The 72,089-nt window shown below is 45.2% G+C and overlaps 2 protein-coding genes across 2 annotated transcripts; one reads left to right on the top strand and one right to left on the bottom strand.

Moving 5' to 3' along the window:
* Positions 1–17,095: 17,095 nt before the first annotated feature.
* Positions 17,096–36,194, bottom strand: RSAD2 (radical S-adenosyl methionine domain containing 2). The gene is given in 8 exon segments (XM_032212973.1): positions 17,096–17,341; positions 21,312–21,344; positions 22,593–22,742; positions 25,885–26,114; positions 27,448–27,609; positions 33,527–33,584; positions 33,586–33,841; positions 36,190–36,194. Coding segments are annotated over 8 exon segments (1,059 nt in total). The 3' UTR covers positions 17,096–17,176.
* Positions 36,195–36,223: 29 nt separating this feature from the next.
* Positions 36,224–55,686, top strand: CMPK2 (cytidine/uridine monophosphate kinase 2). Its single transcript, XM_032212972.1, is given in 9 exon segments — positions 36,224–36,255; positions 36,365–36,438; positions 39,426–39,580; positions 45,923–46,037; positions 49,315–49,516; positions 53,225–53,271; positions 53,274–53,402; positions 53,405–53,456; positions 55,519–55,686. Coding segments are annotated over 9 exon segments (957 nt in total). The 3' UTR covers positions 55,670–55,686.
* The last annotated feature ends 16,403 nt before the right edge of the window (positions 55,687–72,089 follow it).

The following is a 72,089-nucleotide window of genomic DNA, read 5'->3' as shown; positions in this document are numbered from 1 at the left end:
ACACACAACAACCATACCATTCGAGGGGGGACAAAAACTCATTAGCCCCAGGCCTGTCGGAACAGTCAGGTTTTAAGAGCTTTGCGGAAGGCCTGGAGGATGGTGAGGGTTCGAATCTCCACGGGGAGCTCGTTCCAAAGGGGACACCAAAATAAATGAAAATTAGATGAAACTAATCAAACAGCTTTTTAGTCACAGATCTGTGTGTATTAGTTTTTTTTTCCTCCAACTAAGATTGCTAACTTTTTTTTCCTGGCAGACTCCTGTGCCCTCACCGCCTACCTGGCGTGCAGAAATGAAGCAGATGGTGCTTCATCCATAGGTTTCCTCCCATGCCTAAAACTGAAAAAAAGCTGCCTTTCAGGCAGCTGTTAAAAGCAAAAGAATCTGCCAAAAAAGGACTGGACGTTCTTCTATCAGATTACAGGATGTCTTGCATCTAAGAATTGTTTCATCTCCCACACTGCAATATATAAATATCTCAATATTTCTCAGAGAGTCGCTGTAGTAATAATCTCTGTATCTCAAAGTAGCCCAGGCAATTCTCTACATTCCTTTTTGCAGAGATTTAGCTCTATTGTGCTGCAAATATTTCCAGCAGTGCACCTTCACATTTGTAACAAAGGAAAAGGAAGAAATCTAACTACTTTTAGCAGCGAAAAAGGGAAAATGGTTCCTACATAATAAGCCTATGACTTAGCGCTATTAAGAGAAGAGCGGAGAACTGGAGGAAGAATTGTTAAAGAACATTAGGGCTCCAAACTCCAAATGGGAGAATCGTAAAGATAAAAAGCTTGCTGGAATAAAAGAGAGTTATAATAAAACTAGGTTTTTAAAAACAGTTTGGGGTAACCCAAAATGTTGGTCAAATGCAAGTTACATATAAACCAAGGTGAAAAACCCCAAAGGGAAGGTGGTGAATTAGATGGCAAGCATAGAAGAGCCGAGGTGGTGCAGTGGTTAGGGTGCAGTACTGCAGGCCACTTCAGCTGACTGTTAGCTGCAGTTCAGCAGTTCTAATCTCACTGGCTCAAGGTTGACTCAGCCTTCCATCCTTCCGAGGTGGGTGAAATGAGGACCCAGATTGTTGGGGGCGATATGCTGACTCTGTAAACCGCTTAGAGAGGGCTGAAAGTCCTATGAAGTGGTATATAAGTCTAACTGCTATTGCTATTGCTATTCATGCCACTTTAACTGCTAAGCAGACATATTTCTGAATTTCACTTTCATTCATCTAGGACAATGGACCCCCAACCCTTTGGGCACCAACTTTCCCATGGAGAAAAGGTTTTTCGCAGACCGGAGGGCAACGTGGTTTTCCATCCTGCATCCCACAGATGGGGCTTCGCTTGTTCCCATGGACCGGTTTGCTGGCATGCTGTGGACCAGTCGTATCAGTCCACAGACTGGGGGATTGGGGAGCCCAATCTAAGATACAGAATCTACATTCGCACAAGGAACAGACTGCTGTTCTGGCGAATGCATTCGCATTCGCTGGCTGGGGAATTCTGGGAGTTGAAGTCCAGACATCTTCAAGTTGACAAGGTTGAGAAACACTGATTTAAGTAATGATTTATATTTAGTTCATTTTAACCGTGGTTTTTATGCATGTATATGTCTGCGCACGTGTGTATTATTGTAGTATCACTGTTGCATTATTTTTATTCTTAGTCTGGCTGTTGTGTGTTTGTTTTCAGACGTTTATGTTGCTATATTTCATCAAATGAAGAAAGCATTTAAAAGCAAAGGGTGTGTTGTTCTTCAGGATAAGCCATTCAGAGAACAGTACAACATTGTGCAGGTTTACTTAGTAACATGTCTCTTTCATTTCTATGAATCCGATCCCCAAGGAAGTTTGTTTAAGGTTGAAGCCTAGTTTACCAAGCATAGCTACTTAGACATTAAGCCTCCAAGTCTCAGGTAGTTCAAACATGAAGTAATATGTGGACTTTACTCCAGCATACAGCTAGCATACTTAACCTCATTTAAATCACAGCCTGTCAGTTCCAGGTGCCATTTAAAACATACTTTTGTCTCTCAAATTCTTACCGCTGAACATTTCACACGAAGAAACCTGCATAACCAAATCTGCAGGCTCAGCACTGATGCCACCAAAGCATAACTGAGGATGGATATATTTTTTTCAGATGCTCCCTTCTTAACTATCTTCCTTCCAGTTTCTCTTCAGCCAACCATGAATATCTCTCCTTGCTTGATTTGAGTGGGCTTATGCAAGCTGTTTCAGCCTTTAAAATATGTACGTGTCTATTCATGCTGAAGAATTAGAGGAACTAGAGATTAGTTCATCTTTGCATTGGAGGAACCAAGGTTTTCAAGAATTTTTTTAAGGCACTTCCACATATTTAATAGCCGGAAAGGAGCAGGATGTAATAATATACAGTCCCTCCCAAGATCCTTTCTAGGCTAAGTTTAAATTCTTATCATCTTCAACCATCATTGCAGGAACAAACTTCGGGAGCACATTAGAAGTTGGGCAATCACCACCCAGTTAATTCAAATAACTGATAGAGAAAGGGGGGGGAGGAGGAGATTCTAACGTAACCATCTCCCCCCAGAGCGGGGTTCCTACCAGTTCGCACCAGTTCGGTAGAACCAGTTCATCAAATCTACCGAACCGGTTAGAAGAGGTTCCACCAGTGGACCCGGAAAGCAGGCCACACCTACAGAAGAGGTTCCAAAAATTTCTGAAACCCACCTCTCTCTCTCTCACACACACACACACACACACTCACACAGAGAGAGAAAGAAAGGAAGAAAGAAATAAGAAAAAAAGAAAGAAAAAGAGAGAAAGAAAAAAGGGAAAAGGGGACAGAGAGACAAAAGGAAGTAAAGAGAGAGAGAGAGAGAGAGAGAGAGAGAGAGAGAGAGAGAGAGAGAGAACACATGGCCAGCAAGCCACTCCCACCAGGTCACATGGCCAGCAAGCCACTCCCACAAAGGAGGCCACACCCACAGAGTAGGTTCGAAAAAAATTTTGGAACCCACCACTGATCTCCCCGATTATTACATAATTTTGTCTAAGCATTTCTAAGAAGGAAAGAAAAAAAAAGATGGAAAATATCCTCCTAAAGCAGTGTTTCTCAACCTTAGCAACTTGAAGATGTCCAGACTTCAACTCCCAGAATTCCCCAGCCAGCGAAAGGTTGAGAAATGCGAATGCTGGCTGGGGAATTCTGGGAGTTGAAGTCCGGACATCTTCAAGTTGCCAAGGTTGAGAAACACTGTCCTAAAGCTTATATGATTTCACAGAACCAGAGTCACACCTCTTTAAAGAGACATGGCATAAATCAAACTCTGATAGTGGAATCTATTTATGAATCCAGGCAACTTTTACTAAATGACCCCCTCCTTATACAGCCTTGTAGGTTGATCATTTTTCTTTCTCCACCCCTTCAACTTGTCTTGCCAGAAACTGACAGCTGCTTCAGCCAGTACAGCTGAAGCTTTCTAATGGGAGGGAGGCACTGTTCACCTTTATTTCATCCATCCTTCCACCTGTTCACACCCATTCCAAGCTCTCCTTTAACCAGACGTCAGGGAGTCGGAACTGGTGGCTTCTAGTTATTCCTAAATAACAACTCTTAATAACACACCACTATGATCAATGTGAAGGATACTGACGGAGGATGGGGACCAGCGCTTCTCAAAAGCCAAAACTTCCATTTCCTCCATGAGTATGAACTGGAACGGCTTGTTTTTTCCCCCCCCCTTATTTCTGCACATTAAGACATTGCTTATATAAGTAAGGTTGGAGATTATACTCCTACAACTTGGCGCCTTCTAGATCTATTAAACAACCCCAGCCAACATGAATGACAAAATATTATCAACCTTAGCAAGTCAGAAAATCTAGGTTTCCTGCCGTTATAACTCTTACTCCAATCTCAATGTCTTGAAAGCTAATTAAGTATTTCTATATTCTATATGTCTTTCTATTCCGTTAGCTCTCCCCAAACAATCAAGTATAGCCAAGATTTATCAAACCTAGTGTCGTTTTTTTTTCTCCTCCTTACAGAAATTCTGTTGGTAGAGAGGATTAAGTTAGGAGCTTGCTCTTGCGGATTCTCCCCAACAAAGAAGTCCAGGAATTAAAGTAAATGAGAGTATAGATCAGTGTTTCTCAACCTTGGCAACTTGAAGATGTCCGGACTTCAACTCCCAGAATTCCCCAGCCAGCGAATGCTGGCTGGGGAATTCTGGGAGTTGAAGTCCGGACATCTTCAAGTTGCCAAGGTTGAGAAACACTGGTATAGATGCTAGCAGTAGTATGTGCTATCATCACCTCCATTGCTCACTCTAGAAATGGGTTGAAAAAATGTTTAATTAAAAAAAAAACACATTAGGATGGCAGCCAAATAGAATTTTGCAAGCCAAATGGAATTATGCATTAATTGCAAGAAAAAAGGGTCCAAAACGGCATTAACGTCTATGTGTACATATGCACTAATACAAATAGTCCTCACTTAACAACTCTCCTGTTTAGCAACCGTTTATGCTGCAACAGTGCTGAAAAAGTAACTTTAAAACAGGTCCTCACGTTTATGACTATCACAGGGGCCCCAAAGTTACGTTGAGATTCAGGCCCTTCACAACTGGCGCAAATTTATGACCGTCACAGATCCCACAGTCACATTAACTGCCTTTTGCACGCTTCACTGCTGACTTGTGGCAAGCAGAGACAATGGAGAAGCCAGAAATAAAAAATCCACAAGTCGCAGTCAACTGATGTCTCTCTCTCTCTGAGACCACATCGCTTAGCGATGGATGTGCCAGTCCCAATTTTAAGCATGTACATGCAACACACCTGTACACAGAGTGAGAATGGACACACCACACCATTCTATAATAAAGTTATTTCCTAAGTTATTGAGTTCTGATTAATAGCACGGCTCAAGCTGTGAAAGGAATCCCGGATGCCAATTTCTGGGCATCTGTGATCTTGGCACTAATTTGGGAGCAAGTCTCTCTGAATTCCAGGGAAGTTGCTTTCCTCGGGGAATTCAGCAAATGTTAGCATAGCACTCCATCCATGATAGATAGATAGTAGATAGATGGATGGATGGATGGATGGATGGATGGATGGATGGATAGATAGATGGATCAATAGATAGATAGAGATAGATAATAGAGTAGATAGATAGATAGATAATAATGAAGATAGATAGATAGATAGATAGATAGATAGATAGATAGATAGAGTAGATAGATAGATAATAATGAAGATAGATAGATAGATAGATAGATAGATAGATAGATAGATAGATAGATAGATAGATAGATAGACAGACAGATAGATAGATAGATAGAGATAGATAATAGAGTAGATAGATAGATAATAATGAAGATAGATAGATGGTAGATAGATAGATAGATAGATAGATATAATAGAGTAGATAGATAGATAATAATGAAGATAGATAGATAGATAGATAGATAGATAGATAGATAGATAGATAGATAGGGTAGATAGATAATAATGAAGATAGATAGATAGATAGATAGATAGATAGATAGATAGAGATAATAGAGTAGATAGATAGATAATAATGAAGATAGATAAATAGATAGATAGATGATAGATAGATAGATAGATAGATAGATAAGATAGATAGATAATAGTGAAGATAGATAGATAGATAAGATAGATAGATAATAGAGTAGATAGATAATAATGAAGATAGATAGATAGATGATAGATAGATAGAGATAGATAATAGAGTAGATAGATAGATAATAATGAAGATAGATAGATAGATGGAGATAGATAGATAGATAGATAGATAGAGATAGATAATAGAGTAGATAGATAGATATAGATAATAATGAAGATAGATAGATAGATAGATAGATAGATAGAGATAGATAATAGAGTAGATAGATAGATAGATAGATAGATAGATAGATAGATAATAATGAAGATAGATAGATAGATAGATAGATAGATATAGATAATAGAGTAGATAGATAGATAGATAGATAGATAGATAGATAATAATGAAGATAGATAGATAGATAGATAGATAGATAAGATAGATAATAGATAGAATAGATAGATAGATAATAATGAAGATAGATAGATAATAGAGTAGATAGATAGATAGATAATAATGAAGATAGATGATAGATAGATAGATAGATAGATAGATAGATAGATAGATAGCTAGATAGATAGCTAGATAGCTAGATAGATAGAATTGGAGAGAGAGAGAGAGAGAGAGAGAGAGATAAACCAGCGCCAATAAGGCCCTTCAGTGGGAGTTTGGGGAGGGGGATGACATTCTCCACCATCCTAACAAAATAAAGTACGGGACAAACTCCCCGCCGCCTCCAACAAGGCCACCCCGGTGGTCCAGGCTGGCTCCCCTTACTCCGCCGCTAAGGCTCCATCACGTTTTAGCGACGGCCTCGCTCCACGGATGGCAGCGGAGCAAAGCTCGCCTCTAAGCGCGGCCGCCTTTGGCAAAGCCGATGCCGCGCCCGGGGGGGGCGAGAGCTCTGCTCCATCTCTTCTGCCGGAGAGGAGGGCGGCCTACCCAAAGGGATGCCGCCCGCAAGGAGCTCCCAACCAGCCCGGCGACGCCTCACCCTCCTCCTCCTCCTGCTGCTGCTGCTGCTGCTGCTGTCGCCGCCGCCGTCCTCGGAAAGAGAAAAGCCCGCCGCCTCGGCCGCTTCTGCCCAGCGGGCGCCTCCGGGGCTCTGCTGCAGCTCCGGCCGGGGCTTGCATGGACCAGGCGCCGTTCGCTGCCCGCTGCTCAGGGGCGCCCGCAGCCTGGCGCAATTCTGCCGCTGCTGGGCAAGGCTGGCGGTGGGCTCTGCGCGCTGCCCTCGCCGCCGCGGCTGCCGGCTGCTTTCTGCTCGCCTTGGCCCCGGCCCTCCGCCTCCTCCTCCTCCTCCTCCTGCTGTCCCTGGAGGGAGGAAGGAGGCCGGGCAAGGGAACGGCTAATCCGAGCACAAGGGCGCCATTCAGCCTCTTCGGTGGCTTCGCAGCCGGAGCGGGGCTGCTTTGAAGCCGCCGCGAAACTGGGTGCGCCTCCGCCGATGCCCGCCGCGCGCCCCCTGCCGGCTCGCGGCGCGCAAGACACAAGGGCGGAGGGCTTTCCCCTTCAGGATCGCTATCGCCCGACTTTCAGGCGGTGGGCGCGTTTTTAGTGATTTTTAGTGATTTTAGTGATTTTATTAATATTTGTAGGCCGCCCTTTTCCCTGAGGGGACTCAGGGCGGCTCACATAAAATCGGGAAGGGGGATACAGACATTAAGATAAGACATATAATAAAATAATAGACAACATACATTCATCATTCGGGAGGGGCAACTATCCTTGTCCCCAGGCCTGACGGGCGAGCCAGTTCTTGAGGGCTGTGCGGAAGGTCTGGACGGTGGAGAGGGTGCGAATCTCTACGGGGAGCTCGTTCCAAAGGGTCGGGGCTACTACTGAGAAGGCCCTCCTCCTTGTAGTTGCCAGCCGACACTGGCTGGCCGATGGTATACGGAGGAGGCCTAATCTATGTGATCTTATTGGTCGCAGGGATGTAATTGGCGTTGATGATGGGCTTGGCTTTTGCGGGCTCCTTTCGGTGATCAATGGATCGATCGGAATAGAGCTGGAAGGGACCCTTGGAGGTCTTCTAATCCAGCCCCCTGCTCAAGCAGGAGGCTCTGTGCCGGAGGGGGTCAAACTCGATTTCATTGAGGGCAGCCTGGAGAGGGTTGCGTGGCCAGGGTGGGGGCAAAATCAAGGGGAAGGCAGACAAGAACTAGAACGATTCATTTAACAACCATGGCAAAATAGGTAGTTGTAAGTTGAGGACTACTTGTATATGCTTTTTGACTGGTAGCGTTAAGAACTTTCTGTCTCTACGGAAGTGTCGGTGTTACATTAGAAGGGGGACTCTTGTCAACTCTTATGGCTCCAGCTCCCAGAATTCCTCTGCCTCATAATTCTATAAGACCAAAATACATTCATTTGCCAATTTCCAAAATTACAGGGGAATCGCCTGTAGCATTGTTAACATTGGCGCATCACTGTCCAGTCTTTTCTTAAAAACCTCCAGTGATGAAGCACCAACAACTTTTGAAGTTCCACTGGTTAATTGTTCTCACTGTTAGGAAGTTTCTCCTTAATTCCAGGTGTGGCTTCTCTCCTTGATTAGTTTCCATCCATTGTTTCTGGTGCTTTGCAAAATAAACTGACTCCCTTATCTCTGTGGCGGCCCCTCAAATAGAGGAATTCTGCTATCATGTCACCGTTAGTCCTCCTTTTCTGCAGACTACCCAATCCCAATTCCTGCAACCCTTCTCCAGGCCTTTAATCACCTTAGTTACATCTTCTTTGCAACTTTTTCAAAGTCTCAACATCTTTTTTTTCGTAATGTGGTGACCAAAACTGGATGCAGTATCCCAAGTATGATCTTACTAAGGCTCTATAAAGCGGTACTAATACTTCATGTGATTTTGATTCTATCCCTCTGTTTATACGACCAAGGATTGTATTAGCTTTGTAGGAAGTTATCACCCAGCCCTCTCCCAGAAAGAATGAAATATCCTAGGAAATATTGACAAGGCAGAATATTTCTCTGGATGTGAAAAGAAAGAAACGTGTTTTAAAAGACAGAATAGCTCCCCGCAGCTTCCTGCCCGTCCCCACTTTGTCAATGGGCTATTAAGAAGGCCAAGCTAGTCCACTTTACATAATAAAGACTTCTCCACTTCAGCTACAGGAAAGCATGATAATATTGGCCCCAACTGACCACATGGCATCTGAGAACTCAACCAAACCTGGATTCAAAACGCAGCCCAGAGAGTTGCCCCTGCATGGCCCCATGGGAGTCTGACAACCAATCAGAATACATTTCTTACACAGGAACAGGAAACAGAGAGGTGGGACTGAACAGGTTATAAAAAGCCTAGCAAGGCCCTCCCTCAGCCCTTCTCTTCTTCTCCACCAACATTGAAGCATGTGATCACCTTTTCTGTTCAGGGCTCAAGCCGTGTGGCCCTGTCCACCATTAAAACCATCTTTCCAAGCAGCCTCCATGTCTCCAGTGTCTTTTTCCCCACTTGGAGCCGAACCCAGAAGGACATTTATTTCATCAGCTTTTTGGGTTGCTGCCACATATTGCTGGCTCATATTTAAGTGATAATCCACTAGGACCCCAAGGTCCCTTTTACAGTTACTGTTTTAGAACCAGGTTTCACCTAATCTGCCCTTGTACCTTTTCCTGCCTAGATGTAAAACATGCATTACATTTGTTTGGCCACAACTGTGCACGCCTAAGTCATGCTGCCATGTTCTATTTATGGAGAAGAGGTTTTCTCCTGGCAACCCTTCCAAAGAAACCATACCTGTCCAGTCTAATTTTTCTAATTGTACTGCCGTGAACTTTTAACATATAACATGCTAACTGTGGCCTTTAGAATCTGAGATGTAACACTTGGATTGTTTTGCAATGTCTCTGAGCATTGCACAGTCTGACCTTGGAGTGAGTTTGCTGAGATTTCCACTCCTAGGAAGGTTGGCTAGTGTGTTGAATGCTTTCCACTTGTGAATAATCTTCCTCACTTTAGAATGATGGTGGGCTTTGGAAGTGGCCTTATAATCCTTCCCAGGCACTAACAATAGCTTCTCTAAGATTATTGTTGATGTCTTTATCCTTTGGCATTGTGTTAACACACGCTTCAGGGCTGGAGGCCAGCAAATGCCTAGAACTTCTACTTTTAAAGAGGTAGTCACACTTGCTGAGGATCAATTGATAAAGGGTGCTTGATCGGCAGCACCTGGTGGTACTAAGCCTCTTCATACTTATGGAACCAGTAAAGATGCACTAAGATTTTCGCACACGGCTTCTCCATTTTGGCCTTTGTTGTTGTTGTTGTTGAACGAATGATGATTTTTTTTGTTGTTGAACGAATGATGACGAGGTTGAATTTCCCTACTTTTAAGAACTGTTAAGGGACGCGGTGGCTCAGTGGCTAAGACGCTGAGCTTGTCGATAAGAAAGTTCGGCAGCTTGGCGGTTCGAATCCCTAGCACCGCATAACGGAGTGAGCTCCTGTTACAAGAGCCAAGGTGGCGCAGTGGTTAAATGCAGCACTGCAGGCTACTGCTAGATCAGCAGGTCAGCGGTTCAAATCTCACCGGCTCAGGGTTGACTCAGCCTTCCATCCTTCCGAGGTGGGTAAAATGAGGACCCAGATTGTTGGGGGCAATATGCTGACTCTCTGTAAACCGCTTAGAGAGGCCTGAAAGGCCTATGAAGCGGTATATAAGTCTACTGCTATTGCTATTGCTATATTGCTACTTGTTCCAGCTTCCATTATAGAGCCCAGGTGGCGCAGTGGTTAAATTCAGCACTGCAGGCTTTTCAAATCTCACCGGCTCAAGGTTGACTCAGCCTTCCATCCTTCCAAGGTGGGTGAAATGAGGACCCAGACTGTGGGGGCGATATGCTGACTCTGTAAACCGCTTAGAGAGGGCTGAAAGCCCTATGAAGCGGTATATAAGTCTAACTGCTATTGCTATTGCTATTCTTCTGCCAACCTAGCAGTTTGAAAGCAGGTAAAAAATGCAAGTAGAAAAATAGGGACCATTTTGGTGGGAAGGTAAGGATGCTCCATGCGCCTTCGGCGTTTAGACATGCCGGCCACATGACCACCGAGACGTCTTTGGGCAGCGCTGGCTCTTTGGCTTAGAAACGGAGATGAGCACCGCCCCCTAGAGTCAGGAACGACTAGCACATATGTGCGAGGGGAACCTTTACCTTTGCCTTAAGAACTGCTAAGGGCCAGATAATTTTTACTACGTCTTGATCCGTAAAACCACAGAACTCAGAGGACGCACTTACTTTTTCACATGACTGTAGTTTTTTGATGTTTAAAATGATTTCGTCATTATGGAAATGCCTCGGAATGTAGTCAAATGTAAAGCAAAACAGATGTTGATGCTGTATTGTCTTTGCAATCTGTTGGCTGTTGTATCATTTTTGTAATCTATTGCAGTGAAGAAAGTCAAAGTCATTATTTTTCTTTCTCCCTTTGCTGTCTCTTTTTCTCTTTTTCTAACTTTTGTTTCTCCTTTTTTTTTTTTTTTATCTTGTAAAGGAACTTACCAAAAAGTATTAATTGGAATGCTTGCATTCATGCGTAGTGATTGCTCCAAGGTTTTAAGTCATGAAGGTTAATGACGTTTGGATGTGGACTTTCAGGCTTTATTTAAACAACATTGTATCTGAAGAAGGGCAATTTTTACTAAACTGTTGTGGAATGAAGTCCCATAATTGCCTCTGTGGTATTTTACATATTTGGGGGGGGGGGGAGGTGCACTTATGCAAGAAATATACATGCATGAAATGCTGGACGCATTTTAGTCCCACTAGAGTTGAATATGATTATGGTTAGTGCAGTAAAAATAAAGATGAAGAGAATTGCAACTTACGAAACCTTTTCAGTTATTTTTTACTCCGTGGTGTACAGTACTAAATCTATATATAGGAACTGTGGCTTTGGTCTAAATCTGTGCCTGGCAGCTGTACATGGTTATAAAAAAAACAGTTTAAAATGCCACATTTCAAACATTACCATGCTACTTAAGAGTAAATAAAATTACTAGCGATTATAAGGCTCATAGTCAAGTTAGGTTTGACCGTTTCAATTAATATTCAATCAATTAATGCTGAACATTGTTGAACAACCCTCCCCCCCCCCCATAAAAGCTTAAAGCGTTAATTAAAGAGAGAATTCATACATTTGTGTTTATTACGTTTACATTAAGCTGCAGATCTGGACAGACTGTGACAGTTTGTTGCTGACTTATAATTCCCATCAGCTGCTGCCAGCATCCCTTGGATAGCAGCAAATAGTCTTTTTACTGTTAGGAAAGCGTGAGAAATATTTTTGCTTTATATATTAATGCAAGTAGTTCTAACTGCCCAAATCAGAATGTGAAATGGGTTTTATAATTTTAATCATGAAAAAAAAAAAACATAAATCACAGCAGTGGTTTTCAACCTCAGCAACTTTAAGCCACGCAGACTTCAACTCCCAGAATTCCCCAGCCAGCCATGCTAGCTGGGAAATTGCAGGACGCGAAGTCCACATGGCTTAAAGTTGAGCAACGCTGCACTATGGGAATCTGCCCTACCCCTTCCAAGATAGATATTAAAGGCGGGGGGGGGGGAGTGTATGTGTGTGTGTCAGAGGTGGGTTCCTACCAGTTCGCACCAGTTCGGTAGAACCGGTTCGTCAAATCTACCGAACCGGTTAGAAGAGGTTCCACCAGAAAGCAGGCCACACCTACAGAAGAGGTTCCAAACATTTTTGAAACCCACCACTGACACACACACACAGACCCACACAGAGAGAGAAAGAGAAAGAGAAAAAAGGAAGAAAGAAATAAAGAAAAAAAGAAAAAAGAAAGAAAAAGTGAGAGAGAGAGATGAAAGAAAAAAAGGAAAAAGGCACAGAGTGACAAAAGGAAGGAAAGAGAGAGAGAGAGAGAACACATGGCTGGCAAGCCACTCCCACCAGGTCACATGGCCATCAAGCCACTCCCACAAAGGAGGCCACACCCACAGAGTAGGTTCAAACATTTTTGAAACCCACCACTGGTGTGTGTGCATTGGGGTATTTGGGAATCCAAACAAGTTCTGAACAGCAGTAAGAATTACACAGAGCGTGGTTACCTTTTAACCATTTTCCGTTGTTGGAAGACATATCCATCTGTTCCAAGTGGGGAGAAAGACACTGGAAACATGGAGGGGTGATTGGAAAGATGGTTTAATGGAGTAGAACCATCAAGCACATGATCCTAGTGCAGCTAAACACATGGAGTGGAGAGTGAAGGTTATTTATACCCTCTCTTGGTCCTTGCCCTAGAGCTTCCTGTTCCTGTGTCAAGGTCATGTATTTTATTGGTGGCTATCAGGCTCCCAATGGGGCTATGCAAGGGTCATAGCTGATTTTGTAGGTTATCTGAGTCAAGCTTGATTGAAGCTTGAGCAGATGCAATGAAGGGGCTTCGTTGTGCAGTTTCTGTTGTGGCTGAATGGCTTTGGCCTGAAAGATCATCCCATCATCCTGGAGCTGAAGTTCTTTTGTTTTGTAGATAGGCTATCCCAGTCCTTCTCAATGGGCACCAAATTTCTGCTGGGAACAGGGGAGCTGAAGCTCTGAGCTTCTGCCTTTAGAAACATGTTTCTCCTTTAGGGAAAATATAATATTCTGCTTTTTTAATATTCCCTAAAATATTTCATCCTTCCAAGAGGGACAGGTGCTAACTTTCTACACTATATATTTATCTATCAGAAGAACGACATGTTCTCCTCATCTGATCCTCCAAAACATGGGTGTCAAATTCGAATCGTGTGATGTATCACAACGTTGTTTGCCTTTATGGAGCCAGGGTGGGCGTGGCCTGCGCGTGATGTATCTGGCCCGCGGGCCGCCAGTTTGACACACCTGCTCCAGAACAATTTAGCAGCGGTAGAGGAGGGTTAAGATTAATAGATGATAAGGTAAAGTAAGGTAAAATTACCTTTATTATCATTTTTTACTGGCCCACATTAAAAATGAAATTCTTTTGCCTGCTCTCAAAAGAAAGAATAGATCTACCTGTTCTGACCCCCTCCTCCATCCAGTAACAAAAGCCGAGACAAGCTTAATTAGAATGTACTTTAATAACAAGACCAGAATCTCGGTGGCTGAAAACCAAGCAAACAAACAGATAAGGACCTTGGCAGCAACTCAAACCAACCTTGGCAGCAATCCAGCCTGCCAAGTTAGTTACAACACTTCTCTTTAGTCAATGCGTTGACTTCTGCAAGAGGCCCGTGTGCACCAGCAGTCTTTTTTATAGTCTGGAGAGGAGCCTAATGACCACCAGCTGAGCGCAATTACCTCCTGTAATTGCATAATTGTTCCTGACACCTATTAGCTCTTCGGTGCAGGGCATCCAGGAACAACTCACTGCTGGCTTCTGGCTCACACTTCCTTGTCTCCTCCCCACTGGTCCAAGGCTTAGGTGCCTCCTGGTGGCCAACCAGCCTCTCTGCGCCCTGCTCGGAGTCAGAACCCTGTCCAGGGTCCTCCACATCCTCCAAAGCCGACTCATAGGGCCCCTCGCTGTCGGAGTCTGGTGGCAGCTCTAATGGCTCCTGCTGGGCCACAACAAATATGAATGTTCCCTTCAGTCAAGTTCGATTATTGGTGACATGCATATAACTTTTTTCTCCCCTGCAAAAAATGGAACTCATTTACCTTTGCCAGAACGACGTTTTACTAGGAATTTTGTTGATTTTTCTGTCTAGACTGAAATCCTGGCTTTTCCTACTCATTTCCCGTCCAAGTTCTAATCAGTTCAGCCCTGTGTAATTTTTCTAAGATCAGCCAAGTAAATGATAGGAAATTACTTTTTTTAATTACTTTTTTTGGTGGTGGAGGATGTATCCTATGCTAATGCACAGCAACTGGAACTAGAAAGGATTCCTTCTTCCACTGAAGGTGCCCAAATCAACTCCGGAAGACTGGGGACCCTCGGAAAGATCTGAAGGAGCCATTAGATTCAGGTATAAGACACACCATCCCCTTATAGACATAGCCAAAGCAGCATTCTGCATAGCAACAGAAATGTCTCCACAAAAGCAGCAATATGGGAATAAACAAACAAGAGGCAGTTTTTAAAACCTGTGTTAGAAATGAACTTCTTTATTACTATCGGAAGTTAGCACCCAACCCTCTCCTACAAAAATGAAATATTTTAGAAAATATTAAAAAGAGCAGATTTCCCCTAAAAGGGAGGCAGAAACTCAGCGTCCCATCTTTGTCAATGGACCATTAAGGTCTGAGCCAGTGTATTTTACCTAACAAAGTTCTACCTCATTCAGGCAGAGCCATAATAGGAATTGCCCAAAGCCCCTTCATTACATCATCACCCAGCAAAGGCTCAACCAAGCCTGGTACTCAGGACAGCCTACAGAGTTGCCCTTGCATGGCCCCATGGGAGCCTGACAACCAATCAGATTACAAGCTCATATTCAAAAGCCCAGAGAGGGCATAAGGGTTGTCTTCCGGGTCCGATTCAAGGTACTAATTATGACCTTTAAAGCGCTCCATGGCTTAGGCCCAGGGTATCTGCAAGACCACCTACTGCCACCGGTAGCCTCCCATCGTCCAGTGCGATCCCACAGAGTTGGCCTCCTCAGGGTGCCGTCGGCCAGACAGTGCCGGCTAGCGACCCCCAGGGGGAGAGCCTTCTCTGTGGGAGCGCCTTCCCTCTGGAATGAGCTGCCCCCGGAGCTTCGTATAATCCCCGACCTCCGGTCCTTCCGACGCGCCCTAAAAAGTTGGCTTTTCCAGCAAGCCAGCCTGGCCTGAACAAAACAAATCAAAGTATTGATTATTGTTAATTTTAATTTGAGCCGAGGTGGTGCAGTTGTTAGGGTGCAGTACTGCAGGCCACTACGGCTGACTGTTATCTGCAGTTCAGCAGTTCTAATCTCACCGGCTCAAGGTTGACTCAGCCTTCCATCCTTCCGAGGTGGGTGAAATGAGGACCCAGACTGTGGGGGCAATATGCTGACTCTGTAAACCGCTTAGAGAGGGCTGAAAGCCCTATGAAGCAGTATATAAGTCTAACTGCTATTGCTAAGTCTAACTGCTATTGCTAATTCTTTTAAAAAATGTGTCATTGCTAATTTTAATTGGGTTTGGGGATATCCTATTTAATTTCTTTTTAATTTTTGTATTATGTGTTTCTTTTAATGTTGTACGCCGCCCTGAGTCCTTGGGAGAAGGGCGGCATACAAATTCAATAAACCAACCTAAACCAAAATCCAGGTGTGCTCAGCATCTCTTCCCTTTTTTTGCCCAGGACCTCAAACCACATGGTCCTGTCCACCATTAAACCATCTTTCCAAGCAGTCTCCATGTTTCCAGTGTCTTTTTCCCCACTTGGAACTGAACCCAGATGGACATTTCTTTGAACATTCCCAATGAACTGATCAGCTGAATTCTAGCATCCTGCAAAAGGAAATCTATGAATATAGACTGCATGGATAAGCCGGAATGAGTGAGTGAGTGAGTGAATGAATGAATGCGTTTGTGGGAAAAATTACTCAAATGACATACTTTTAAAATCATGTTTATTGAATTTATATAGCTACCAGCCTCCATATATGATTCCCGAGAGCTCACAAAGAGTTAAAAACAATATTAAAACAGAAACGAAAAATATATATAAAATAATGAAAACAATATGAACCATAAAACTATATCACAAAATAAAACAAATCTTCTTGTATTTTTCGTAGATTATTCCAAAAATATATTGACCATCATCAATCATAAGTAAATTCTGTTAAAAGACGATGAGTGGAAATACTCTCATTTCACTTCCACAATTTGCAAACGAAGTTGCAGGAGCCAGTGTTACACTTTCACATAGTATTTTGAGGTAAGAAACACAGAAAAAGTCTCATATTGGTTTTCTGCAGTAGTGCAAACAAAACTCACACCCCCACACACCCCCAAACAAAAGTACCTTAGAAAAATGCAAATAATATTGACCCCGGATAGCCCTACTCCCATGGGGCCACGCAACGTTGGCCTTTATTTTGCCTTCCTATTCTCATGCTTCTCCTAGAAACATTAAAGTCACTTGAAAATTGCCAACTCAATTTGCAAATTGTACTGATTTCATTTCCAGTAATGCACCTGCGATAACCATGGCAAGTTAAGAGTTCTGCTGTACCTTCTTTTTTGGCTGATAATTTGTCCCAAGATCTTAGTTTAAAATTATCCTGACCTTACATAGGTAAATTGGTATCGATGCATTCGTGTGTTGAAAAAAGACAATCGCGAATCTTTTTATTATTATTATTTTATATAGAAGCAGCAACTATTGGCATTAAATATTTCAAAATTCATCTCTGCAATCCTAAAACATGGCAGCAGCAAACCTCTTGTTTCCCAGTATTCCATGTTTGACTATTGGACAAGTGTCTTTCTAAAGCCAACACGTTCTGTGCTTGGTGCAATTCACTGTTTGTGAACAAAACATTACTTTTTTCTTTTTTCGCATAAAGCAACATTGACATATCATCATCTAGAGTAAAATAAGTACACTTTGTGCTTGCCGACGTTTCCAGCAAATAACAGGTTGGATCACCACTGCAGGGCCATATCTCTTTTGCTCCAGACGTATTTGCCTCCTCGCTTGAAAAACATCTTTTCATCAAAGCCACTGCACTGTATAGCATTCTTTACCCCTACATCCAGGATTGACGGAGAAGGCTCTTTCCGGCCATTTACACAGTTGAGAAAACGCATCTGGGAAAAACACCAAGAAAGGAATTTATAGCGGAAGAGAATTAACATCTGTGTACAGCTGTTCTACCAAACCACCAAATCGCCTGAGGTTAGTGCCTAATTCCAATCCTGCAAATGACTTCACGTAATTATATTACCGTATATACTCGAGTATAGGCCGACCCGAATATAAGCCGAGGCACCTAATTTAACCACAAAAAACTGGAAAAGTTATTGACTCGAGTATAAGCCTAGGGTGGGAAATGCAGCAGCTACCGGTAAATTTCAAAAATAAAAATAGATACCAATAATGTTTTTGAATATTTATTTCAAAGAAAAACAGTAAACTAGCGGTGTATTCAATGAAATACTTCACTCACCTCATGATGCTGATGTCCCGCTGTGATGATGATGTCCCGTGCAGCCGCGGGAGCGATGTCCCGCCTCCTATGACACACGGCACAGTGATTCCTATCATTGGATCACTGTACCAGAGGAGGTGGGACATCGCTATGTGGCTGCTTGCCATAACAAGGAGGAGGTGGGACATCGTTGCAGAGCGGCAGGAGGGGGAGGAAGGGGAATCGTAAGACAGCCCTGCATTACATTAGAACGTGAGGAGGGGGGATGGTGCGGTGCGCGCTGCGCGGCAAACTGACACAGAGGGAGGGGAAACTCACAGGGGCGCTGGGCCATTCACGAGCGTCACCCAGTGGCATGGCCCCGCCCCTTTTTCTCCTCCATTTCGGGCAAATTTTTCACTGACTCGAGTATAAGCCGAGGCGGCTTTTTTCAGCCCAAAAAGTGGGCTGAAAAACTAGGCTTATACTCGAGTATATACAGTAATGGGAATGTTATTAATATTTAAGACTCTGAATGATGCCCAAACCCAGAATGTATTTGTTTTTTAGCTCACGTGTAAAGATTTCACAACGGATCATAATTCCCTTCCTTCAGTGACATCATAATTTTGTAGTCACTGAGTGAACAGTTGTTTGTTGAGGAATAGAAACGAAACAACAAAAACAGCAGCATAGACCAAATTGTCTGAAAAGTCTTCTCAGAAACCTTTCATACTGAAATTTATTTGTTTATTATTTATTTATTTGAACAATTTATAGGCCGCCCAATCCCGGAGGACTCCGGGCGGCTTACAACAGAGGGAAAAAAGAATAATAAAGAAATGAAAATAAAACAGGCTAAAATCAACACACCTACATACGTTACGATCGGGGCTGGACCTCAACAATGAGGTCAACAGCCCCAGGCCTGCTGGAATAGCCAGGTTTTAACAGCTTTCCTGAAGGCCATGAGAGTGGGTAAGGTCCGGATCTCTGGGGGTAGCTGGTTCCAGAGAGTCAGAGCAGCCACAGAGAAGGCTCTCCTCCGAGGGCCCGCCAGCCGACATTGTTTGGCTGACGGCATCTGAAGGAGGCCCACCCTGTGGGATCTCACCGGCCGTTGGGAGGTATGTGGCAGTAGGCGGTCTCGCAGGTACTTTGGCCCTAAGCCATGTAGGGCTCTAAAGGTAATAACCAACACCTTGAATTGTGTCCGGAGACCAATAGGTAGCCAGTGCAGCTTGTGGAGGATCCGTGTGACGTGGGTGTACTTGGGTACACCCAATGCCACTCGCGCGGCTGCATTCTGGACTAGAAATTTAGAGGAGTCTACAGCCATGAGGGCGAACCTATGGCACACGTGCCACAGGTGGCATGAAGACCCATATTTGCCGGCATGGCAGCCCTTCGCTCTAGTGTGCATGTGTGCGCCAGCCAGTTGATTTTCAACCTTCCAGAGGGTTGGGGGAGGCTGTTTTCACCCTCCCCAGGCTTCAGGAATGCTTCAGGAAAGCTTTCCCAAACTTCCGGTGGGGCCATTTTTCGTCCTCCTCAGGCTTCAGGAAAGGCTCCGGGGCCTAGAGAAAGCGAAAAACACGCCCAACAGGTCAAACGGAAGTTCATTTCCGAACTTCCAGTTGTCCTGTTGGGCCCGTTTTTCACCCTCCCCAGAGTCCGGAGGCTTTCCTAAAGCCTAGGGAGGGCCAAAACAGCCTCTCCTTGCTCCCTGGAGAGCTGGAGTAGGCCGTTTTCGCCCTCCCCGGGCTTCAAAAAAGCTTCTGGAGCCTGGGGAGGGCAAAAATCCCCCCCATGCAGGGGTCGCTCGCATATGCACGGTGTGTGTGTGTGGTGTCACTCATGCATGCCCAGCTGGGGGTCACTCGCGCATGCCCAGCTGGGTGGGCACGCGTGCGCAATAGGGTGCACACGCTCAATTTTGGCACACTTTTAGAAAAAGGCCACTGGTCTATAGTTTCCCAGGCCAATACATGTTTGCAGATATCAATCAATTTGGTCTTGGCAAAAAAACCTAATTATCTCAGTCAAGGTATGGAGCGGACAAATCTTGATCTCAAGGCAAACTGCAGAAATGATTAAAATAAGAGTTTCATCCGGAGATATAGTCTCCCACCAAAGCAGGGGAGTTAGGCCAAATCAATGTATACTCCAGAGTTGTAGAAAGAAATGAATTGATTTGAACTTCGAAATTTGCCTCAACCTATCTGTTGTCCGTAACCAGGAATTAAAGATGGCCATCAAAGGACTCAAAGAAATGCTTATCTATGCTGTATCTCGATATTGTACTGACTGTCAAAAATGTTTCCCTCTTTCCCTTTTCTTTTAGCTTATTTATCTCAACATCTCAATTAAAAGTGCCTGAGTTTTAAGCATGTGCATAAAATATACAGTGTACAGCACATATGTGCACTGCTGTAACTTTTGTAAACACTACAGAATGCACTTTTATTCCAATGCACTGCAATGGACTCACTTTCGAATAAACACATAGAGGATTTTTTATTTAATGGACTTGGAATGAGGGGGGGGGGGTTGTTAGGAAGAGAATCCATTAGTTTATGAATCTATTTTAAATTAAGGAACACATTGTGGGGTGCTTGGTGCTCTCTGAGATTGGTTTTTTCCTTGCAGATATTTCTTTACCAAACCAGGTAACATTATGTTACCTAGTGATCAGTGGTGGGTTTCAAATTTTTTTCGAACCTACTCTGTGGGTGTGGCCTCCTTTGTGGGAGTGGCTTGCTGGCCATGTGACCTGGTGGGAGTGGCTTGCCGGCCATGTGTTTTCTTTCTCCCTCCCTCCCTCCCTCCCTCCCTCCCTCTCTCTCTCTCCTTCCTTTTGTCTCTCTGTCCCTTTTTCTTTTTTTCCTTTCATCTCTCTCTCACTTTTTCTTTCTTTCTTTCTTTCTTTCTTTCTTTCTTTCTTTCTTTCTTTCTTTCTTTCTTTCTCTTTCTCTTTCGGTTTCTCTTTCTCTCTGTGTGTGAGTCTGTGTGTGTGTGTGTGTGTGTGTGTGTGTGGTGGGTTGCAAAAATTTGACGAACCGGTTCTACCGAACTGGTGCAAACTGGTAGGAACCCACCTCTGCTAGTGATATTATAGTTTGGGTAACGAAATGTCTGCAGGGAAAACAGCAAAACTCAGAGAGCAACAAGGACTCCTCATTTCAACTCTGAATTGTGCATTTTCTCCTTTATTGAAAGAATACATTATTCACAGCAGCACTTGATCACATAAGTGATGCAAATGGCATTATTGCACCACATTGACGGACTTTGTTATGTAGAGTAGTCTGTTATGTACATAACTCTGTTATGTAGAGTAGTACACCAAAACGATGTAAACACAATGGAAATTTCCATCTCTTGTATCCAAAATCAACGGCTCTACGGTCCACCAAATCAGGTTTTCCCCGTACAAGGGAGATTTGTACCCGAGGACTAATATTTGATCAGCTCTGTTTAATACTAAACTGCAATATGCTTTGCTGATTTCAGGGGATTATACTTCCAAGAAGTATAAGTTGCGATCCTCCTGTGACAAGGACTGAAATAAAGCTCTTGATTTCAGAAACAGGGGGGGGGGGGGAGTTTCAAAATACAGAGCAAATAAAATGACAAGCAAAATGACTTACATATTCATCCAGAATTAAGTAGGAATCCCTCATCTGTGAAAAGATGGAAAAGCAACAACTTTAATTTACCATAATGTATAACTATATATTTAGAGCAGTTGTTCCCAAAGTGAGGCCCACGCCCCACGGGGGGGGAATTTAGCAATAGCAATAGCAGTTAGACTTATATACCGCTTCATAGGGCTTTCAGCCCTCTCTAAGTGGTTTACAGAGTCAGCATATTGCCCCCACAGTCCGGCTCCTCATTTCACCCACCTCAGAAGGATGGAAGGCTGAGTCAACCTTGAGCCGCTGAGATTTGAACCGCCGAACTGCAGCTTAGCAGTCAGCTGAAGTGGCGCAGTGGTTAGGGTGCAGTGTGGGGGGGAGGGAAATCAAAGGATGGGGAAAGAGTTGTTTTTGTTCCTTTAATAAGTCTAAATTGAAAGAAACTGAGATCCTACAAAAGTTAAAATTCTGTTGAACCCAACATGAATTTGTGGTTTTGCAAAATCTAAATTTTTCCTCCTGGATGTCCCTATTGAGACTATTCACAACCAACAGTTATGTGATGCATTAAAATATTACCCTGTTTCCTTGAAAATAAGACCTCCCTGGATAATAAGCCCAATCGGGCTTTTGAGTGCATGTGCTAAAATAAACCCTCCCTGAAAATATTGCAACACAGGAGCAGCCATGAGGTGACCACATTCGCTGCCTTCTGCACCTCAAAAATAATAAGACCTCCCTGAAAATAGGGCCAAGTGCTTATTTCTGGGGTCAAAAGAAAATAAGACCCTGTCTTATTTTTTGGGAAACACGGCATTACTGTATTTATGGTACAGTAATAGTGGAGTTTTATACGTCTAATTATTATAGTGGACCAGTGCTTAAGAAACGATTAAGTCATAACTGTTAATCTCTGATGCAATTGCTTGCAATAGTGTTAATAAGAAATGTGCAGCAATTCTCCTTGGTATAGTCCTGGGCATCGAGACTCCTAACAATACAAATTCCAAAACTACAAGCATTTTAACAAATCCCCATTAAAAAAAGCTTTCCTGTAGCAAAAGAAAAAAAGAACCTGGGTACTTCCACTTTGCTGTAAGCCAGTGGTTCCCAAACTTGGCAACTTTAAGACTTGTGGACTTCAACTCCCAGAATTCTCCAGCCAGCTCTGCTCTGAAGTCCACAAGTCTTAAAGTTGCCAAGTTTGGGAACCACTGCTGTAAACCATCAGCATTAGGACCTCTAATGCCAAACAATAAATATATTGCTTTCAAAGTGTATCAGCATGATTACCTTTTGATTAGATTCGGGGACTAAGCATGGGAGATCTTTATGACGATGCACAAATCGTTCAAAATCTTCAGTGCTGATGATGAATCTTTCAGCCTCCCTAAGAGATTCTTCCCCTGTATTTTCTCCTTCGATGAGCAAGCACTGAAATATCTAGAAAGCATCAAGTACATGACAATTAAGAGAGAACTCTTGCTGGTCACGATTGCTGTGCAATAGAACAATACCACTAAGACAATCTAATGAAAGCTTTTAATTGTGTAAATCGGTTGTCGGGCAGCATATACGTGTATTGTTATTATACAGTATGGGTAATTTGCAATTATATCCATAGTCAAAGACTGGTGAAAACTTCGGCTTCTGGATTTTGTGCTTGAGATGGAAGTGTAGGAAGTTAACACCCACCCCTCTCCTAGAAGAATGAAATATTTTAGGAAATATTAAAAGGGCAAAATATTTGATTTTGATTTGATTTGATTGCATTTCCCCTAAAAGGGTTATTATTATTATTATTTCCCCTAAAAGGGAGGCAGAAACTCAGCCCCTCCTCCCTCCCTTTGTCAATGGGCCATTAAGGCCTGGCCAGACTATTCTACATAACGAAGATCTGCCTCCTTCAGGCATAGCCATAATAGGAATCCCAAAGCTCTTTCATTACATCATCACCCAGCAAGACTCAATCAAGCTTGGGATTCAGGACAGCTTAGAGATGCCCCTGCATAGCCCCATGGGAGTCTGACAATCAAACAGACTACAACCTCAGATTCAAAGCCCAACAGAGGGTATAAATCTCTCTCACCCATGTGCCTTTTTGCCCAGGATGTCAAACCATGTGATCCTGTCCACCATTAAACCATCTTTCCAAGCAGTCTCCATGTTCCAAGTGTTTTTCTCCCCACTTGGAACTGAACCCAGAAGGACATTTCTTCCAACAGAAGAAAATAAAACTTTGATTCTGAGTTTTGCTGATTGGATAAGTTTGCTGTTATAGAAATGGCTAATGCAGATTAAGTATGCAAAAATAAAAAAGTTGAGGCTGAAATGTTAGTATTTTAATCTGCTGTGCTAAAAAGAATCGGAAGTCAAAGCTTTCGTTTCATTTTCTACCTTTAACCTACATGTTTTTTTCTTCTCTTTCCTCTCTCTCATTTTTCTATTTTCATTTTCTTTTGTATTTTATAACTCGATAAGCTTAATAAAATTATTAAAGAAGACTGATGAAAAGTATTAAGTCTAACCATGAATTATTGGTTAGAGCAGTGTTTCTCAACCTTGGCAACTTTAAAATGTATGGACTTTAACTTCCACAATGCTAGCTGGGGAATTCTGGGTGTTGAAGTCCACACACCTTAAAGTTGCCAAGGTTGAGAAACACACTGGGTGTGCAAAATGCTTCAGACTTGAATTGTTCTGGACTGAACTCAAAACATATTGTTCCAAATCCAGAGTTTCTTGTGTCTGTACAAGAACACTTTTCTAAGTATGGATCAGTTCTTTTGAGTTCTTTGGAAGCATGAAGCAGCTTGGAACAACTTTGGTATAGTGGGAACCAGTGCCCAAATTACACAAAACATCCAATTTTTAATGTTTAAAAATTTTCTGTACAACCCTGATATCGGGCTCATCGTTCTGCTTAATCAAATATTCAGATTAAAGTTATGGAATACTGTAGCAATAATTATATTAGTCTCAAGCAAAGCTAATTTGGCTGGCTATCTTGTTAATAGGGTGGTCAGCTGTTACAGTCTCCTCTGAGATGATTGTATTGAGGTCAGAGATTTATATTAGGAAGTGCAGATGGTTAAAAAAGAACATTTAAAATTTTGAGTTTCAGATAGAACTCCATTTTGGCGACAATATAGATCAGAAAAGAAAAAGGTAGACGAATAAGTTATGTTATATTTGGAAGAAGTAAATACGTCTATGTATGTTCAGCAAAGGATGAAGGAATGGTTTTCAAAAGAGGCAGATCCTTATAGTCAACTAACTTACTGCCATCTAATGGATGCTGAAGACATTGTGATATATACGACATGAATGGGGATTTCTAAAAACCCTTTGCCAAAATGTCAAGGGCAAATAACCCTTAAATGCAAAATAGTTAAAAATTTCCTACTTTTAGGACTCTGCAAATTGCAGCGGTCAAGGTATGATAGATCAACACCATCACTATAGTTTTGATGGTGGTTTATATTAGCCTAAGTTGTAGCAATTTAATAAAGATGATTAGCAGTAAATTGATATCTAGTGGTAAATTCCCAAGTGATCTACAGCAGATTCTGACTCTTTAATATTTTAGCAACAGTAACCTTAAAATTATTTCCTTCCTCAGGCCAAATTAGAAAACTGAAAGCAAAATAATGAATGCTGGGAGTGATTAAAAAGAAATGCATGGATGGATGTTTCTACCTGTATATCCATACATGTGTCCTTAGTTTTCTTTTGAAGAAACTGGTAGATTGCAAATCTTAATTTAAATTATATTACTTTGCATCAAGTCCAGATTCCTTTAAGGGACTGAAGTTAACTTTTCCAAGAGGTCAGAAAAACAATGGACAGGATAATGGCAAAAAATGAACCAGGTCCATGACACACACACACACACCAGAGGTGGGTTCCTACCAGTTTGCACCTATTCGGTAGAACCGGTTCGTCAAATCTACCGAACCGGTTAGAAGAGGTTCCACCAGTGGACCCGGAAAGCAGGCCACACCTACAGAAGAGCTTCCAAAATTTTTTGAAACCCACCACTGGTCCTTGGATGTGATTATTCTACACTATCAGGCTCCTATTTATAAAACGCAGTGCCTCTGTGAAAGGTAAGGATGACTACTGCGTTTGTGGTGCAATCAGAACATTGTATGTGTTGAAGTTGTTTTAACGCAAACCAAAGATGCCTTTTAAAAAACAAGTTTACATCCTATTCTTATGCATGCCAGTGCTGTGTGGGAGGTAATTTAAGGTGGTTCTGACAAGTGTCGTCGGCATCTTCATATTCGGTCACATGGGTGGCAAGCCACTCCCATCCGGTCACATGGGCGGCAAGCCACTCCCACAAAGAAGGCCACACCCACAGAGTAGGTTCGAGCAATTTTTGAAACCCACCACTGACACACACACACACACACACACACACACACACACACACACACAACACACACACACGGACAGCTTTTTTAGAATATGAAAGTGTTGTTTTCTTTATTTTAAAAATATTTTAGGGGTCCTACCCATTATAGCTAATATTTCCCTCTTCACAATACTAAAACATATGCTGCCTCTTTTCTGCTCTTACCTTCCAGCGGACAGGATTCAGAGCTTTGATCTTCTCATTCATGTCTTCTTCCACATTGAAACGGTTGATCACGGAATTTATCTTGAAAGCCACGTTGTATTTTTGGCACCACGTCTTCAGTTTTTCAAGGTTTTCAACATGATTTTTCTTTCCTTGCCCTCGGCCAATTAAAACATTGACTTCTTCATTGAAGCTATCGCAAGATACAGCCAGAATATCTAGATATTCCCCTAAAACAGATAAGAGTGGACTAGTATTTAATACCACCAGCCAATTGTCATCTAAATTTATCAAGTTCTAGTTGTGCGATGGCGAAGCTATGGCATGTGAGCCACAGGTAGCACATGGAGCCATATCTGCCAGCATACGGGGTGACAGTTCAATTCAATTTAGATTATTAGATTATCAGCTAATAATCAGCTCCAGCGTGCATTGAACAGCTGATTTTGGGCCTTCCAGAGGGCTGGGGGAGGCCGTTTTAAACCTCCACAGGCTTCAGGAAAGCCTCAGGAACCTGGGGAAGGTGAAAAACAGACCCAACAGGCCAACTGGAAGTTTGGAAACTATCTGCTTTCGGCTTCCGGAGGGCCTCCGTGGGAAGGCAGTTTTGCCTCCCCAGGCTTCAGGAAAGCCTCCAGAGCCTGGGGAGAGTGAAAACTGCCCCCCCACATGGGGTGGTGGTGGTTGCGTGCACCAGTGGCAAGTGCACATTGCATTGTGGTGTGGGCACGTGTACATGCGCTATCACACACGGGTGGACAATTCTGGCACAGATTTACACCACTGTTCTAGGTGAATAACCATTACCCTGACTATTCTCTTTTTGATGGTTACATTCCTTTTATTATTTCATCCAGTTAATCAGCGTAACAAATATATTATGAGCCACGGTGCACACAGTGGTTTGAATGCAGTACTGCAGGCTGTTTCTGCTGACCGCCGGCTGCCAGCAATTTGACAGTTTTGAATCTCACCAGGCTCAAGGTTGACTCAGCCTTCCATCCTTCCAAGGTCAATAAAATAAGGACCTAGATTGTTGGGGACAATAGGCTGACTGTGTAAACCGCTTAGAGAGGGCTGTAAATGAATTGGTATATATGTATTTTTCTGACTATAAGACACACTGGAGTATAAGACGCACCAAGATTTTGAAGAGGTAATTTTTTTAAAAAAAGTTTTTGCACTCTTCAGGCCTCCCAAATCCTTTGCATGCATCATTTTTTTGTGAAAAACAGGGCATGCAGAGTTTGAGAAGTCTGCAAAGTGCTTCTGGGGGCTGGGGGGGGCAAAAACGAGCAAAAAATGGCCCGTTTTTTGCTCGTTTTTGCCCCCCAGCTCCCAGGAGCACTTTGCAGGCCTCCCAAACCCTCTGCACGTTCATTTTTGAGAAGGGGGCAGGGTTTTTGGAGGTCAACAATGCTGTATTCAGTGTATAAGACGCAACCAGATTTTCACGCTCTTTTTTGGGGGGGAAAGGTGCATCTTATACTCCGAAAAATACGGTAAGTCTGAGCACCATTGCTATTATATAATGCTAGAAGAGTTACTTATAATTTCTCTTACCATAACATTTGAACCATCTCTCTTTAATCATACTGCCATTGGTCACAATGCTAACACTCGGCAACTTTAGCTCCTCCTTGCAAAATTGGACCAGCTTTCCGACAAACTCGCCTCGCTCGTGCAGAAACGGTTCCCCACCTGAGAAGTTTATTTTCTCCATACCTGGGATGCGCCAGAGAGAAAACAAGAAAGTGATAGGAACATTCAAGCAGTACACCCACTGCAAGCACACATAACAACAACAACAACAACAACAATAACAACAATAATAACAATAGTAACAATACTACAATAGTAACAATAATAACAATAAAAACCACTAGGTTTTCTATAGCAATAGCAGTAGCAATAGCAGTTAGACTTATATACCGCTTCATTGGGCTTTCAGCCCTTTCTAAGAGGTTTACAGAGTCAGCATATCACCCCCACAGTCTGGGTCCTCATTTCACCCACCTCGGAAGGATGGAAGGCTGAGTCAACCTTGAGCCGGTGAGATTAGAACCGCTGAACTGCAGATAACAGTCAGCTGAAGTGGCCTGCAGTACTGCACCCTAACCACTGCGCTACCTCGGCTTCTAAACTATTTTTCTCCCACACATGTACACAGAATGTCAAGTTGGATGGTTTACATAGCTCAATATCATTAATATGCTGTTTTCTTCACTATGCCCCCCCCTTTAAATATCTTTTGTGGCCACGGACCTCCCCCAAGACTTCACTCAAAATATAAATAATAACATTTTTTCAAGCCTTCGTGGACCCCCTGTGACAAGATCGTGGCCCCCCCAGGGCTCCACGGAGCAGAGGCTGAGGACCAGCGATGCAGAGTTTAAATGAGGCATTTTCTCAACCCAGCCAAACGATCCCAGACATGAGAGGTGATGAAGTCCCTGGCATGTCAAGTGTGTGTCCCATCACTGATCTTATTTCGTGTCTCTCTTGCTGTCTTAAGGACTCTACCCATTTCCCCTGAATTATATCGATGTCTCCTGGCTCCCAAAGATATCACCATACACAATGGGAAGAAAATAAAAACCAATCCAATAGAATCTGAAACATAAAAAACAAATCCAATAGATCGCAGTTGTTGAAAATTCCAGAGGATCCAAAGTGCAAAATATATGCAAAACTAGCCATTAAATTATCTGGAGCTTGATTTTCAGCACAGTTACGGAGAACAAATAAAAGCAAAGACTTCCTTGAGTCAATTCCTCATGACTAACGGAACAAACAAAATGTTAAAAAGTTGTGGTATTTACTTATAGCAATAGCAGTTAGACTTATATACCGCTTCATGGGGCTTTCAGCCCTCTCTAAGCGGTTTACAGAGTCAGCATATCGCCCAACAATCCGGGTCCTCATTTCACCCACCTCGGAAGGCTGAGTCAACCCTGAGCCGGTGAGATTTGAACCGCTGAACTGCAGATAACAGTCAGCTGTAGTGGCCTTCAGTACTGCACCCTAACCCCTGCGCCACCTCGGCTCTCTTACTTACACAAGCCCATCTAAATTATTTCAAAGTAAGCAAAATATCTTTGCCATCCTTAAGGCATGTCACAACTTTTGAGCACCCTTAAGGTTTGGAAAGATTAAAAAATTGACACGCCCTAAAATATGCATGCAAGCCAACATGGTATCTGTTGTATGTGTGTGTGTTTGGGCGCGTGCATGCGCACTTGTGACTTCAAGTCATTATTGACTTCTAGCACCGCTTGGACTAGTTCCTGCTGTTTTTCTGATATTGTTTCCCAGAAGTGGTTTGACATTTCTTCCTTTCTAGGGCTGAGTGGGAGTGACTGGCCCTGGTCACCCAGGTAGTTTGTGCCCATATGAAGATTATAATTCATGCTCTCCTAGTTTCTTCCCCGGTGCCTGAGCCACTACATCAAATTGGCTGTCATAGGAGCATTCTCACATACTTTTCTTGATTACAATTTGGAGGGCATTATTATGGTTTGTCGCACTCAGCTCAATGTTTACACTGGATTGGCATTTCTGTCCATCCATTAAGTCCTTCCACGGGACACTGGATAGGCAGATGTTTCAATGGCATTCTATCACTGCAGGATGCAAGCTATTCAAAGTGAAGCTGCCTTTTGCAATTGACTGACGGTGATGTTGTCAATTCTGATAGCCGGAGCCCGGGATGGCGAACCTATGGCACGTGGAGCCTTTTGTCAGGGCATGTGAGGGGTTGCCCTGTCAGCTGGCCAGCACGCATGTGTGCGATGGCAAGCTGAGTTCAGCCTTTTTTAAAGCCATTTTTTGCCCTCCCCAGGCTCCAGAGGCTTTATAGGAGCCTGGGGAGGGTGAAAATAGCCTCCCCTGCACTGTTCCCTCTAAGGTGTGCGGCCGCGCACGTGGCAAGAAAACCACGCGCAGCAGTTTCTAACTGCCGCGCAGTGATTTCTGCCCAAGCAAACGTGGGGAAGTCCTTTGCAGGCGGCTAGAACTGGCCGTCCGCAAAGGACCTCCGCAGACTTGTTTTGATGAGCACGGAGCGACTGACGGTAGTTTGTGCCGGCCGCGGCCACTCAAACTAGCATCAGTCGCCCCTGTGTTCAGCAAAGCAAGCCCGGGGAGGTCCTTTGTGGGCGGCTGCAGCGCTGGGCAGCAAATGTGGTGGTCCTCTTGGAGGAGGAGGGGGAGGCGGCAGCAGTTATTTTGGTGGTGGTGGGGCTCGTCGGCATCTTCAGCGGCAGCCCTGCCCCCTGTGAAAAAACCCAAAGATGGAGCAGATCCACGCAGATGATGTTGTCGCAACATGACTGGAGGAGGAATTCTGGGAGTTGAAGTCCACAAGTCTTAAGCTGTCAGGTTTGAAGATCCCTGTGTTTTTTTTCCCTAAAGGGTTATGGGTGCAAGGGTCTTGTAACTTAACAGCTTTAAGACTTGTGTGCTTCAATGCCAGAGTTCCTGAGCCAATGTGACTGGAGGAGGAATTCTGGGAGTTGAAGTCCACAAGTCTTAAAGCTGTCAGGTTTGAAGACCCCAGAGGTTTTTTTTCTAAAGGGTTAGGAGTGCGAGGGTGTTGTAACAATAGCTTTAAGATTTGCGTGCTTCAAAAGCTAGACTTTCTGAGCCAACATTTTGGTTGCTAAGCAGGAGCGTTGTTAAGTGATACTGATATTATATGACACTTTTAATTAAGCGGGTCCATTGAATAAACATAACTTTGAGTTTCAAATAATACTGATTTCGTTGTTGTCTTAGGTGACATCTGTTAAAAAAATTCAGGTGATCAGGCATGAAAATATGCCGCTCAAACACTATACTTTTCTGCTCACACGGGAAAAAAAATTAGAGGGAACATTGCTCCCCTGACACCCCACCCCACCCCCGGAGGCTGTCTGGAGGCTTCAGGAACTTCCCTGAAGCCTCCGGAGGGCAAAAAATGACTCTACTAAGTCACTTCTGGGTTGCTTTTAGGGCTGATTTTAGCCCTCTGGAGCGTTCAGGAGCCCTCAGAAGGCTTCCCCGAAAGCTTGCTCGTAGGGTCGTTTTTTTGCCCTCCGGAGGCTTCAGGGAAGCTCCTGAAGCCTCCGGAGGGCCTCTGGGGGAGGGGGTGGGCCTGGAGAGGCCCTCACCAGCTCCTATAAGGCCTCTGGAGCCTGGGGAGGGTGAAAAAAGCATGCAAAAAATTGGGGGCAGCACCTGTCATGCACACATGCGTGCTAGGGGGGTTTAGCACACTGCATTATGGGTGCGGCATGCCCACGCACCTCCCCCCCTGGTAAGCCCCAATTATTTATTTATCAGCACAAATAAAAAAACACAAATATAACAAAGGCAACAGTAAAAACATTGGGTTTCTGTCGTGATGGACTCTTGTGACGAGCCGATTGACAGATGATGGAAGCAGTTAGCTTCCTCCCATAATTGGGGCTTACCAGGGGTTGTGACACTAAATATATACCTTCTTCCCTGGCTTCAGCTGATAAGGAGGAAACCTGTGGCTTAATGGCCAAGACGTTTGCCTAAGATGCAATACAGCACAGGTTCCAATCCCAGTAAGGGTACGGCTAGCTGATGAGAGCTAAATAGCTTGAAATAGATCTATACTAGTCTCCCTTTATTTATTATCAGCACAAATTAAAAAAAACAAATATACACACATATACACACATATATACACACATACATACATACATACATACATACATACATACATACATACATACATATATATATATATATATATATATATTCTTTTCTGAGGTTTTCGCGGGTGTTAGTATGTAGGTCTCTAGTTGTTCGGGTTTTCTCCCGCGTAGAATTGGAGATGTCTTGGCGACGTTTCGACGAAGTCACATTCGTCATCTTCAGGCTGCTGCTGACTACTTCAGGTTTGGTGTTTCCAGGAACTACTTTCCAGCAACTACTCCTGGAAACACCAAACCTGAAGTAGTCAGCAGCAGCCTGAAGATGACGAATGTGACTTCGTCGAAACGTCGCCAAGACATCTCCAATTCTACGCGGGAGAAAACCCGAACAACTAGAGACCTACATATATATATATATATATATATATATATATATATATATATATATATATATATATGTTGTATTTGTGCTGATAAATACATAAAGGGAGACTAGTATAGATCTATTTCAAGCTATTTAGCTCTCATCAGCTAGCCATACCCTTACTGGGATTCAAACCTGTGCTATATTGCATCTTAGGCAGATGTGTTAACCACTAAGCCACAGAGTTCGACTCCTTATCAGCTAAGCCAGGGTGAAAGGTTACAACCCTATATATATATTTTTCGGACTATAAGACGCACCTAGCTTTTGGGGAGGAAAACAAGAAAACCAACCTGCCCCTGCCTCCCAACAATTTGCCTCCTTGCAGAAAACAGCCTGGTCAGCTTCAGCACAGCCTGATTTAGCAGGAGCAGCTGATTAATGGGTGGATCAGGCACCCCAAATGCCGCTTATCAGCTGTTCCAGGCTGCGGGGATTGCCACTGCCCACCGCCAGTGTTGCCGCCTCCACACACCCATTTTTCTGTCTCAGCACATTCCATTTTTGGCCTCCGTGTGGGAGAGAGAGGAAGGCGAGGAAGGAGAAGGAGAGGAAGGAGGAAGAGGAAGGGGAAGGAGAGGTAGGACAGGAAGGAGAAGTGGAAGGGGAAGAAGAAGGAGAGGAAGAAGAATGGGAAGAAGAAAGAGAGATAGGAGAGGAAGGGGAAGGAGAAGAGGAAACACAGAAAGGAGAGGAAGGAAAAGGAGAGGAAGGAGAAGAGGAAGGAGAGGAGAGGTAGGAGAGGAAGGGGAAGGAGAAGAGGAAACACAGAAAGGAGAGGAAGGAAAAGGAGAGGAAGGAGAAGGGAAAGGTAAGAAGAAGAAGAAGAAGAAGAAGAAGAAGAAGAAGAAGAAGAAGAAGAAGAAGAAGAAGAAGAAAAAGAGAGAGGAAGGAGAAGGAGAGGAAGGAGAGGTAGGACAGGAAGGAGAAGTGGAAGGGGAAGAAGAAGGAGAGGAAGAAGAATGGGAAGAAGGAGAGATAGGAGAGGAAGGGGAAGGAGAAGAAGAAACACAGAAAGGAGAGGAAGGAAAAGGAGAGGAAGCAGAAGAGGAAGGAGAAGGAGAGGAGAGGTAGGAGAGGAAGGGGAAGGAGAACAAAGAGAGGAAGGAGAGGAAGGAGAAGGGAAGGGGAAGAAGAAGAGGAGAGGAGAGAGGAGGAGAAAGAGAGGAAGGAGAAGAGGAAGGGGAAGGAGAGGTAGGACAGGAAGGAGAAGTGGAAGGGGAAGAAGAAGGAGAGGAAGGAGAAGGAGAGGAAGGAGAGGAAGGGGAAGGAGAAGGGGAGGAAGGAGAAGAGGAAGGAGAAGGAGAGGAGAGGTAGGAGAGGAAGGGGAAGGAGAAGAAGAAAGAGAGGAAGGAGAGGAAGGAGAAGAGGAAGAAGGAGAAGATCTTAAACTTCCATCTAGTAGTTTGGTACCCCAGAAGCCTGAAGCAAAGGTAGAGGCGATCTGGTGCCCCCCACGAGATTTCGGATGGCCGATGCGCTCCCTCCCTTCCGCCACTGGCTCCCCTTCCATCCCCTCCGGAGCTTCCCGGCAAGGGGCAGGCTCCCTTACCGGCCTCCTTGAGCAACCGGAGCCCCCTCTTGGCCACCTGCAGCGGCAGGACGAACGAGGGTCTTGGCGGTGTGGAAGCAGAAGCCGCACTTGTAGTTGCACTGCCGGCTGAAGTGGTAGTTGACGCTGAGCGGCACCGGCGGACGAAGCGCAGCGGACGGCTCCGGAGCTGAGCTCGGCGAGACTCTCCGTCGGAGCGGCCCCCCAAAGGCCGAGGAGCGCCAGCCGGCTGCAGAGAGCGCCCAGGGCTTGGAGCAGGAGACGGAGGAGCTGGCGGGGAGGAGGCAAGTGCATCGCGGTGCCTTCGCTGGGCTTCTGCGTGGGGATTGCGGCGCCGGAGGGCAGAGCGCGGCTTTTGAACGGCCAGATAACGGCGGGGGATGGGATGGTCGCCGCTCGGCTGATCCAAGTTTCGGTTTCCTTTACGTGGAAAGTGCTCGGTGTCGTTCAAGGGGCTAGACTCGCGGCGCCCTTGGTGGGTGGGTGTGTTGTGTGCTGTGTGCTGCCAGGCGGAGTTCCCAGAGGAGATGCTAGAGGAAACGGGACCAGTTTAAGAAGCTGGAAGTGGGCAGCGTTTTAGGACTTGAGGACCTGAAGGTTTCAGACCAGGGGTCCCCAAACTCTCCAGTTTAAGAAGCTGGAAGTGGGCAGCGTTTTAGGACTTGAAGACCTGAAGGTTTCAGACCAGGGGTCCCCAAACTCTCCAGTTTAAGAAGCTGGAAGTGGGCAGCGTTTTAGGACTTGAAGACCTGAAGGTTTCAGACCAGGGGTCCCCAAACTCTCCAGTTTAAGAAGCTGGAAGTGGGCAGCGTTTTAGGACTTGAAGACCTGAAGGTTTCAGACCAGGGGTCCCCAAACTCTCCAGTTTAAGAAGCTGGAAGTGGGCAGCGTTTTAGGACTTGAAGACCTGAAGGTTTCAGACCAGGGGTCCCCAAACTCTCCAGTTTAAGAAGCTGGAAGTGGGCAGCGTTTTAGGACTTGAAGACCTGAAGGTTTCAGACCAGGGGTCCCCAAACTCTCCAGTTTAAGAAGCTGGAAGTGGGCAGCGTTTTAGGACTTGAAGACCTGAAGGTTTCAGACCAGGGGTCCCCAAACTCTCCAGTTTAAGAAGCTGGAAGTGGGCAGCGTTTTAGGACTTGAAGACCTGAAGGTTTCAGACCAGGGGTCCCCAAACTCTCCAGTTTAAGAAGCTGGAAGTGGGCAGCGTTTTAGGACTTGAAGACCTGAAGGTTTCAGACCAGGGGTCCCCAAACTCTCCAGTTTAAGAAGCTGGAAGTGGGCAGTGTTTTAGAACTTGAAGACCTGAAGGTTTCAGACCAGGGGTCCCCAAACTCTCCAGTTTAAGAAGCTGGAAGTGGGCAGCGTTTTAGGACTTGAAGACCTGAAGGTTTCAGACCAGGGGTCCCCAAACTTTCCAATTTTAAGACTTGTGTACTTATATACAAAATAAATCTGGGACTAAGAAATTCCAGATAGCTTATGATTAAGGTCAGGACCGATATAAATTGTTTAAAGCTAGCCTAGCAAGGAGGAGCTAAGTTCAATGTAAAGATGTTATCAATTTTCTATTCTTTTTTCCAATATATTTTAGACTGTTTTTGTTAAAGATTTATACCGTGTATGGGTTCTGGGAAGTCGGGGGAGGGAAGGCTGGGGGGGGGGGGGGTTGGGGGAGAGGATGGGAGAGAGGGATGAATATTAGGCTTGACGAGGGGTGTTAGATTTTAATGTAATATGATTGCACATGTATACTGACTTTTATCTTTTCTTTAAAACTAAGATATGTTAAGTATATTGATATGGAAGCATAAATACCATCAACATAGAAGGGAGTTTGCTCAGAAGCTGAAATACACCAAGTGAATGAGAGGAAGAGTGGGAAACAGAGGAGAGAAGAAAGATAGGAAGAGAGGGATAGGAGAGAGGAAGAGTGGGAAACAGAGGGGAGAAGAAAGATAGGAAGAGAGGGATAGGAGAGAGGAAGAGTGGGAAACAGAGGGGAGAAGAAAGATGGGAAGAGGGATAGGAGAAAGGAAGAGTGGGAAACAGAAGGGAGAAGAAAGATAGGAAGAGAGGGATAGGAGAGAGGGTAAGGGGGGAAGATGAGGATAAGGAGGAGTGGAATGAAGAGAGAGGAGAAGGGGAAAGGAAGGGGAAGTAGAGTAGGAAAGGATGATGGAGGGAAGAAAGGAGGTAGGAGAGAGGTAGAAGAAAGAGGTGTATGGAGAGCAGAAGAGCTAATAATGGGTTTTTATCTTTCTGGGCGTTGATGACAAGAGGAACTGATGTAATGACTACTTAATACAATAGGATATTGGCTATGTAATAGTATACATGTGATTTATATGTTATGAAAGTGGAAAATAAAAAGTATATTAATTTTTTTTAAAAAAGACTTGTGTACTTCAACTCCCAGAATTCTCCAGCCAGCAGAGCTCAATGCATTAGTGCCTGAATCATTGACTCAAATGGCTTGAAGGGACACCGGAGGCCTTCTAGTCCAACCCTCTGTCCAAGGCAGGAGTTCTTATACCATTCTGGAGAAATGGTTGTCCAATCTTTGCTAAAACAAAAACAAAAAAAAATCCAGCAATGGAGCATCACAACTCCAGGAGGCAAGTTGTTCCAGGTTGATTTCCCTCTTATGATCTTCCTCCCATTACTCCATGTCCTGCCTTCAGATGCTATGGAGAGTAAATGGATGCTCTCTTCACCGTGAAGCCCTTCAAGTATCTCTCCATTAGGCTGAGCCTACTTAGTTCCTTTAATGGATCATGGTGTGACTTAAGACTCCAGGCCTCTTTTCATCTTTCTTGATCTTCTTTGGACTCTTTCTAGGGTCTCACATAGTGACCAGAATTGCATGCAGTATTCCGAGTTATGCATTATTCCCAGTGTGGGCTTACTCACGGGTAGATTCGGTTCCACCACAAAACCGCGGTAGACAAAAGCGTGCTCGACGAAAGTGCGTACGTGACGTCATCACAGCGCGACGAAAACATCGCGCTGTGAGCGGTAAATTTAAAATTAAAGCAAAACCTTACCCTAACCCCCCCCAAACCTAACCCTAAACCTAACCCTAAACCTAACGCTAACCCTTAACCTAACCCTAACACTAACCCTAACCCTAACCCTAACCCTTAACCTAATGCTAAACCTAACGCTAACCCTTAACCTAACCCTAAACCTAACCCTACCGCTTAACGTAACCCTAAACCTAACCCTAAACCTAACCCTAAACCTAACCCTAAACCTAACGCTAACCCTTAACCTAACCCTAACCCTTAACCTAACCCTAAACCTAACCCTTAACCTAATGCTAAACCTAACGCTAACCCTTAACCTAACCCTAAACCTAACCCTACCGCTTAACGTAACCCTAAAACCTAACCCTAAACCTAACCCTAAACCTAACCCTAAACCTAACGCTAACCCTTAACCTAACCCTAACCCTAACCTAACCCTAAACCTAACCCTTAACCTAATGCTAAACCTAACGCTAACCCTTAACCTAACCCTAAACCTAACCCTACGCTTAACGTAACCCTAAACCTAACCCTAACCCTAACCCTAACGCTTAACCTAACCCTAACCCTAAACCTAACCCTTACCTTTATGTGAATCGGCTTGCTTTAATTTTATTTTAATTTCAATTTAATTTATTTTTAATTTTTTTTCATCACGCTGATGATGAGTCTGTCAGGTACGCGCTTCATCGAGCGCGCTTTTGTCTACCACGGTTTTGACAGGTCACGGTAGATTCAGTAGCAGAGGCTACTGCCGGTTTGCCCAGGGAGATGCTGCACACATGCTTGATGCACAGTACAATTAAAATCTCCCTGAGCTGTTTTTCTCTCCAACTCAAAGGGCAACTTAACCAACTCAGTCCCTGAGCTTGATTGGTTGATTAGAACACCTTGGCAGCTGCTCCTTGAAACTCACCGAAACTTAAATCAATTTCACTCTTGCAGTCAGGTCAGGAAATTGGTTATAAATGCCTGCATTGGTTAGAAAATGATTCCCCCGCCCCACATCATTGTTATTACCATTGTACCTGTCACTGACAGTAGCTAACTAAGCTGTAGTGTGAAGGCCACTTTTTTCATAGCTGTGAAAACTGGGTCAAGAATATTAAATGAAGAATAAATGCTATATATATATATATGTAACATGAAGGCAAGAGCCATCAAAGAAGAGCTGGAAGACACTTGGGGGGAAAAAGGGAAGAGGATTAATTTAAAAAGTGGCTGGATGCTTTCTGATAACCCCAGTGGGTCTTTACAAGAAGTCAAAGATGCAGTAAACTCTTTGACAATTCTGATGACATGTCCATTGGATTCCCAAAAAGTCAGAATTGACTGAGAAACAAATTAAAGTAGAGGTGGGGAACCAACCGACAGCTTTTTGAGACATCACTGAAACAACTCCCAGTAGCTATTTGGCAGGGCTGATATTGAGGGATGCTGAGAATGTTTCGGTAGCATCTGAAGGATCAGGGGCAGGGGTGGGTTCCTGCCAGTTCTAACCTCTTCTATAGAAGAGGTTCCACAAATCTCCAGTGCCGTTTAGAACTGGTTCCAGCTCCCTCCCGCCGCCCGTCCGCACATCATCAAGATGAAGAGCCAGGGGAGGAATTCTGGGAGTTGAAGTCCACAAGTCTTAAAGCCTGTCAAGTTTGAACACACCTGGGAGTTTTTTTCTAAAGGGTTATGGGTGCAAGGGTCTTGTAACTTGACAGCTTTAAGACTTGGGTGCTTCAATGTCAGAGTTCCTGAGCCAACATGACTGGAGGAGGAATTCTGGGAGTTGAAGTCCACAAGTCTTAAAGCTGTCAAGTTTGAACACACCTGGGAGTTTTTTTCTAAGGGTTATGGGTTGCCAGGGTCTTGTAACTTGACAGCTTAAGACTTGGGTGCTTCAATGTCAGAGTTCCTGAGCCAACATGACTGGAGGAGGAATTCTGGGAGTTGAAATCCACAAGTCTTAAAGCTGTCAAGTTTGAACACCCCTGGGTTTTTTTTTTTCTAAAGGGTTAGGGGGCGCGAGGGTCTTGTAACTTGACAGCTTTAAGACTTGCGTGCTTCAAATGCCAGAGTTTCTGAGCCAACATTTTGGTTGCTAAGCAAGAGTGTTGTTAAGTGAGTTTCACCACATCAACCTTGAGCCAGTGAGATTTGAACAGCCGAACTGCTGAAGTGGCTGCAGTACTGCACTCTACCCACTGCGCCACCTCGGCTCTTGTTAAACAAGGTTCAAATTGCCCCCATTAAAATATCGCCCCCCCCCGTGGGGCGTGGGCCTCACATTGGGAACCATGGTGTAGGGTCTCCTGATAAGAGCCAAGGTGGCGCAGTGGTTAAATGCAGCACTGCAGGCTACTGCTAGATCAGCAGGTCAGCGGTTCAAATCTCACCGGCTCAGGGTTGACTCAGCCTTCCATCCTTCCGAGGTGGGTAAAATGAGTACCCAGATTGTTGTTGGGGGCAATATGCTGACTCTGTAAACCGCTTAGAGAGGCCTGAAAGGCCTATGAAGCGGTATAGAAGTCTACTGCTATTGCTTGAGCAGGGGGTTGGGCTAGATGACCTCCGAGGTCCCTTCCAATTCTGTTATTCTGTTCTGCTCTGCTCCTATTCTCTTTTATTCTGTTCTCTTCTGAATTTATTTGCATTTGCTTCGGATCCCAACCCCCTTTTTTCCTCCCTTCTTCAAAACAAACGAAAGGCAAATGTATCAGAGGCGCTCAGATCCCTCCCTAAACTTTCACAAAACTTTCACTTTCGTGGAGGTCATCGGCTTCATTTCCCAAATCCTCTCGGTTTCCCTTTTTTGGTCACAGCGTTCCCCCCTTTGACTTTTGCACGGGGTTTCTTCAATCCTAACTTCCTTCGGGGTTAAGTTTCGGTTTCCCGATGCAAAGTCGCCGACGGGCGGTTTAAGCTTTCGTTTCTCCGCCGATCTCTCCCTTTTCCCCCTGGCGGTAAACAGCAGAGCCGGGCGTGGGTTTCGGTCCACCCGTTCGCTCCCGGTTTCCGTTTCTCTTCATGCCGCCCCGTAAGTCAGCCGGCTCCCTTCGGCTGCTCCCATTAGCCATGGACCGGCTGCTCTCCGCAAACCAAGCCGGGCTGGCTGGAGCGCTTCTTCGTGGCCGGATCGGCAGGGGCGGAGAGAGCCTCTTTCGCCCTGAGCGGCGCCGGAGAGCAGCCAGCCCGCCGCGCCAGGCCCGCCTGCTTCCTTCCCCCTCCGGGCAGATGCTATTCCTTCGGCGTGCCCGTGGCTGCAAACCCTCCGGAGCGCGTCCGGGCTGCCCGGCTGCAGGGCACGTTGCAGCGCCGGTTGGAGGAGGCGCCTTGGGGCGCTCGGGGCCGCGTCCTGCCGCTGCTCTGCTACGGGCGCGGCGGAGCGCATGCTGGAGAAGGGCTTCTTGGTGCAGGACGAGCGGGGGCTGCCGGAGACGCGGGCCTTTCTGGGCGAGCTCCTGCGGGGGCTGCTGCTCCCGGCTCACCTGTGCGTGTACGAGGAAGGCGAAGGCGGCCGGCTGGGCTGCACTGCTTGGGGCTTCCAGGGGGCGGGGAAGGAGAGCCAGCTGCTGGGCAGAGCCAACGTGGTGGCCGCCGAAGAAGCGGAGTTCCACCCGGCGGTTCCTCACCACCTGGGCGGACACCGTGTTCAGGTCTCGGGAGGCTGCCCGACAAGTGCTGGAAGAAGTAAGTGGTGAGGACAGAAGCCTTTGGCAACTTTTAAGACTTGTGGACTTTAACTAGCAATAGCTGTTAGACTTATATACCGCTTCATAGGGCTTTCAGCCCTCTCTAAGCGGTTTACAGAGTCAGCATATTGCCCCCAACAATCTGGGTCCTCATTTTACCCACCTCGGAAGGATGGGAGGGCTGAGTCAACCCTGAGCCGGTGAGATTTGAACTATAGCAATAGCAATAGCAGTTAGACTTATATACCGCTTCATAGGGCTCTCAGCCCTCTCTAAGCGGTTTACAGAGTCAGCATATCGCCCCCAACAACAATCCGGGTCCTCATTTTACCCACCTCGGAAGGACGGACGGCTGAGTCAACCCTGAGCCGGTGAGATTTGAACTGCCGAACTGCAGTCAGCTGAAGTAGCCTGCAGTGCTGCACTTCTAACCACTGCGCCACCTCAGCTCTTCTTTTGAAGTCCACAAGTCTTAAGTGCCAAGTTTGGGGACCACTGGTTTAAGGAGGCAGAACCAGCCCTTCTTGTCAGGTTCAAAAATAACAACGGCATTGAAAAAGTGACTTGGGACCGTACGTTTCACACTTACGACCGTTGCCGCAGCCTCGCCGTCAAGTGAATTCAGAGGCTTGGCAAACTGGTTCGTATTTATGCAGTTGCCGTATCCCAGTGGTGGGTTTCAAAAATTGTTGGAACCTACTCCATGGGTGTGGCCACCTTTGTGGGAGTGGTCAATACCCCAGAGTGATCAATCATCAAGGGTCAACGTTATTATTCATAGCATTTATTAGGAAACATAGTATTAATTAAATTATTCTCCTATAATGTTTTGGACCCAATGAACCATCTGAAATCCATGAAGCGGTTGATAAGCTAAAGGATTTGAGTCCTTGTGTTAAATAGACCCACACATCTCTCCTGCAAGAGGCATAACTGGGTTAAATTGCAGTGGCAATCACACTAACTGGGTCAAAAATTTTTCTCTCCAAGAAGCTCTTCATATCTTGGGCCTTCACACCCAGAGCATATAAGCAGTCCTTGACTTACGACCGGTTGCTTAGCAACCATTCAAAATGACAAGGCCTCTCTCAAGGGAGTATTTATGACCCAGCAGTTGCAATTTGAGTCAAAAGCAGTTGGTCTTGGAGTTGGTCTTCCATGCATGGAGGATGGAATTTTTTGGTATTAAATATTATGGATGTTTAGCTAAAACAGGATATGAGGATTTGACGTTAATGGAGGATTTTATAAACAAGTAAATGAAATGTCAGCATGTGGTTATGGATTAAATCTTTGGCATAGTTAAGGATGAAGGATGTTTAAACAACTGTAGTCAACTAAAAGTGGAGGTATGATGATGTCAATAGGGTAAACATTTGAGTTAAGATATTTGAATTAATATGAATTAATGGAAGAGATGCACAAAACATGTTGTAACCAGCTGATATACTTTTTTTATAACATATATTGTTGTGTTTTTTCTTTTTTGTTTCTTTTTCTTTCCCCCCCCCCTGCCTTGTTTTTTTTGTTTTTTGTGTTTTGATTCCCCCCCCCCACTGGTGTGGGCATGTGTTGTTTATGTAACAAAAAAAAAAAAAAATATTTTTTAAAAAAGAGTTGGTCTTTTGATGGGACGGACCAACCTGCTATATTCCAGGTTATAAGGGAGAGTGGGTCAACTTTTGGAGCTCATCAGGAAACTTGATTTATACAAAGGGAAGTTGTCTGGTTGTTTCCATGGATTGAGGTGTCATCGCACACCAAATTGGTCTTCTTTAAAAATAGGGAAGACCTGTCTAGGTCATGGGTAGACTCTTGAGAAACTTGTTCAGGGTAAGAGGTTTTAGCCCCAGCTAGCAGATCTTGCCATTCCGAAGCCTCTTCTCTGGTTGTGTCAGCCTCTGCTTTGCTGTTGCTTCGACTGCCATGAAACGGGGAGGGATGGCATGGTATTTGGGAGGGGTTACTCATTGTGCTGGAGGAAGATTCTGGAGCTCAGCTGCCTGTCAGGACTACGCATGCGTAGGAGATTCCTGCCAGGACTAACGGCACCGACATTCCATCTTCGTGATGCCTTTTGAAGTTATCTCACACCTGACACTTGGGAGAATTATGATTGGACTGTAACTGGGATGCCAAGGGGTGGGGAATGGGTTATTCTATATATCATTTGCTTTCGCGCCTAAATAATCAGACTTCGCTTTGCTACGCTGCTGATCTATAATTAGTAAAAGTACACTTTATTTCTACTCATGGAGTCTCGTGGTCTCTTTCCTAATTATCTAATGGAGAGGGTCCTGACAGGTTGTAGGACAAGGCTACATTCGCTTCATAATGGCCACAAAAATAGGGCCAGTCACAGGGAGACTCTGTTGTAAAGCTAAAAGTTGTCTCTCTTGTTTTTGATTCGCTTGGGTTAATTTGACTTTTTGTATGCTTCGCAATACATTATGAGAGCCTGTTTGGTGTGTCCTTGACTTATGGCTCGTTGCTTAGCGACTGTTGAGGTTACATCGCTCCCCCAAAGAATGTTTGTATGACCCAGTTCCCATGGCTGCTCCCTCTCATGACCGCATTATGAATACTTGGCCATTGGCTCATATTTAAAATGTTTGCAATGTCCTGCAATCACATCCCTGTGATTTACAACATTTTTACGAGAAACCATTTTTCACTTCCAATTTAACACAAGAATGACCCATAGCAAACAATGTGTTGGCTTAATTTGTGGAGGCTGTTTAACGACCGTGGTAGTAGTTGCTTTATGACCACAGTGGCTGCTTAATGACCGCTGTAAAAAGGGTCAGAAAATTGGGGTTGCCATGTGAATGACCCTACCTTAGATTCATGATGACTTTCAGCTGGAATGGGGCCAGCTCCATTGCAATAGTAAAGCAAGGATTATCTATAGTGTTAAGACATCTGGACGGAAGACTTGAGTTCTAGTTCTTTCTACCAGCTGGATGACCTTTTGCCAGTCACATTTTCTCATCTCTGGCAAGGAGACAAGGCCAAGCCATTTCTAAAATCTTGCCAGGTAAGCTGCAGGAAATTGCTAGGAGCCAAAAACTTATTCAAAGGCAACCAGAAATAACACCACCCCCACTCCCCCCAGTATATTATTTTCACCTGGGTTGATTCATTTGAAGAAAAGATACTAAATTACATTCAGGAACTCCTTTTCCATGGCACATTTGGAACACCATATATGAAATAATTATATTAACATGTGACTTTTAATGATGCTTGTTTAGATTTCAGGAGGGTTTTGGTTTTTAGTTATCGAACTATCAAGTAACTGACATAAATTTGTGATGCATACGGACACATACATAAATAATGTTTTTTTGTAGAAGCTTATTTTAAAACCTGCTAATAAGACAGACAATATATATATGTTGATAGTTTATATATCTATATCTATATCTATATCTATATCTATCTATCTATCTATCTATCTATCTATCTATCTATCTATCTATCTATCTATCTATCTCTGTATCTGTATCTGTATCTGTATCTATCTATCTATCTATCTATCTATCTATCTATCTATCTATCTATCTATCTATCTATCTATCTATATAAAGCTTTACCAATGGTATTTCTATTGCAACAGGAAATTAAATATAATATTCATCAAATTTGATAGAATTGTAGTTCCTCTATCTGGCGTATTTTCACTGTATCTATAACCTTTTCCAACACGGCAATGAAGAGGTCTTGTTAATCCACACCTTAATTATTCAGTTATCTTATTTGTTTCCAATATTGGGCAATTATTTTAGCTGCTAAAATTAAGTAGTTTACATTTCTCATTTTTTATTTAGTCTCAAAAATAAATTCAGTAACTCTGGGTTATAGACAATTCTTTTTAAATAATGATTTTGTGTCCCCTACCCCAATAAATAACTTTATTGCATGATTACTACAAGTGAAGTAAAGACAACTTATCCCATATTTGGAAAAATAATATGTACAGGTGCCAATCTGCCCAGAATCAAGTGCTAATGATATAAAATCTTCTCGAGAATTTCTTGCATTGAAACCTGGGTGAATCAACCTGATTTCTATAATGCCTGCCAATTTATCTCCTGGATGAGTTTACCAAAATGAGTAGCCTAAATTTCCTTAGTTTAAGAGGAAGAGGTGGCTCTCTTGTTTCTAACTTCAATAGTAAACCTATAAAGCAGTGGTTCCCAAACTTGGCAACTTTAAGACTTGTGGACTTCAACTCCCAGAATTCTCCAGCCAGAGCTGGCTGGAGAATTCTGGGAGTTGAAGTCCACAAGTCTTAAAGTTGCCAAGTTTGGGAACCACTGCTATAAAGTTTTGAGATTGTTCTCTTTAGTTGTTCTGTATAATTAAGTATTAAGTTCTCAAAATTAGCATAATAATGAATTGATCAAAGTCTAACATCCTTAATGCCCAGTAGAAATTTAATAATTAACAAAAACAATCACAACTTCTCACTTACTCATTGCTGTATGTCTTGTTTATTGAGCGGTTCCCTATTGCTATAGAAATCTTTTAGTCTGTAAAAGTTGTATCTTCTCAAAAGTTTTATTTGAGCCAGACGATGGTATTTGGCGTGGGTTTTTTTTAAAATGTTATTAAAGCAGTTAGAATAGAAGTATACTTTACCAAGGCCTTTTGATTTTTGTTTTGAACAATAAAATTGTTTATTTAAAGGGAAAATGTATGAAAAATCCTTGTGGGGAATGTTGATGCAAAACATGATACCATATTGTTCAAACTTAGTTTTTCAATGTCTGCATTCTCATTCTCATTTCATTTATTGAATTTAAAAGGTCCGACCAATCCCGAAGGACTCCGGGCGCTTACAGAAATGAAAAATATTAAAAAGCATTCTGCATTTTGTACCCGGAATGTCTTGAACAGGGATTTTGTATGTTTTCTTGAAGAAAATATGGATAAAGGGGACTTGGATACATATTCCAAAAAAAACCTTATAAAATGGGCATGTTAATGGCACAATATCTTTTAAATTAATCCAGTCAGACTTAAGGTTTTTTAAAGTGTTGCTTTCCTATGATCTACCCGTTGAATGGCCAAGTTATAGATCCTATGTGGAAGACAAGAGATTTTGTGACCCGTCAAAACCGCGCTCGACTAAGCCGCGCCCCGATTAAACCGCGTCGCTGAAGTCATCAACGGGGCGACAACAGCCAGCGCGGAGAGAAAGAAGGGCGCTTTAAATAGCGCTTTGAAAGCAAGCCGATTCAACTTAAGGTAAGGGTTAGCTTTTAGGGTTAGCTTTAGGGTTAGGTTAAGGGTAGGGTTAGGGTTAGGTTAAGGGTTAGGGATTAGGTTTAGGGTTAGGATTAGGTTTGGGGGGGTTAGGTTTAGATTTAGGGGTTAATTTTAGGTTTAGGGTTTACAGCATGCTTCTGTCTCTGCGCTGTTGTCGCCCTGTTGATGATGTCAGCGACGCGGTTTAGTCGGGTGCGGTTTAGTCAAGCGCGGTTTTGTGGTGGAACCAGAGATTTTTGGTATCTGTCTCTTGTGAATGTCAGCTGAATTTCTTTCAGGTGACAGAACTGTTGCTTTAGGATGCAGGAGCCACATTCTTTAGTCTACCTGGCACTTCAAGTGGACCTCATGAGCATTGCTCCTTAAGTACTGCTTCTAGTCCTTAGAAGAATCCATGTGTCTTCTCGTTACAGTGCACTTCAATAATTCCTGAATCCAGACTGGTTCTAGAACTCGTGGATAAGTGTCCTAAACATCCAAAGAAAGGAAACTTTCCTCTAATCGTTATTGAAGGACTAGATGCAACAGGTAAGAAAAAGACATATTTTTAGGAAAGCATAAGCTGTTCTTTGACTGACACATTTCATATAGCCGTGATGGCAAACCCATGGCATGTGTGTGCCACAGGGTTCCACCGACAAAAGCGCGCCCGACAAAAGCGTGCCCGACGAAACCACGGCGAGGAAAACCACAAGTTCTAAACCGCGCCGACAAATGACCGCAGAAATGTGCCAACAACAGCGCGCCGACAGAAGCGCGCTCTAAACCTAACCCTGAACCTAACCCTTAACTTAAATTGCACTTCTGTCGGCGCGCTGTTGTGGGCGTGTTGTTGACGTCGTGGTTTTCGCACCGCGGGTTTCGTCGGCGCGCTTTGTCGTACATGCATTTGTCGGGTCACGTGCCACAGGTGGCATACGGAGCCATATTTGCCGGCACGGCAGCCCTCAGCTCCATCACGCATGTATGCACTGGCCAGATGATTTTTGGCTGCTTTAGCCCTCCCCAGACTTCAGGAAAGTTACACCTATTCTCCGCGAGCTGCACTGGCTACGATCGGTCTCCGGATACGCTTCAAAGTGCTAGTCGGTAACTTATAAAGCCCTTCATGGTATTGGACCTGGGTACTTGAGAGACTGCCTGCTGCCAATTACCTCCCAAAGGACCCATTTAGATCACACAGGTTCAGCCTCCTCCGGGTTCCTTCCACCAGCCAATGCCACCTGGCTACCACCCGGGGGAGGGCCTTCCTGTGGCAGCTCCGACCCTTTGGAAACGAACTCCCCGCGAGATTCGGACCCCTCACCTCTCTCCAGGCCTTCCGGAAAGCCGTCAAAACCTGGCTGTGCCGGCAGGCCTGGGGTTGATCAGTTCCCCTCCCCTCTCGACTTGTATGGCTGTATGACTCTTGTGTATTTTAATTACTTGTATTGTGTTTGTATCCCTTTTCCCCTTTTGAGTTGTTCGCCGCCCTGAGTCCCTCCCAGAGAAGGGCAGCATACAAATAAACTAAATCTGAATCTGAAAGCCTCCGGAGCCTGGGGAGGGTGAACCCCCCCCCCCCCGTGTGTGGGTGGGGCATACGCGCGCATGCAATAACATGCACACAATTTTGGCACACCTTTAGAAAAAGGTAGCCATCACTGTCCATATAGTATCAAATCAACTTCCTTTGTGGGTTCACATAACACATTGAACTGAAAGCAGGGCTTGTGCAACATCTTAAAAATAAAAATAAAAATCAAGTTTAAGAGCAGACAAGTGAGTACATTAACATGTTCTCTCGTCTGACTGTTTCCTAGGCAGCATCTCTTCCCCTCTTTCCTCAAGATCATTCACACAGTCTATGATTACTGTGTTAAGATTTTATAGTTTAGTGCAACTACTTTAAATTGCACTCAGAAGCCTCTTGACAATCAAAAGCTGGGGAAAGGATGGTGCCCCCTATGCTTTTTCCAAGTTCAGTCAACAGTCCACTAGAGTTCTTCCCTTTGTCTTAAAAGGGCAATTATTTTCTCTCTTCAGCGGTGGGGAGGGACTGGAGTATATCCTTTTTTGTGCAGCCAACATATAATCTTCCTAATGGTATGTGGATTGACAATCGGCATGCAATCCTAATTTGTTGCAGATGCTGATGAATAGGACCTCAATTTGTAAATAGAATATATTGGCTTAACTTGGCTTAAAAATTAATTCTTCCCATTGAAAAATACCAGCAGTTTAGCTACTCTGCGTAATTGTTTACTTTTTTTACCACTGCCCTTAGAACACTTTCACCAGGCTTGAGAATTATGGATCTTTTTAAAAATAAATAAATTGTAGTTGCATCACAACAATAAACGAACAAATGAATGCAAGTGACATACTGCCCAGAATTGTTTGTTTGTAAGTGATTAGTTATTTGGAGGTCATTAGAGCAGTGTTTCTCAACCTTGGCAACTTGAAGATGTCCGGACTTCAACTCCCAGAATTCCCTTAACCACAATTTATTTATTTTTAAAAAGATCCATAATTCTCAAGCCTGGTGAAAGTGTTCTAAGGGCAGTCCGGACTTCAACTCCCAGAATGCATTCGCTGGCTGGGGAATTCTGGGAGTTGAAGTCCGGACATCTTCAAGTTGCCAAGGTTGAGAAACACTGCATTAGAGTGTCCAAATTAGCAAGAAAACAAAATGGCAACAATTAAATAGAAGTGAAGTGTGTTTGATTGTAATTTGAGGATTAGTAAACAGATGTTCAGGTTAGTAGAAAACAGAAATCTTTGTCATATGGCAGGGTTGTGTAGCTGACAGCGTATGGATCAAATATAGCTTGCAAATCCATCTTTCTACCTCCCTCAGGAGTTCCCTTGCCATTCTTGTGAGGATCACAGAAATTGTAGGCCAACATAATGTAAGGGCACAGAGTGAGAAAAGCTGATATACATTAATCTGTTTTTAGTTCATAAGTAATTCCAGGTGAACTAAGCATTATTTCCACCTTGTTAATAATTCATCCAATGCTTGCTGTTTATAACAATATCTAGGTAATAGCATTCTACTCCTGCATTAGTTTTCTTTGACCATGGTTTATTGAATAATGTCCAACTGTCTGAATTTGAACATAATATAGTTTGTTATAACCACGATGGGATGCACACTGCATATTAAACCCAACAGATCATTTATATGGCTTAGAGAACGTGTTGATTTGTGAGTGAGGGCCGTGGATTCATGCAAATAGTGGATTAAAACCCTTTTGTGAAGTTTAAATCCTATCTATCTTAATCCCAGTCCATTCAGTGCAGGTACAAGAAAAGTTGCCTTCTTGCCTTCGTGAACATCTCTTCACAGCAGGATTGGTGGCAGTTATAGGCAGTGTGACTAAGGAAGTAAGAGGATTTCCATCTTCACCTCTTCTTCAAGTCACAGCAACTAGCAATAGCACTCAAACTTGTATACTATCTCACAGTGCGTTTACAGCCCTCTCTAAGCGGTTTACAGCCTATTGCCCTCAACCATCTGGGTCCTCATTTTACTGACCTCCGGAAGGAGGGGAAGGCCGAATCTACCTTGAGCCAGTTGGGGTCGAACTGCTGGCAGTTTGGCAGAATTAGCCTGCAATACTGCATTCTAACCACTGTGCCAAGAGAATGGCTGATAGTTCTCCACAAAATTTTATTTTATCTGCAGATAAGACAGGGAGAGATACAACACGGTAGATTATTGCCTATGATGTCAATGATCTAATCTAAATTCTTGCAAATTCGATCGATTCCCCTGTTGTGTCATAACTAAGGGTGACTTTCTTTCCTGTACCAAATGTAGGCAAAACAACAGTGACCCATTTTTTGAAAGACTCCCTGAACGCCGTACTCTTGAGGACTCCTCCATCGTGCGTTGGCCAGTGGCGGAAGATTTTTGATGATGAACCACCACTCATACGGAGAGCCTTCTATGCACTGACTAACTACATTGTGGCTTCTGAAGTAGCCAAAGAATCCTCTAAGTCTCCAGTGATTCTAGACAGTTTGCAAAAAACAAAGCGTTTCCAATGGGGAAAAAAAATATATAGCTCGGAGATGAACCTTGGGACTCTGTGAGATTGGCTGTTTGCTTGCAAATGTTTCAAAACTGGCTGCACAAGCTGCTCCATGTAGACAGGGAGCAACCCCACATTATACTTGCATAGATGACGTTACGTAGTTGGATAATGAAACATTTGCAAGAAAACAACCGAGCTCAGAGAGCATCAGGACTCAACAAACATAAAGTGCCTTCATTGAAAAATGTGCCGCCTTGTTAATTGTACAAGTTGTGTTTCTAGTATTTTATGAAAGACTAGCTGATAACCCAGCATTGCCCATATTTATTTATAAGGGGGGAAAAGTCTGGACCAAACGTAATTTCTAATGTTGGATTTTCCCCTTTACCAGAGGGAGCCCCCTTGTGGAGTACTGTGAAGCTGTTACCAGCGCAATTCCACTGCGCTATACAGTAGAAGCCATTTTACGGCAGTACAGTAGAAGCCATTTTAAGGCACACCAGGCTGTATCTTAACAGAACACCCCCCCAAGGGGTGCTTGGTGTGTCTTACTCCCACACTATTTTTTCCCAGAGAGTAAGCAATCTGTGTACCCTGTTTGGTTGAAATTGCTCGAGGGGTTCCAGAATTATGCTGAAACATACACACACACATAGCCATTTATAGATAGATGGTAGATAGATAGATAGATAGATAGATAGATAGATAGATAGATAGATAGATAGATAGATGGATGGATGGATGGATGGATGGATGGATGGATGGATGGATGGGTGGGTGGGTGGGTGGGTGGGTGGGTGGGTGGATGGGTGGATGGATGGATGGATGGATAGATAGATAGATAGACGGATAGATAGATATAAGATAGATAGATAGATAGATAGATAGATAGATAGAAATAGGAAGTTATAATGAATTTTAATTATCTATTGCCTGTGGTTATTTTATTACAGTTCTGAATTTTGGAATAATCAGTGGGTGTATATATATGCTAGAAACAAGAAAATGCAAACCACTTTTCAAAAAGCTTGCCAAGAAAACAGCAGGGACTAATCTAGGCAGTTCTCTGGGGTCAAAGTGATTGAAAGAAACCCCCCCCCAAAAAAAAAGGCTAGATGATGAGCAGGAGGATGATCTGATGATAGCAGTAGCAGAAATGTATCACTCTTAATTTTCAATTAATGGTATCAAAACAACCAGGACTTTAGATTGCTAAAAAGGACTTGTGTTTGTGCTTTTAAATTGTGCTCCCATCTGTACTGAATGAAACGGAGGAACTTCCAAAGCAGCCAGTGATTAGCACCATATCTGTGCTACAAAAAAAAAGTATTAGGATATAATGGTTCTTAAGTTGATACCTTGAATTTGGCTCCTTTGGAGTCTTAAGATTTTCAAATTATTTTTCAAATTATTTTAAAAGTGGTAAATTTTTAGACCTCTTTTGAGAATGCAGAGTTCACCTTTGTTTCTAAAATATGTCATCCATCCAAACTATTTTTTTTCCTCAGTCGTGAAAAAGGTAACTATATACAGTTTGGTACAGTATTACTATTATATTGGCATCTATTGAGTAAGATACAGATAGGTCAAAATACAGATACACCTTGAATCCCCATGTATTTAGATTTTCTAAATAAATAAATAAAATTAAAAAATACCTTCCCTGATCTTTCAATACTTTAATTTCCCAAACTTAGTGAACCACAGAATGTCTCATCCTTGAAACTGACAAAACGAAAGTGAATTGTAGGAAAGTGTTTTAATGTGATATTTTTTAACAGCTGCCTGGAGAGATAAATACAGTAACAGAGGCACAAGAGGACTTAAAAAGCCATTTATTCTTCCTTAGTCTTGTTCACTCAGAATGACTAATTCTGATATTTATGTAATTTATTGTGTCTCTGTGTCTGTGTATCACTCATACACCCCATTACATTCAAATAACTTAATATTTCGAGAAAATTGAAATTTTAAAATATCAGAAAATGAACTTTTAAATATATTTTTTCATATTTATGGGTTGTATTCTTGTATCACATTGAATTTGGGACTGGCGATTGTTATGGCCCAGCAGGAGCCGTTGGAGCTGCCACCAGACTCCGACAGGGAGGTGCCCTATGAGTCGGCTCTGGAGGATGTGGAGGACCCTGGACAGGGTTCTGACTCCAAGCAGGGCGCAGAGAGGCTGGTTGGCCACCAGGAGGCGCCTGAGCCTTGGACCAGTGGGCAGGAGACAAGGGAGAGTGAGCCGGAAGCCAGTAGTGAGTTGTTCCTGGATGCACGCCATCGAAGAGCTAATAGGCGTCAGGAAACAGTTGCGCAGTTACAGGAGGTAAGTGAACTCAGCTGGTGGTCATAGGCTCCTCTCCAGACTATAAAAAGACTACTTGTGCACACGGCCCTCTTTGCAGAAGTCAACACAGGATCGAATGTCGGAGAACATTGTTAGAAGCTTGGCAGGCTGGATTGCTGCCAGGGCTTATCTGTGCCAGTTTGCTGCCAAGGACCTGTCTGTCTGTTAATTAAATGCCGTAACTTATCTTTGGCTTGGAGTGTGTGTTGGTGTGGGATGAGGGGGGTCAGAACAGGTGATCATACTGCAGTCTGAAGAAAAGTACTTGTACAACCGACTGTTATTTTCTGGCAAATTTTTAAGGAAAAATTGATGTTGCTGCACTCCCAAGACTTCACAGTGCTTAGTTTGTGTTTTGAGAAAACCACTTTGCTTGGTTAAGTCTGTATGATAAGATCCTTGTGAAGAGAAAGTGAAGGGTTTAAGTTCCTTAAAACCATTCAGATCAAATGAAAAAAAAATATTTATATGCTTGTTAAAATTTACATACTGATCCATCCACCAAGACTCATGGCAGCTTACAAAAATGCAACATTAAAATACCAATACCCCACATTACAGTCACAATACAACAGGAGGCTTCCCCCTCACTCTAATTCTACTCTCAGAGGACTCCAGTAAAGCTAGTTTTATTAGCTTGCGGGAAAGCGAGCAGTATGAATTCTAGTCTTTGGAATGATGTTCCAGAGAGGTTGGGCTGCAATGAGAAGACCTGTCCCCTGATCCCTGAAGATGATGTTCCACAAGAGAAGGAACCCAGCCAGGGGTGGGTTCCTGCCAGTTCTAACCTCTTCTATAGAAGAGGTTCCACAAATCTACAGTGCCGTTTAGAACCGGTTCCAGCTCCCTCCTCCCGCCCATCCGCACATCAAGATGAAGAGCGAGAGGAGGAATTCTGGGAGTTGAAGTCCACAAGTCTTAAAGCTGTCAAGTTTGAACACCCCTGGGGTTTTTTTTTCTAAAGGGTTAGGGGTGCGAGGGTCTTGTAACTTGACAGCTTTAAGACTTGCGTGCTTCAAATGCCAGAGTTTCTGAGCCAACATTTTGGTTGCTAAGCAAGAGCGTTGTTAAGTGAGTTTCACCACATTTTACAAGTTGGCCATGCCCACCCGGTCACATGGCCGCAAGCCACTCCCACAAAGCAGGCCACACCTAGAGAAGAGGTGCTAAAAATTTTTGAAACCCACCACTGAACCCAGCCCATCCTTCCCCAGGACCAATTGGTGGGTGTCAGGGTTGTCTTCACAGTTCATTTCATATGCAGAAATTGATGGTTCTAGAAGCAAAGAATTATAGATAATCTTGGTCTGAAACTCACACTAATGCCTCTGTTTGGACAGATATTGGCACAGCACAGCAGCATACGCAATTGCAACTGAAATAACGGGAAGGTGCAAAATCTTCCTCCACCTCATCACCTGGTGTATCACTGGCCTGATGACCTTCTGAGTCCAGACATAGTCTTGCTGTTGACTGTTAGCCCTGAAGAAAGAACCCGGAGGCTACAGGGACGTGGGATTGAAAAACAAGAGAAGAGGTGGATTTGGAAACGAACGATGTCTTCCGTCAAAAGTACGTACTAAAATCCAAAACAGGGTGCCACTATATTCCTTATTAGTAAACCATGAAAATCTTGCTGTTTTTACGTTAAAGAAAAAGTGTAATGGGGGTTGGTTAATTATGGGAAATTAATTATGAATATCTTGGGGAAGAGTTATGTACTGGTTGTCAATATCAGCAGATGGCATCCTTTTTTTTCTTCTAGGAAAAAAAGGTTGTTGAATTTCTACTTATTTCAGAACCTTAACCTTGGGAAAGCTAGGCCAATTAAGGTTGAACCACAAAGAATGGTAGCAACGTATAGGATAAAAGCAGGCAGGAAAAATTCCACTTGCCTCCTAAGAAAACAAAGAGGCTCATTGTGACGAATGCTTTTATGTCTCATAGTTGTAGGTTTAGGTTTATTGGCTACTGTGAATGCTACGTGCAGGGAAGGGATCAGAGAAAGTCTTTTTCAGCCTCAGCAACTTTAAGATGCATGGACTTCAACTCTCAGAATTCCCCAGCCAGCATGAAAAACACCGAGTTAAATAAATGCATTCGTGCAGCTGGGAAAGCCAATCATAATTACAAAACCTGGTCTTTTCTGACCTCTCCATAGCCATTTTGGGGAGTGCCTAGAAGAGGTTGGCTTCAAGCCCCACTCGCCCCACAACAGATTTTGGAGAGGTTACAGTTGTCAGGCCTGGAAGACATCTTTTGCATTAGGCATTCAGGCCTGCTACAATTTCTACTGTGGGAAAATGGGAGGGGGGATTATACGGAGTATGGGAGATAGATAGTCTAAATACATTCCTTTCTCAGAGAGTCAAGGCCATCTTGCCTTGCAACTGCAATGGTGTGATTGGGAGGCATCTCCAGTTTTGAATGATACTTGATTGGACCATGTGATGGACATGTGGGTGCTGAGGCAGGGGCTTGAACTTTCATTTGGGTGGGCAAAACCTGGAAGCTTTCAGATTCGTGTTTTCCCAGATGTGCCAATATGACATCTCTAATAAAATGGAACTTTGAGGAAACTCGAGCCTTGGAGTCTTCTTTCATTAGGGGTGTTACTTGGAACCCTGACACTGGTTTTGCTGGACAAAAAGACCCTTAGAAGGGTACATGTGTGACATTGCACTTTTCAGGGTCTGCTGCCTTGTGTGAGGGGTCCTAAAATACCGAGTAGACTAGCTGCAAATAGTAACCGCTTCAGCCAGATAAGCCTTTGTGTTTTTAGATATAAATTGTGCTCCATAGTAATTGAAGCTGGAGTACAGTACTGTATGTGAAATCTTGGGTTCTTAGGTGGAGTCCATAATATATCCAAATATTTGAAATACAAAAACTAAGCCAAGCTCTGATTCTTTTTAATAATTGTGCCTGTGCATGTGTATACAACTTCATGAAATTTTTGAGTTGATTTGAAGTTAACTGGTGCATTCAGTTTCCAAGTAGACAATTCGGCTCCCTTTCAGATCAAAGCTTAAAATTAAAGCTTTTGCAAGCCCTATTTAAAAAAAAAAAATCCTTTTCGACAACCTGGGATGACATGTCGTTTTGCTTTATTTTGGATGAATGGCTAGCTGAATCCTTCCAGGGAAGCATTTAAAATCACAGTTCATGGCTTCTGGAGTATATACTACACTGAAAGTTTTGCAGTTGAATTGAATTGAATTTATTAGGTTTCTATGCCGCCCAATCCCGAAGGACTCCAGGCGGCTTACAGAATAAAAAGAAATTAAAAGAACTTAAAAACAATAGGACACACAAAGTTAAAAAAGAACACAACAAACACCCAATCAGCTTGCGAAAGGCCATGAGAGTGGGGATGGCCCGGATCTCTGGGGTAGCTCATTCCATAGGGCCGGAGTGGCAACAGAGAAGGCCTTACTCCTAGGTGCCGCCAGCCGCATTGACCTGCTGAAGGCACCCGGAGAAGGTCCATCCCATTGGCCTAAGGGAGGTATGTGGCAGGAGACGGTCTTGTAGGTTCTTGGTTGGCTCTTAGTATGGCTTGGCTTGGCTCTTAGTATGAATGCAAAGTTTTTCTACACTTGGTAATGCTATATATATATATATTTTTTAATAGAGTTGAAGAGTCTTACAGAAGAATGGAAAATCCAACATGTCATATCCTTGATGCCAATCCTCCTAAGGAAGAAGTTGCCAAAGCTGCTCTGCGTTTGATTAAAATCACTTCCATTTCCTATAGCTCTTTGTCTATATACTATTGTCAATAACTATCAGAATCAAAATCTCCCGTAGAAAACAGATGTTAATATTTTCTGAACAAGTGAGAAGCATAGAGCCGAGGTGGCGCAGTGGTTAAATGCAGCACTGCAGGCCACTTCAGCTGACTGCAGTTCTGCAGTTCGGCTGTTCAAATCTCACCGGCTCAGGGTTGACTCAACCTTCCATCCTTCCGAGGTGGGTAAAATGAGGACCCGGATTGTTGTTGGGGGCGATATGCTGACTCTGTAAACCGCTTAGAGAGGGCTGAAAGCCTGTGAAGCGGTATATAAGTCTAACTGCTATTGCTACTGCTACTGCTATAAGGCACATGCAAGACAATAAATAATTTTTCATATGGACAAACTAATTTTTAAAATATGCAATCTTACTGAAATGTACTACTGATTAAGGAATGCAGTTGTTACACTCTTCATAACTAAAAACAAAATATGTACAAGCACATTCGTCACGTAAACTGGCAGTAGATTTGTGTAGATTTTCCAAAATATTCTCCTTGTTCTCGGTCTGAATTAACTCTGTGACAGTATCACATAGACAAATTATAGTAAGCCTTTAATGAGGTGGGTTATCAAAAGGTAGACTTAATTAAGGACTTGAACGTGAATTACTATGGTCACTGGAGATAAAATTCTGAATCGAAATGAAAAATAAATGGTGTCTGGGAGTCCTTTTGTCTCCTCCCATTTTCTTGCTATATCTGTTGAAAATACTCCACGCTGCAGGAAGGAGAAAGAAGTGCAGGTTCTCGTTTTAAAAGGAAGAATTTGTGTAGAGCAGGGGTTAGCAACCTTAAAACACCCAAAGAGCCACAAAGGTCCTAACCGGAAGCCCCCCGTTCAATTCTGGAGCTGACTGGAAGTCCGGTTCCCCCCACCATAGAGTCTCCTAGCGCAACATCCTTTTCCCCCTGGCAACTGGTAATCGGGTTTCCCCCCACCATAGAGTCTCCTAGCGCAACATCCTTTTCCCCCTGCCAACTGGTAATCGGGTTTCCCCCCACCATAGAGTCTCCTAGCGCAACATCCTTTTCCCCTGGCAACTGGTAATCGGGTTTCCCCCCACCATAGAGTCTCCTAGCGCAACATCCTTTTCCCCTGGCAACTGGAAATCCGGTTTCCCCCCACCATAGAGTCTCCTAGCGCAACATCCTTTTCCCCCTGGAAACTGGAAATCCGGTTTCCCCCCCACCATAGAGTCTCCTAGCGCAACATCCTTTTCCCCCTGCCAACTGGAAATCCAGTTTCCCCCCACCATAGAGTCTCCTAGCGCAACATCCTTTTCCCCCTGGAAACTGGAAATCCGGTTTCCCCCCACCATAGAGTCTCCTAGCGCAACATCCTTTTCCCCCTGCCAACTGGAAATCCGGTTTCCCCCCACCATAGAGTCTCCTAGCGCAACATCTTTTTCCCGCTGCCAACTGGAATCCGGTTTCCCCCCACCATAGAGTCTCCTAGCGCAACATCCTTTTACACCTGGAAACTGGAAATCCGGTTTCCCCCCACCATAGAGTCTGCTAGCGCAACATCCTTTCCCCCTGGAAACTGGAAATCCGGTTTCCCACCACCATAGAGTCTGCTAGCGCAACATCCTTTTCCCCCTGGAAACTGGAAATCAGGTTTCCCCCCACCATAGAGTCTGCTAGCGCAACATCCTTTTCCCCCTGGAAACTGGAAATCCGGTTTCCCCCCACCATAGAGTCTGCTAGCGCAACATCCTTTTCCCCCTGGAAACTGGAAATCAGGTTTCCCCCCACCATAGAGTCTGCTAGCGCAACATCCTTTTCCCCCTGGAAACTGGAAATCCGGTTTCCCCCCACCATAGAGTCTCCTAGCGCAACATCCTTTTCCCCCTGGAAACTGGAAATCAGGTTTCCCCCCACCATAGAGTCTCCTAGCGCAACATCCTTTTCCCCCTGAAACTGGAATCCGGTTTCCCCCCACCATAGAGTCTGCTAGCGCAACATCCTTTTCCCCCTGGAAACTGGAAATCCGGTTTCCCCCCACCATAGAGTCTCCTAGCGCAACCATCCTTTTCCCCCTGGAAAACTGGAAATCCGGTTTCTCCCCCCACCATAGAGTCTGCTAGCGCAACATCCTTTCCCCCTGGCCAACTGGAAATCCGGTTTCCCCCCACCCTAGAGTCTGCTAGCGCAACCTCCTTTTCCCCCTGGAAACTGGAAATCAGGTTTCCCCCCACCATAGAGTCTCCTAGCGCAACATCCTTTTCCCCCTGGAAATGGAAATTCCGGTTTCCCCCCACCATAGAGTCTGCTAGCGCAACATCCTTTTCCCCCTGGAAACTGGAAATCAGGTTTTCCCCCACCATAGAGTCTGCTAGCGCAACATCCTTTTCCCCCTGGAAACTGGAAATCAGGTTTCCCCCCACCATAGAGTCTCTAGCGCAACATCCTTTTCCCCCTGGAAACTGGAAATCAGGTTCCCCCCACCATAGAGTCTGCTAGCGCAACATCCTTTTCCCCCTGGAACTGGAAATCAGGTTTCCCCCCACCATAGAGTCTGCTAGCGCAACATCCTTTTCCCCCTGGAAACTGGAAATCAGGTTTCCCCCCACCATAGAGTCTGCTAGCGCAACATCCTTTTCCCCCTGGAACTGGAAATCAGGTTTCCCCCCACCATAGAGTCTGCTAGCGCAACATCCTTTTTCCCCCTGGAAACTGGAAATCAGGTTTTCCCCCACCATAGAGTCTGCTAGCGCAACATCCTTTTCCCCCTGGAAACTGGAAATCAGGTTTCCCCCCACCATAGAGTCTCCTAGCGCAACATCCTTTTCCCCCTGGAAACTGGAAATCCGGTTTCCCCCCACCATAGAGTCTGCTAGCGCAACATCCTTTTCCCCCTGGAAACTGGAAATCAGGTTTCCCCCCACCATAGAGTCTGCTAGCGCAACATCCTTTTTCCCCCTGGAAACTGGAAATCAGGTTTCCCCCCACCATAGAGTCTCGCTAGCGCAACATCCTTTCCCCTGGAAACTGGAAATCAGGTTTTCCCCCACCATAGAGTCTGCTAGCGCAACATCCTTTCCCCCTGGAAACTGGAAATCAGGTTTCCCCCACCATAGAGTCTCCTAGCGCAACATCCTTTTCCCCCTGGAAACTGGAAATCAGGTTTCCCCCCACCATAGAGTCTGCTAGCGCAACATCCTTTTCCCCCTGGAAAATGGAAATCAGGTTTCCCCCCACCATAGAGTCTGCTAGCGCAACATCCTTTTCCCCCTGGAAACTGGAAATCCGGTTTCCCCCCACCATAGAGTCTCCTAGCGCAACATCCTTTTCCCCCTGGAAACTGGAAATCAGGTTTCCCCCCACCATAGAGTCTGCTAGCGCAACATCCTTTTCCCCTGGAAACTGGAAATCAGGTTTCCCCCCACCATAGAGTCTCCTAGCGCAACATCCTTTTCCCCCTGGAAACTGGAAATCAGGTTTCCCCCCACCATAGAGTCTGCTAGCGCAACATCCTTTTCCCCCGGGAAACTGGAAAACAGGTTTTCCCCCCACCATAGAGTCTGCTAGCGCAACATCCTTTTCCCCCTGGAAACTGGAAATCAGGTTTCCCCCCACCATAGAGTCTGCCTAGCGCAACATCCTTTTCCCCCTGGAAACTGGAAATCCGGTTTCCCCCCACCATAGAGTCTCCTAGCGCAACATCCTTTTCCCCCTGGAAACTGGAAATCCGGTTTCCCCCCACCATAGAGTCTCCTAGCGCAACATCCTTTTCCCCCTGGAAACTGGAAATCCGGTTTCCCCCCACCATAGAGTCTGCTAGCGCAACATCCTTTTCCCCCTGGAAACTGGAAATCAGGTTTCCCCCCCACCATAGAGTCTGCTAGCGCAACATCCTTTTCCCCCTGGAAACTGGAAATCAGGTTTCCCCCCCACCATAGAGTCTGCTAGCGCAAATCCTTTTCCCCTGGAAACTGGAAATCCGGTTTCCCCCCACCATAGAGTCTGCTAGCGCAACATCCTTTTCCCCCTGGAAACTGGAAATCAGGTTTCCCCCCACCATAGAGTCTCCTAGCGCAACATCCTTTTCCCCCTGGAAACTGGAAATCAGGTTTCCCCCCACCATAGAGTCTCCTAGCGCAACATCCTTTTCCCCCTGGAAACTGGAAATCCGGTTTCCCCCCACCATAGAGTCTGCTAGCGCAACATCCTTTTCCCCTGGAAACTGGAATCAGGGTTTCCCCCCCCATAGAGTCTGCTAGCGCAACATCCTTTTCCCCCTGGAAACTGGAAATCAGGTTTCCCCCCACCATAGAGTCTCCTAGCGCAACATCCTTTTCCCCCTGGAAACTGGAAATACGGTTTCCCCCCACCATAGAGTCTCCTAGCGCAACATCCTTTCCCCCTGGAAACTGGAAATCAGGTTTCCCCCCACCATAGAGTCTGCTAGCGCAACATCCTTTTCCCCCTGGAAACTGGAAATCAGGTTTCCCCCCACCATAGAGTCTGCTAGCGCAACATCCTTTTCCCCCTGGAAACTGGAAATCAGGTTTCCCCCCACCATAGAGTCTCCTAGCGCAACATCCTTTTCCCCCTGGAAACTGGAAATCAGGTTTCCCCCCACCATAGAGTCTGCTAGCGCAACATCCTTTTCCCCCTGGAAACTGGAAATCAGGTTTTCCCCCACCATAGAGTCTGCTAGCGCAACATCCTTTTCCCCCTGGAAACTGGAAATCAGGTTTCCCCCCACCATAGAGTCTCCTAGCGCAACATCCTTTTCCCCCTGGAAACTGGAAATCAGGTTTCCCCCCACCATAGAGTCTCCTAGCGCAACATCCTTTTCCCCCTGGAAACTGGAAATCCGGTTTCCCCCCACCATAGAGTCTCCTAGCGCAACATCCTTTTCCCCCTGGAAACTGGAAATCAGGTTTCCCCCCACCATAGAGTCTGCTAGCGCAACATCCTTTTCCCCCTGGAAACTGGAAATCAGGTTTCCCCCCACCATAGAGTCCTCTAGCGCAACATCCTTTTCCCCCTGGAAACTGGAAATCAGGTTTCCCCCCACCATAGAGTCTGCCTAGCGCAACATCCTTTCCCCCCTGGAAACTGGAAATCAGGTTTCCCCCCACCATAGAGTCCTGCTAGCGCAACATCCTTTTCCCCCCTGGAAACTGGAAATCAGGTTTTCCCCCCACCATAGAGTCTCCTAGCGCCAACATCCTTTTTCCCCCTGGAAACTGGAAATCCGGTTTTCCCCCCACCATAGAGTCTCCTAGCGCAACATCCTTTTCCCCCCTGGAAACTGGAAATCAGGTTTCTCCCCCACCATAGAGTCTGCTAGCGCAACATCCTTTTCCCCCTGGAAACTGGAAATCCGGTTTCCCCCCACCATAGAGTCTGCTAGCGCAACATCCTTTTCCCCCTGGAAACTGGAAATCAGGTTCCCCCCACCATAGAGTCTCCTAGCGCAACATCCTTTTCCCCCTGGAAACTGGAAATCAGGTTTCCCCCCACCATAGAGTCTGCCTAGCGCAACATCCTTTTCCCCCTGGAAACTGGAAATCCGGTTTCCCCCCACCATAGAGTCTGCTAGCGCAACATCCTTTTCCCCCTGGAAACTGGAAATCAGGTTTCCCCCCACCATAGAGTCTCCTAGCGCAACATCCTTTTCCCCCTGGAAACTGGAAATCCGGTTTCCCCCCACCATAGAGTCTCCTAGCGCAACATCCTTTTCCCCCTGGAAACTGGAAATCCGGTTTCCCCCCACCATAGAGTCTGCTAGCGCAACATCCTTTTCCCCCTGGAAACTGGAAATCAGGTTTCCCCCCACCATAGAGTCTCCTAGCGCAACATCCTTTTCCCCCTGGAAACTGGAAATCAGGTTTCCCCCCACCATAGAGTCTGCCTAGCGCAACATCCTTTTCCCCCTGGAAACTGGAAATCAGGTTTCCCCCCACCATAGAGTTGCTAGCCGGCAACATACTTTTCCCCTGGAAACTGGAAATCAGGTTTCCCCCCACCTAGGTCTCCTAGCGCAACATCCTTTTCCCCCTGGAAAAACTGGAAATCGGTTTCCCCCCACCATAGAGTCTCCTAGCGCAAACATCCTTTTCCCACCGGGAAATGGAAATCCTGTTTCCCCACCATAGAGTTGCTAGCGCAACATCCTTTTCCCCCTGGGAAACTGGAATCGGTTTACCCCCACCATAGAGTTCTAGCGCAACATCTTTTTTCCCCTGGACCAACTGGAAATTCAGGTTTCCCACACCATAGGTCTGCTAGCGCAACATCCTTTCACCCTGGAAACTGTAAACAGGTTTCCCCCCACCTAGAGTCTGCTAGCGCAACATCCTTTTTCACCCTGGAAAATGGAAATCAGGTTTCTTTCCCCCACCATAGAGTCTGCTAGCGCAACATCCTTTTCCCCCTGGAAACTGGAAATCCGGTTTCCCCCCACCATAGAGTCTGCTAGCGCAACATCCTTTTCCCCCCTGGAAACTGGAAATCCGGTTTCCCCCCACCATAGAGTCTCCTAGCGCAACATCCTTTTCCCCCTGGAAACTGGAAATCAGGTTTCCCCCCACCATAGAGTCTCCTAGCGCAACATCCTTTTCCCCTGGAACTGGAAATCAGGTTTCCCCCCACCATAGAGTCTCCTAGCGCAACATCCTTTTCCCCCTGGAAACTGGAAATCAGGTTTCCCCCCACCATAGAGTCTGCTAGCGCAACATCCTTTTCCCCCTGGAAACTGGAAATCAGGTTTCCCCCCACCATAGAGTCTCCTAGCGCAACATCCTTTTCCCCCTGGAAACTGGAAATCCGGTTTCCCCCACCATAGAGTCTGCTAGCGCAACATCCTTTTCCCCCTGGAAACTGGAAATCAGGTTTCCCCCCACCATAGAGTCTGCTAGCGCAACATCCTTTTCCCCCTGGAAACTGGAAATCAGGTTTCCCCCCACCATAGAGTCTCCTAGCGCAACATCCTTTTCCCCCTGGAAACTGGAAATCAGGTTTCCCCCCACCATAGAGTCTCCTAGCGCAACATCCTTTTCCCCCTGGAAACTGGAAATCCGGTTTCCCCCCCACCATAGAGTCTGCTAGCGCAACATCCTTTTCCCCCTGGAAACTGGAAATCAGGTTTCCCCCCACCATAGAGTCTGCCTAGCGCAACATCCTTTTCCCCCTGGAAACTGGAAATCAGGTTTCCCCCCACCATAGAGTCTCCTAGCGCAACATCCTTTTCCCCCTGGAAACTGGAAATCCGGTTTCCCCCCACCATAGAGTCTGCTAGCGCAACATCCTTTTCCCCCTGGAAACTGGAAATCAGGTTTCCCCCCACCATAGAGTCTGCTAGCGCAACATCCTTTTCCCCCTGGAAACTGGAAATCAGGTTTCCCCCCACCATAGAGTCTCCTAGCGCAACATCCTTTTCCCCCTGGAAACTGGAAATCAGGTTTCCCCCCACCATAGAGTCTGCTAGCGCAACATCCTTTTCCCCCTGGAAACTGGTAAATCGGGTTTCCCCCCCCACCATAGAGTCTGCTAGCGCAACATCCTTTTCCCCCTGGAAACTGGAAATCAGGTTTCCCCCCACCATAGAGAATCCGGTTTTCCCCCACCATAGAGTCTGCTAGCGCAACATCCTTTTCCCCCTGGAAACTGGAAATCAGGTTTTCCCCCACCATAGAGTCTGCTAGCGCACATCCTTTTCCCCCCTGGAAACTGGAAATCAGGTTTCCCCCACCATAGAGTCTCTAGCGCAACATCCTTTTCCCCCCTGGAACTGGAAATCAGGTTCCCCCCACCATAGAGTCTGCTAGCGCAACATCCTTTTCACCCCGGAAACTGGAAATCAGGTTTTTCCCCCACCATAGAGTCTCCTAGCGCAACATCCTTTTCCCCCTGGAAACTGGAAATCCGGTTTCCCCCCACCATAGAGTCTGCTAGCGCAACATCCTTTTCCCCCTGGAAACTGGAATCAGGTTTCCCCCCACCATAGAGTCTCCTAGCGCAACATCCTTTTCCCCCTGGAAACTGGAAATCCGGTTTCCCCCCACCATAGAGTCTCCTAGCGCAACATCCTTTTCCCCCTGGAAACTGGAAATCCGGTTTCCCCCCACCATAGAGTCTGCTAGCGCAACATCCTTTTCCCCCTGGAAACTGGAAATCAGGTTTCCCCCCACCATAGAGTCTCCTAGCGCAACATCCTTTTCCCCCTGGAAACTGGAAATCCGGTTTCCCCCACCATAGAGTCTCCTAGCGCAACATCCTTTTCCCCCTGGAAACTGGAAATCCGGTTTCCCCCCACCATAGAGTCTGCTAGCGCAACATCCTTTTCCCCCTGGAAACTGGAAATCCGGTTTCCCCCCACCATAGAGTCTCCTAGCGCAACATCCTTTTCCCCCTGGAAACTGGAAATCAGGTTTCCCCCCACCATAGAGTCTGCTAGCGCAACATCCTTTTCCCCCTGGAAACTGGAATCGGTTTCCCCCACCATAGAGTCTGCTAGCGCAACATCCTTTTCCCCCTGGAAACTGGAAATCAGGTTTCCCCACCACCATAGAGTCTCCTAGCGCAACATCCTTTTCCCCCTGGAACTGGAAATCAGGTTTTCCCCCACCATAGAGTCTGCCTAGCGCAACATCCTTTTCCCCCTGGAAACTGAAATCAGGTTTTCCCCCCACCATAGAGTCTCCTAGCGCAACATCCTTTTCCCCCTGGAAACTGGAAATCCGGTTTCCCCCCACCATAGAGTCTGCTAGCGCAACTCCTTTTCCCCCTGGAAACTGGAAATCAGGTTTCCCCCCACCATAGAGTCTGCCTAGCGCAACATCCTTTTCCCCTGGAAACTGGAAATCCGGTTTCCCCCCACCATAGAGTCTCCTAGCGCAACATCCTTTTCCCCCTGGAAACTGGAAATCCGGTTTCCCCCCACCATAGAGTCTGCTAGCGCAACATCCTTTTCCCCCTGGAAACTGGAAATCAGGTTTCCCCCCCACCATAGAGTCTCCTAGCGCAACATCCTTTTCCCCCTGGAAACTGGAAATCCGGTTTCCCCCCACCATAGAGTCTGCTAGCGCAACATCCTTTTCCCCCTGGGAAACTGGAAATCAGGTTTCCCCCCACCATAGAGTCTCCTAGCGCAACATCCTTTTCCCCCTGGAAACTGGAAATCCGGTTTCCCCCCACCATAGAGTCTCCTAGCGCAACATCCTTTTCCCCCTGGAAACTGGAAATCAGGTTTCCCCCCACCATAGAGTCTGCTAGCGCAACATCCTTTTCCCCCTGGAAACTGGAAATCAGGTTTCCCCCCACCATAGAGTCTGCCTAGCGCAACATCCCTTTTCCCCCTGGAAACTGGAAATCCGGTTTCCCCCCACCATAGAGTCTCCTAGCGCAACATCCTTTTCCCCCTGGAAACTGGAAATCCGGTTTCCCCCCACCATAGAGTCTCCTAGCGCAACATCCTTTTCCCCCTGCCACCTGGAAATCCGGTTTCCCCCCACCATAGAGTCTGCTAGCGCAACATCCTTTTCCCCCTGGAAACTGGAAATCCGGTTTCCCCCCACCATAGAGTCTCCTAGCGCAACATCCTTTTCCCCCCTGGAAACTGGAAATCCGGTTTCCCCCCACCATAGAGTCTGCTAGCGCAACATCCTTTTCCCCCTGGAAACTGGAAATCCGGTTTCCCCCCACCATAGAGTCTGCTAGCGCAACATCCTTTTCCCCCTGGAAACTGGAAATCAGGTTTCCCCCCACCATAGAGTCTCCTAGCGCAACATCCTTTTCCCCCTGGAAACTGGAAATCAGGTTTCCCCCCACCATAGAGTCTCCTAGCGCAACATCCTTTTCCCCCTGGCAACTGGAAATCCGGTTTCCCCCCACCATAGAGTCTGCTAGCGCAACATCCTTTTCCCCCTGGAAACTGGAAATCCGGTTTCCCCCCACCATAGAGTCTCCTAGCGCAACATCCTTTTCCCCCTGGAAACTGGAAATCAGGTTTCCCCCCACCATAGAGTCTCCTAGCGCAACATCCTTTTCCCCCGGGAAACTGGAAATCAGGTTCCCCCCACCATAGAGTCTCCTAGCGCAACATCCTTTTCCCCCTGGGAAACTGGAAATCCGGTTTCCCCCCACCATAGAGTCTCCTAGCGCAACATCCTTTTCCCCCTGGAAACTGGAAATCCGGTTTCCCCCCACCATAGAGTCTCCTAGCGCAACATCCTTTTCCCCCTGGAAACTGGAAATCCGTTTTCCCCCCACCATAGAGTCTGCTAGCGCAACATCCTTTCCCCCCTGGAAACTGGAAATCAGGTTTCCCCCCACCATAGAGTCTCCTAGCGCAACATCCTTTTCCCCCTGGAAACTGGAAATCCGGTTTCCCCCCACCATAGAGTCTCCTAGCGCAACATCCTTTTCCCCCTGGAAACTGGAAATCAGGTTTCCCCCCACCATAGAGTCTGCCTAGCGCAACATCCTTTTCCCCCTGGAAACTGGAAATCCGGTTTCCCCCCACCATAGAGTCTGCTAGCGCAACATCCTTTTCCCCCTGGAAACTGGAAATCCGGTTTCCCCCCACCATAGAGTCTGCTAGCGCAACATCCTTTTCCCCCTGCCAACTGGATATCCGGTTTCCCCCCACCATAGAGTCTCCTAGCGCAACATCCTTTTCCCCCTGGAAACTGGAAATCCGGTTTCCCCCCACCATAGAGTCTCCTAGCGCAACATCCTTTTCCCCCTGGAAACTGGAAATCCGGTTTCCCCCCACCATAGAGTCTGCCTAGCGCAACATCCTTTTCCCCCTGGAAACTGGAATATCCGGTTTCCCCCCACCATAGAGTCTGCTAGCGCAACATCCTTTTCCCCCTGCCAACTGGATATCCGGTTTCCCCCCACCATAGAGTCTGCCTAGCGCAACATCCTTTTCCCCCTGGAAACTGGAAATCCGGTTTCCCCCCACCATAGAGTCTGCTAGCGCAACATCCTTTTCCCCCTGGAAACTGGAAATCAGGTTTCCCCCCACCATAGAGTCTCCTAGCGCAACATCCTTTTCCCCCTGGAAACTGGAAATCCGGTTTCCCCCCACCATAGAGTCTGCTAGCGCAACATCCTTTTCCCCCTGGAAACTGGTAATCGGGTTTCCCCCCACCATAGAGTCTGCTAGCGCAACATCCTTTTCCCCCTGGCAACTGGAAATCCAGTTTCCCCCCACCATAGAGAATCCGGTTTTCCCCCACCATAGAGTCTCCTAGCGCAACATCCTTTTTCCTCTATCTGTTCCTAATTGAAAGCCCTATTAATTATGGAGCCGACTGGCGACGGAGCCAGAGCAGAGGGATGAAAGAGTCACATGCGGCTCCAGAACTGGGTTGCCAACCCCTGGTGTAGAGGAATAGCAGTGCAAAGATTCAAATCAGTTCTAGTATACTATGAAGATGTTACGTGTCTTAAGATTTCACTGTCAAATAAGAGGATTAATTATTATTTGATAACCTGTGGCCTGTTGGGTCATTGTTCCAGAGATAAAACGAAGAAGCAAACAGAATGACGAGAAGGTGTGTCAAGTTAACCAATTTAAAAGAGTGACAGAATACAAATGACTTTTGTGCAGGAAAGCTATAGGTGCTTGGAATACCCTACTAGAGGGATTCTACTTATGGCACCTGTGTCTTGGATAATTTCTTCTAATAGTGCAAATTCAGATTTCCACTGTGCCTTTTAATTCGTTTCCACCATTAACACTCCAGAGATTTCAAGGTTAAGTTGAACAAGGCAATTAACGTAGCAAACCCATATTTTATTTTGCTGAGAATAAGTTTCAGTTTCAGTTTCACTTTATTTGTATGCCGCCCTTTTCCCTGGGGGGACTCAGGGCGGCTCACAGTTCAAAGGGGGGTGGAGGACAAACAATTTACAACATAAAGGCACTACATCATTTAAGAAAACAACAGTCATACAATTCGAGTAGGGGTTAGAGTCTATAGACTCAATGAAAGCTACAGGTAGTCCTTGTTTAGTGTCTTGTTTGAAGATACCACAGCGATGGAAAAGTAACTTTACAATTAGTCCTCACACTTATGACCTCAGGAGGTAAGGAAAGCTGAAGCAAGATTGCAAGCACGGTTGCAGTTTCACTTATCTTGATAACCAAGTTGGCAATGCCAATTGGTGGTTGCTAAACAAGAGGATCTATACTTTTTTGAATGGTCATATACAGTATATATCAGGGTTCCTGCCAGTTCTAAGCTCTTCTATAGAAGAGGTTCCAGAAATCTACAGTGCCGTTTAGAACCGGTTCCAGCTCCCTCCCTCCGCTCGTCCGCACATCATCAAGATGAAGAGCGAGAGGAGGAGTTCTGGGAGTTGAAGTCCACAAGTCTTAAAGCTGTCAAGTTTGAACACCCCTGGGTTTTTTTTTTTCTAAAGGGTTAGGGGTGCAAGGGTCTTGTAACTTGACAGCTTTAAGACTTGCACACTTCAATGCCCGAGTTCCTGAGCCAACATGACTGGAAGAGGAATTCTGGGAGTTGAAGTCCACAAGTCTTAAAGCTGTCAAGTTTGAACACCCCTGGGGTTTATTTTTCTAAAGGGTTAGGGGTGCAAGGGTCTTGTAACTTGACAGCTTTAAGACTTGCACACTTCAATGCCAGAGTTCCTGAGCCAACATGACTGGAGGAGGAATTCTGGGAGTTGAAGTCCACAAGTCTTAAAGCTGTCAAGTTTGAACACCCCTGGTATTTTTTTCTAAAGGGTTGGGGGTGCGAGGGTCTTGTAACTTGACAGCTTTAAGACTTGCGTGCTTCAAATGCCAGAGTTCCTGAGCCAACATTTTGGTTGCTAAGCAAGAGCATTGTTAAGTGAGTTTCACCACATTTTTACAAGTTGGCCCACCGAGTGACATGGCTGGCAAGCCACTCCCACCTGGTCACATGGCTGGCAAGCCACTCCCACAAAGCAGGCCACACCTACAGAAGAGGTTCTAAAAAAATTTGAAACCCACCACTGGTGTGTGTATGTATGTATGTATGTACGTACGTACGTACGTACATACATACATACATACATACATACATACATACATATATATATATATATATATATATATATATATATATATAAAATTGACAATCCAATTTCAATTCTAAGCTTTGTGATTCTTGATGGAGTTGGTTCTGTGGCATGGAAATGGCTGTCACAATTCATAAATTAGCTTTAGTGTAGAACATAAGCGGCGTGGATCAGTTTAGTAAGGGGCGGGGGGCCAGTTTAGTACATATGAAGGGTTATCTTTGAATTTATATAACTTTGTAGATAAGCCCACCAGAGGGCAAGAGAGAACTAGGCATCTCAGGATCTATAATTTAGGCAACAGCAGTTGCTTCCTAACAAATATTTTTCTGCCCTTCCTTTGGAGGGTAAATGCCGAGAGTGAAAAGTTTCAGATGTACCACATTCACTGTTGGACTCTGAGCCATGCTACCAAACAAGTCGATGAGCCTGGCACGACTCTAGGAAGATTTCCTCTCAAAGGCAATATGGATTGGCCTGAGAAGCTTAGGTGTACTCCGTGCCAGGTTTCTAAAATGAAATGACCTGAAAGCATTTCGTTTAGTCTCTGTTTTGCTCGAAGGCCACATAATTGTAATTAGTAAACAAACAAAAAAAACCATGCAAAATCATTGTCAACCTTCAGTCTCAAAAGACTATGGTATCGTGCTCTGGAAAGGGGTCCTAACACAGCATCTGGTGTACCTAAAAAAGGCCAATTCGAGAATGGCAATCGCTTCCACACGGAGGGCAGATACATTCTGTCCCCTGACCAACCCCCAGATTTCACTGGTTCCGGGGCTGCCTCTCTGCCCCAGCCCTTGGAGCGAGTGTCTTTCAATGCTATATGTAAAGCTGGAGTGTCCTCTCCAGAGCACAAAGCCTGGGTAGATAAATAATAAATAGAGCCAAGGTGGCGCAGTGGTTAAATCCACTGCAGGCTACTTCAGCTGACTGCAGTTCTGAAGTTCGGCTGTTCAAATCTCACTGGCTCAGGGTTGACTCAGCCTTCCATCCTTCCGAGGTGGGTAAAATGAGGACCCGGATTGTTGTTGGGGGCAATATGCTGACTCTGTAAACTGCTTAGAGAGGGCTGAAAGCCCTATGAAGTGGTATATGAGTCTAACTGCTATTGCTATTGCTATTGCTATGGAAGATAGACTCAATACTCAAGCAGCAGATCCCCCCGCTCCACGTTGCTGAAATAGTCCAATGGAACGACAAGAGCCGATACGATGGGTCCCAGCTGCATTGCAGGAGTTACCAAAACGTGGTTGTACACAGTCACAAACTGCTTCCGGGACTCCGGCTCTGGATTTTGCCTGGAGGTTGACTCCGGAAGCCTTTTCCAGTAGTGGATGTAGCCACAAGGCAACGGAGGTTTGTAATCGGAGTTTCCATTCTTCTAGAAGATGGTTCTGCCGCTTTATCTGCCGTTGGGGCGTAGAGCCCTCTTCCGCCTTCAAAACCGTTGACTGTCTCCTCCTGTAACCCTGAAAGGGGCCCAAGGCTTTTAAAGGAGGTGTTACTCCTCCACCACTCATCCTTTGCCCTGGCTTGTAATTTTGTGAGGAAGGACATAATTTAAGCGCTGTATTTAATTTCTATCAAATGTTGGTTTTAAGCTGGCATGCTATTTAAAGCCAGATGTCTGGCTGACGGCATCTGGAAGAGGCCCACTCTGTGGGATCTCACCGGCCGTTGGGAGGTATGTGGCAGTAGGCGGTCTCGCAGGTACCCTGGTGCCGAGCCATGTAGGGCTTTAAAGGTGATAACCAGCACCTTGAATTGCACCCGGAGACCAATAGGAAGTCAGTGCAGCTCGTGGAGGATAGGTGTAATTTGGGTGTATCTTGGTACACCCAATATCGCTCACGCGGCTGCGTTCTGGACTAGTTGCAGTCTCCGAACACTTTTCAGGGGCAGCCCCATGTAGAGCGCATTACAGTAGTCCAGTCTTGAGGTGACAAGGGCGTGAGTGTTTTGTGTGTGTGTGCATGTGTAAAATCATTTTATTTCATTCAAAAACTTAAAATACAAATTTTGAAAAAGAAAGATCCAAGAGATTTTTATATTCCCCCCTGCCCTTTCAAAGTTGGCCGTCATTTGCATCTCTACATCTCACCTCGGTACACCCATGTTACACCTATCCTCCGCGAGCTGCACTGGTTACCGATCAGTCTCCGGATACGCTTCAAGGTGCTAGTCGTAACTTATAAAGCCCTTCATGGTATTGGATCTGGGTACTTGAGAGACCGCCTGCTGCCAATTACCTCCCACAGACCCATTAGATCTCACAGGGTTGGCCTCCTCCGGGTTCCATCTACCAGCCAATGCCACCTGGCTATTACCCGGGGGAGGGCCTTCTCTGTGGCAGCTCCGGCCCTCTGGAATGAACTCCCCGCAGGGATTCGGACCCTCACCTCTCTCCAGGCCTTCCGAAAAGCCGTCAAAACCTGGCTTTGCCGGCAGGCCTGGGGGTGATGAGTTCCCTCCCCTCTCGACATGTATGGTTGTGCGACTGTTGTCTACTTTTATTATTTGTATTTTGTCTTTTTATGTTCCCCTTTTTCCCTCTTGAATTGTTCGCCGCCCTGAGTCCTCCAGGAGAAGGGCAGCATACAAATAATAAATTTCTATTCTATTCTATTCTACATACAAATGAACACTATGCAAATATATGCAAAGTTGCTACAGGGCCATGATGGCAAACCTATGGCATGCGTGCCAGTGGTGGCGCACAGAGCCCTCTCCGTGGGCACGTGTGTCGTCACCAGTCGCTCTTCTAGTTTCCGGCAGACACACGCGTGCCGGCCAGCTGATCTTTGCACAGGCCAGAGTGCCGGAAACCTGAAGAGCAACTGGCCAGGCTGAATACGAGTTTCCAGCACTCCAGCACATGGGAAGACCAGCTGGCTAGTGCGCATGCGCGCCCCGGAAAACAGAAGACCAGATGCCCAGCATGCGTCTGCTCATAGCCCAGTTGGTCTTCCAGTTTATGGGGCTCCAGTGAATGTGTGTGTGCTCCAGTCTGGGCACTTGGTGCCGCAGAGGTTCACCATTACTGCTCTAGCGGCCCTCTGTCTGTTTTTTTTTTTTTTTGCAATCTGTTTTTTTTTTATTTTTAAACATAAAAATAAATAAAAAACCAATATAAAAAAAGATGACCTCATCCATTACATAGAGCATGTCGTTTTGGTTGCAAGTGTTGGTTGGTTGCAAAATTAAGAGCCGAGGTGGCGCAGTGGTTAGGGTGCAGTACTGCAGGCCACTTCAGCTGACTGCTATCTGCAGTTCAGCAGTTCTAATCTCACCAGCTCAGGGTTGACTCCGCCTTCCATCCTTCCGAGGTGGGTGCAATGAGGACCCAGACTGTGGGGGCGATATGCTGACTCTGTAAA

The sequence above is a fragment of the Thamnophis elegans genome, chromosome 3 (assembly GCF_009769535.1).
Source record: "Thamnophis elegans isolate rThaEle1 chromosome 3, rThaEle1.pri, whole genome shotgun sequence".
Taxonomy (NCBI): domain Eukaryota; kingdom Metazoa; phylum Chordata; class Lepidosauria; order Squamata; family Colubridae; genus Thamnophis; species Thamnophis elegans.
The sequence above is the reverse complement of the archived record's forward strand: the minus strand, read 5'-3'. Positions and strand labels throughout refer to the sequence as shown.